Source organism: Gossypium hirsutum, chromosome D13 (genome assembly GCF_007990345.1).
Source record: "Gossypium hirsutum isolate 1008001.06 chromosome D13, Gossypium_hirsutum_v2.1, whole genome shotgun sequence".
NCBI classification, from domain to species: domain Eukaryota; kingdom Viridiplantae; phylum Streptophyta; class Magnoliopsida; order Malvales; family Malvaceae; genus Gossypium; species Gossypium hirsutum.
In genome coordinates, this window is record NC_053449.1 from 58,644,566 (window position 1) to 58,716,654 (window position 72,089).

Genomic DNA, 72,089 nt, shown 5'->3' on the forward strand with positions numbered 1-72,089 from the left:
TTAGTGACTGTGACTCAAGTGAACAGCTTGTTATGAGTAAACAAGTTAATAGTGGTATTATGTATATATCAAGGATGTGGAATGGAGTGGAGGAGGAGGAAAAATATATTTGAATATTCAGCTAATATGAGTTTATTTTAAAATAGATAATTTACATGTTTTAGGTTTAGGGACTAAATGGAATAAAAGTAAAATTTTAAGAGTAATTTTGTAAAAATGTCAAAAAGTGACCAAATTGCATGAAATGAATTGTTTTATTATTTAAATTAATAAATTGAATGAAATATTAACTTATATCAAGATTGGGTGGAAATTCGAGGAAAATAAAAAATTACCAAAATATCTCGAAATTTTGGTATTTCTGCAATTTAGCCTGGTAAGTTCGTGTAACTTGAATAATATTCTTAGATGATTGAAATATATATATTGGATTGAGAAATTGATTTGAATTGTGAACATGAGAAATTGTGAATTGAATGAAATGGAAATGAAGCTTTGAATTACATGAGTAAATATTGGGTCTCGTAGGCCCTATTTGTTATGAATATAATATTTCGAGGATACGTTGTAAAGAATTATAAAAGCACGTTAAAAATTTGAAAGTTTTAATTCGGATGAAATTTTGTAACTCGATTTAATACGTATGCAAATGTATGTCTTCTAGTAATGCCTCGTACCCTATTCCGACGTCGAATACGGGTAAGGGGTGTTACAATGTGACATCGCCAGATTCGGTCATAACGTTTAGACCGGGTTTGGGGTGTTATATTAGTAGATTCGGATCGAATGTTTACATATATCTTAATCCAAATGTGCAAGTATAGGAATGTAGATTACCATAATGGATATACGAGGGCGTCTATCTGCACCTGCTCCAAATCCAAATGTGCAAGTGTAGGAATGTGGATAACGATAATGGTTCATATATCTGGCTTTCAGTTATATATTTCATATTTCAGTGATATATACTTTTTATGTCACAAAAGACGAAATAAAATTTAAGATAGTTGGGTTTGGGGCAACGAAAACAGTAAACTTGGCCCAATACTAACCCGTTTTTAATTAGTCAGAGAGTACAACAATGAGAAAAAAAAAACTAACTTCTCTCTAGAGGGCTTTATCATTATAGCACCAAGCACCATCGATCTTTAGAGCAAAGATTCTGTTAAACTTACACCACGAGAGAGTTTTGGTATGAAAGAACTTGGTATTCCATCTCCTTGGTGAATCCAATCTATCCTGAATTTTTGAAGCAAAAGTAACTCCTCTTCATCAAGAACTTTTTCATATTCAAAACGCAGATCCATCTCAAGTTCCAAGAGAAACTTTGAGCACTTATGATCCAAAGCAGCTTGGACATTCTCGATATGACGAGCAAGTGAACGCTTCCTTGTAGCAATATGCTTATACACTTCTTTATTCCACTTTTTCAAAATCGAAACAAGAGAAATAAGATTGATCGACATGTCTAAACCTGTTTTCAAGCTATCTCGAATAAGTTGCGAAAAGGAAGGTGTTGCACCCAAGAAGCCAAGAACCAAAAAGGCTTGTTGTGACAAATTTGTCTTGTCGAATGCAAAGAAATCAGAATGGGTCAATGGTTCGATTCCAACCAGGAAAGATGAAACAAAACTGCGTCTAGGAATCAACAAAACCACTCACTATTTGTAATTTAATTATATATAACAATTGATATATTATATGAAGTTAAATGTGTATGTATATATATTTTAATATGATATGTACTAACTATAATTCTATCTCACACTATAAAGTAAATTCATATTAATTATGATATTTATTGTAATTATATAAATATTAATTAAATTTTTGTTTAAAGTAATTTAATTGATCAAATAATAAAGGGGATAAACACAAATATAGGGGTTTTTTTTATGATTCCATCTCATTGTTTTGTTAGGTTTATTGATGCAAAATAATATAATTCAATATAAACTAAATTTGATTTTACAGAATAATGTTAAAGAAGAGATTTTTTTCTAATATTTTTTTAATTTAGTTTAAAAAATATAATAAATGTTTAGACATTTATTAATTTGTGTAAAGTATAACCAATGTTTAAGGTAAATATTTATAAATAAAGCATGACTTTTGTATTCAAATTAGATGTGTCCATGGGCTGTGCTGGACCCAACCAAAATTTTAGGCCCATTTGCTAGGTTCAGGCCTGGCCTGGCTCGAAAAATGGGCCTAAAATTTTGTCCAAGCCCGGCCTAGCCCGCATTAAATTTTTTTATATAATTTTTAAAAATATATAATATATAAAAATAATAAAAATATTAAAGTAAATATTTCTCAACAAATTAAAAATAAATTTAAAAAACAATATGTATACTCAAATAACATTAAGATAGATACAACTTAACAAACAAATACATCTAAAATAGTGGCAAAATTAACAATAAAACAAGAGTTATACAATATCCAAGCAATAACAATAAAATAGTAGCAACATAATAGTGAAATGGTAGTAAAATAGTGAAAAAAACAACAAGAAAATAGCAATAAAATAATAAAATACAACAATAAAGCAATAAAAACAACAATAGTTTTTGTTTTTACATATTCGGGCCGGGCATATGCCTTCTTGAGACCGATGTTTATGGCCATCTAAGGACCGAAATACATTCACCAAGTCTTCAATGAAAAGGAGCCAATCATCAATGAAAAGGAGCTCCTCATGATGTAAAACATTCTTCAAGTCTTCACGAACCTCCATTTCTAATTGTCTCAACAAATCAGAATCTGATCGTTTCATTTGCCTCTGAATATAACATAATTTTTCTACTAGGTGACCTTTACGATTTCTAATATGACCTTATACTGATTTATTCCAATGATTAATACTAGAGGTAAATTGATCAAGGGAAGTAGTCATGTTTCCATTAAAGCTCCAACTGTCCTTAACGAAGTCCAAAAAATTTGGGTGTCCAACCCATCCAACAACAAATCTGAACGGTCTACCTTTGGGTAAGTTGGCCTCAGGTCTTAGAATAAGGAGTAGAGACCTATGGTTAGACTTGATTCGCAGGAGATGAGTCACCAAACTATGAGGAAATGCAGTAAGCCACACATTATTACCAACAGCCCTATCGAGATGTTCATGGATCCCGCCTCTAAGCCAAGTGAAAGAGGACCACGAAAACCCAAATAATTCAAATCCATAAAAGTCTCTGATTACCATCCAAATCCATAAAATCCCCCAAAAAAGAACACCTCTTCCCAGGATATCGCCCACCTTTCTTTTCACTAGGGGAAAGAATAGCATTAAAGTCTCCAATTGTCATCCAAGGGGTAGACATATCATGAAATAAAAATGATTGCAATGCTCCAATAAAATACAATTTTTACAAATGAGACATGACAAAAGCAATATATAATGTAAAAAATAAATCACAACCCAAATGTACACTAACAAGTGGCAAACAAATAGTAGGTAGATGCAAATAACCATAATGATTTTAACTATATTATACAAACATCGATGTCAATGCTTAAAAGCTAAATAGATTCATCATAAATTCAAATGATACATTAAGATAATAAAAACAATATATCCTATGTATGAAAGCTTCCAAATAAATTACATATATGATCTTCAAAATAGACACAAAATATAATAAAACATTAAATAATTGGTATTTGAAATAAATTGGAAATAAATTTGAAATAGACAATATATATTTATTAGTTTGATATATAAATAATGCATATAAAAATATAATAATAATGATATATATATATACTAGTAAAAAAATAGAATAGGGAAAGTATATTATTGCATTTAAAAAAAAACATAATTATATAAATAAAATCGATTTAAAAGACATATATAAATATAAAAGAACTTAAATTAATAATCATAATGAAATCAAAATATTAATATATACCTAAGAAAAGAATAATTTCATAAGTTATATATTTATATGAATAATAGTATAAATAAAAATTATTATGTAAATATTTATCATATCGAAATATATAAAAAGATAAATTTTAGAAACAATATAAATTAAAACATCAAAAATTTATTTGAGTTGTATTAAATTTCCATAAAATATATACAATAATCAATGATGAAGTAAATATAATATGTTAAATTTAAAACAAAAATATATAACATATCTAAAACATTAATGTTTGACAAATTTAAATAATATTGATAATAATAATATATTATATCTTAAAATGACACTAATAATAAGTTTAAAAACAATATCAAGCCTACATATTGAAATAATATTAGATTTTTTTTAGAAATAAATATGTCAGAATAAAATCTAATTATATTTTAAATTAAGAACTAAAAAAAAATAAATTAAAATTGTGACCAAAATTTAAAGAAGAACAAATTCGAACTAAATTAATAACCGATTCCACATTGAGGGACCAAAACAACAAATAAACACATAAATTCGGAAATTCAAATTTGATTAATGAAAACGACACCGTTTGTCTGTGGACTGAAATGGAAATCGAGTCAAATACACAGTACAAATTAAAAAAGAAAAAGAACTGAATCGCAACAACACCCAAATACAGAGGGACTTATAGCGAAAATAGACCATTGAGCCAAAAAGGCGCGGATCCTTCCCCGGGGCGGGTCACATGTGCGGGTTATAGGGCCAATACGGCGCTGTTTTAAGGCCACTGGTGCAGGCCCTAAACGGCGTCGTTTCCTCCATTAAAAATAAGCCTAACTAAACCCTAAAATTTAACATCCATTTCCATTCTAAAAAATCTAAGGCAAAAGAAAATCTCCATGCGCCGCTCCTGCAATCGGACTAATCGGAAGCTCTACGAACGATCGTCTGGCTTCGATTACGGCGGAGTAAACGATATTCAGGTAACAGGTAAACTTTTAGCCCTCTATTTTCTTGCTTTTATTTCATCTCGTGCACAAAAATGAAGCAAAAGAGAAAAGAAAATCCAGGAAAAAGAGTCTGAAATCACCTTTCAAATTTTTGATCTTTTTTTTCTCTGAAATTTTTCTGTTTTTCTATTCAATATGTGTGTCAAAAGATCCGTTTATAGTGTTTGTATTGGCTCTTTATAGCCAAAATAAAAAATAAGATAAAATAAAAAATACTGAAATACAATCTGTTGTCCTTTTTTTCTTGTTATTTCGTTTTTCTTGTGTTTTTTTTTGTGAGTTTGTTGCAGGTGATGAACCAGCCTGGCGCTGAGGGTGCAAGTGGATTTGGCGCGGAGGCACTGCACGCGCGAGGAGGAGGCCTGGCTCTGCTGCAGCGACTGAGGCTTGAGGCGCAGCGCTTGGGAACCTGGAACACCAGATTGTTCTAGAAACCCCTAGGGTTTCTGGAATTTGAGCTACTTTGGGCTTAATTGTAATTGGGTTTTGATTTTGGGTAATTTGGGTTTAGGATTGTATTTTGGGTTAGGGTAGAGTTGGGTTTGTAATTGGTTATTGGGCCACGGGTTTAGTTGGGCTGTAAATAGATTAGCAGTTTGTAAATGGACTTTATTTATTTTTGTTTGGTTTTTTAATTTTTGTTTATTATTTGTTTTTCTGAAATGTTTGTGGGCCGGGCAAATTGGGCCTATTACAGAAGCCAACTCTAAAACAGATTTCCATCAAGATTGAAGATCTCATTTTACTTTCTTCGAAGTTTATTATGAGTTTCTTTATTTCTTGTTGTTATACTATCTTTGGGATGTTTTCATTTGCGAGCATGACCTAACTTTCTAAATACCTAGAGGAGATGAACCCTATGATGAATTCTGTCTTTTGATTTCTGTTTTACGAAATAAATAATTGAATCTTGTTCTCAATTACGTGTGTTTAATTCTTGGTTTAATATTTTTGGACTATTAATTCATGTTTGATGTGCTTAAATCAGAGGAGGAAAAGTCTTTGCTTAAGAGTAGATTTAGCATAATTGAGTGGAGTTTAATGCAATCCTAAAAATAGGATAACATAAATCTACCAGATTAGAGTCAAATCTAATAGGGGGATCCATATATCGAGTTAATACGATAATAGGGGTTTTAATTAGAAAGAAATTTCAATAGATCAACCTAGAGTTAGTTGATCTTACTCTCGAAAAAGATATTAGCATAATTTAGGGATTTATTTGGATCAAGGTACTAAGTGAAGAAATTGTTTAATTCAGATTGATAATGACAGATGAAATCTAGGTGGATACTTTCTTGGGTATTGTTTCGCTTCCTAGCTATTAATCGCTTGTTTTCCTGATTCGTTCTTTGTCGTGTTCTTTAGTTAATTAATTCAGTTAATTTTAGTTTTAATCAAGCTCTCCAATTTGTCGGTTAAATAATAGAAAGACAATAACTACTAGTACTTTTAGTCCTCGTGGGAACAATATATTTTCTCACCGTAGCTATACTATTAACTGATAGGTGCACTTGCCTTAGTTAGATTTTTAGTTAGTTTACGACTGCATTAAACATTGTTACGCTTAGGAGATCCTTTGCCCAAAAGTTTGCCCTTTTGATGGGCGTCGAAACCACCAAATATAAATTCCTATGACAAATAACAATAAATTGAAATATAGAGTAGTAGGGTGGAATTCACAAGGATTGATTATCTAATTTTGCCTTTTCTTGTGACTAGATTTGTTGTTGCGACCATAGTCGTGCCCACAACTTGTGCGTAGTAGTCCTGAAAAAATAAAAATAAATGTGGGGGTTTAAATTGATTAAGATAATAAAATAAAGAAATATGAAGTGTAATAAAATAAAAAAATAGATTCGAAAATGCAAAAATAAATTTAAGAAAATAAAATAAATAGGTAAATAACATAATTTTAAGCTTAGCCTTAGCCTTGGTGTACTCCAATCTTGAATCGATCCTTGAAATAGATTTTCCCTTCCAAGAATAAGTTGGTTATAGCGACCAAGAACATCCCGATCACCAACTTTTCCTTATGTAGTCTATCCCGATACGACCTGCAAACTGACTATTGCCAAATTTCTAACTGCGATATACGTGTTCGCAATTTAAGATTTCAACAGCCTTGTGATCTGAAAAACCTAACTCGAATCAACGGCCTCAACTGCGTGGGTCGTTTAAATCCGATCTCTATCTCCCTTGACGGAATCCAACTGGCTTTTCCCACCTAGACACACCAATTTGTTCGCGGGAATTGGAACACAGCACGGCTGATTTATCTTCTCAACTGTACGCCAAACAACTCCAACCCAACGTGCACTTTTTGAATCGAAGCTAAATAAACTTTAAGGGATGAATTTGTACTATCCCATATACCGGAGAGATAGAAAATACTGCGCTGAGAGGTTTTTTGAGCGAGCTCGTATCTCACGATTGTTTTGTTGGAGTAATATACGAGCTAAAGTTAAAAAAGGGTTTAGTTAATCACGGAAAAAATATGCTTTGAAAATAGATTTGTGAAATTATGGGTGATGGAAAGGGGAAGGGCCTTGGAAGGCAATTAGACCAAAAGATTGAAAGTAAAGAAAAAAAAAATTGAAAATGACATAATGAAGTGACACAAGTAATGGAAAGGAAAAAAGAAAAGAAAAGAATTTATTAAAGCCTAAAGCCAAGTGTGTTCAATTAGTTGTAGCTATTAGGTATTTATACGCACTTTTAATGCTAAAATTTAGCTAGATTTTTCCTAAATATTATCACTAAATAATTCTAAATATTATCACTAAATATTATAAGTAAATAATTCTAAATATTATCACTAAATAATTCTAAATTTAAAAATCAAATTTAAACTAATTACAGAGTTGTAACAATATAAAAAATCATTCAATCTTTATCCAGCCACTTTTGAAAAAAATCTTCAACCCTTCAATCCTTATCCAATCATCTTTGAATCTTCAATCTTTCAACAAAGCCCTCATCTTTTCTTTTTGTTCCAATTTAGCCCTTTTTTCTGTAAGAATTTGAATTCAGCACACCAATGTCATTCCTGATAAGAAAAATTCAAATTTAATAGCATTTTATTTGATAATTAGCAAAAAATAAATATATTAAAAATACGAATTTATCTTGCTATCAAAATCCCCCTACTTAGCTGATGCTTGTCCTCAAGCATGATATCTACTAAAAATAATTTGTCAATCCCTTTCAAAATCAAAACCCCCTTTCCTAGTCAAGCACACATCAAACAATTAGGTGAATCAAAAATAAAAAAAAAATTACAAAACTCAATCAATAAGCATTTTATAAAATCTCAAACAATATGTCAAACTCAATTATTTCACTAAATTTAGGCTCAATCAAACATGCAAAACGGTCATACTCAACATATGCTTTTATTTATATCTATATACATATTTTTTTAAAATTTTTTTGTGTTTTTTTTCCAAACGTAGTCAAGTCTTTTGACGCGAAGTGAGATGACAACCCAAGCACCTTACCCCGATTACTCAACCCGACACGTTCTCTTTATTTAATTTTTTTATTTTTAACGAATTTGAGACATAATTAAACCTTTTGACGCGAAATGAGATGACAGCCCAAGCACCTCATCCCGGTTACTCAATTTCACATATCCCTAATCGATTTATTTCTCAAGGTAGCTTGATTAGCAGAGTGTTACAAGCTTCGGCTGGTCACCAAACCTTTTAACTCGAAACAAGATGACAACCCAGGCACCTCATCCCGGTTACTCAACTTGGTCACATTTCCGAATCTTCACTCTTAACCAAACTTTTTATTTATTTATTTATTTATTTATTTAAACGAGTAATTTTATTAGGCAAGTTCAACAAAACCAACAATTTTCGTGAAATATCGACTAGGGCATAACATTTTCAATTCTTCAAAATATTCATTGGTCAAGCAAGCAATAGTTATTCATGATTCACCCACTTATTTAAGTAAACTAAACATAAGAACTAGAGGTTTATTTTTGAAAGGAATTTAAAAAAAATATTCTTAGCAAAACACATGCAAAAAGAAAGTATGGCATGATACAAAATTCCCCCTACTTAACCCATATTGCCCCCAATGTGTAAAAAGAATAATATGAATGGAGAAAGTGTACTCCCCATTTATATTTAATGGGCCGGAGGGTGATGGAAGTGATTGTTTTGTAGAATTGTGAGGATGTTTGAGATGTTGGCTTCCATTATTTCGAGGCGAGTTTTAATGCGATAAAGTCGTTCATCTACAGTTGAATGTGGTTGCTCCTAGAAAATAGCACGATCAAACAGATTAAAATAATATTTTATTAAATTCTCAAACTAAACTAAAACTCAAAATTAAATGAAATAAATAAAATAGAAATAAATATGGGTTGCCTTCCACAAAGCGCTTTTGTTTAACGTCGTTAGCTCGACGACCTAAGTGTTATTCGTTTGGCTTCTCAAGAATTAATTCTTCCATTATGTGCACTTGGAATTCCTCCATTATTGGTGGATTAAGGCGTATTTGAGCTTTTCCGTTCGGGTTTGCCTTTTCCTTTATTGGAATCCTTAAATATTCCGGTAACGGTTTGAGTTCTAGTTCCTAAGCCTGCAAAATAGAAGGCAAGAATTTAGTTTTAGAAGAAGAAAGTTCAAAATATTTACCTTGACTTCTAGGAAATGGTGGAGTCTCCAATAGAATAACAGTTTCACGAATCGATTCTTTGAACGTCATTAACTTCTCAAATTTATCCATCTTATCGAGGTCTAAACTCTTGCAAAGTATAGTTTGCAACCCATCCCCTTCATGATACTCAAAATGAAATTTCATTAGTGGTTCAATAATATAAATACGAAAAATGTTCGACATTGTATTGGGTTGGCCCATTGCCTCATAAACATTAAATTTTACCACCTCACTGTCGAATTCCATAGTGAGGGTTCCACTTTGAACATCAAATTTGTACGTATGATACTTAGGAATGGTCTTCCGAGGAAAATATCAGAAGCATTTTTTGAGTAGTCATCCTCCATATCGATGATGTAAAAGTCTGTAGGAAAAATTACTTCATTTACCTTTACGAGGACATCTTCCAACACCCCTTTTGGATATACGCATGACTAATCTGCCAATTGAATAATCACCCCTGTTTCTTTCAATGGACCCGTGTTTAGCAATTTAAAAATAGATAAAGACATTACATTAATAGATGCTCCGAAATCACACATGGCTTTCATGATGCTAATATTACCTATTTTGCAGGATATAGAAAATAGTCTCTTTTGTATTAGAAAACCAAATACTTCACAATACTAATCTGAACTCATAAAACAAACATTAATATATTTTTTTCTTTCCAGTTCAAAAAAATATGTTATTTTTCTACAAATAAGCCTGCATCAGCAATCACTCCACAGAAATCTGAAATGGGGGAATGATTTATTTCGATTATTACGAAGATGGTAAGCACATAAAATATTCGAATTCAAGAGGTAACTGACTGTAAATATTTGGTCGACATAACAGAAGAAAGCATTGAAATAGATACACCTATATATCCCAAGACAAAGAAGGCACTAGAACCAGAGAGCACTGTCAATAATATCCTTAGGAACGAGACGCTTTAGTAAGCACACGAACCCTATTGTCAATATCCGCCAAGTTTTGCTTAATCAATAGATCCACCTCATCCAAATCCATCGCATTCAAACTCTGCAATATCCCTTTTCCACTCAGGCTTTCGAACATGACTTCTTTCAACTCCTTCTGGCGATTCTCCTCGCGCAGTTTCCTAAGCTGTTGAGTAGCTTTGGCTAAGCTTTGCTCAAGAAAACTCTCTTGGTTAACCATGTTCTTGTTTTGTTTCGTCAGGGGCAGCTTCTTGAACTCAGAAAGCAAGCGTCGGGCATCCTCGAGGGACGGCCATACCTCCGCTTGAGAGCCAAAATCAGGAGAGTTGATAACAGCAAAAGCTTGAATCCCACAAAGGGTAGTGATTTCACGCACCTTCTTCAACAGACCCTTGCTTCTTTTCTTGTAGGTAGTTTTCCTTGCTGAATCATTGGTAATGTAGGCAAGCTTTATTTTCTTTCTAGACATGGAGAATTAAAAGCTTAATTTCTATGTATTTGATTGTATGTTACCCCAATAGTGTGTGTGCTTATATATGGATATTAGAGGCTGGCTTGTCCTCGCTGGACATATATTAATGTTGACCTAGAAAGGAAAGGAGAAGACAGGCTTTTAAAATCGAGTGATGATACCAAATTCATTACCATAATGGCTATAATTTTAATGTAGACATTAAATGCATAAGCATGTTTAAGGTTAATATATCCGGTTTTCAGTTACATATTCCATATTTCAATGATATATACCATTTATGTCACAAAGGTCGAAATAAAATTTAAGATAATTGGGTTTGGGGAAACTAAAACAGTAAGCTCGGCCCAATATTTACCCAATTTTGGTCAGAGAGTACAACAATGAGAAAAAATTAACAGCTTGTCTCTGGAGGACTTTATCATTGTAACACCAAGCACCATCGATCTTTAGAGCAGATATCCTTTTAAACTTACGCCTCAAGAGAGTTTTGTTACGAAAGAACTCGGTGTTCTGTCTCCTTGGTGAATCCAATCCCTCTTGGATTTTTGCAGCTAAAGTAACTCCTTTTCATCAAGAACTTTTTCATATTCAAAACGCATATCCATCTCAAGATCCAAGAGAAACTATGAGCACTTACGATCCATAGTAGCTTGGACATTCTTGATACGACGAGCAAGAGAATGCATCCTTGTAGCAGTATGCCCATACACATTTTCATTCCACTTTTTCAGAACCAAAACAAGAGAAAGAAGATTTGTCAACATGTCTAAACCTGTTTTCAAGCTATCTCGAATAAGTTGAGAAAAGGAAGGTGTTGCACCCAAGAAGCCAAGAACCAAAAAGGCCTGTTGTGACGAATTTGTCTTGTCAAATGCGAAGAAATCAAAATGAGTCGATTTTTTTATTTCATCCGGGGAAGATGAAACAAAGCTGCAACCACTCACTATTCGTAATTTACTTATATATAACAATTGATATATTATATGAAGTTAAATGTGTATGTCTATTTTTTAAAATATAATATGTACTAACAATAATTATACCTCACACGTAAATTCATATTAATTATAATATTTATTTTAATTATATAAATATTAATTTTTATAAAGTAATTTAACTACTTGAAATTATAAAAAAAATAAAGGGGATAAACAAAAATATAGGGATTTTTATGATTCCATCATATTATTTCATTAGATTTACTTATGCAAAAGAATATAATGCAAGATAAACTAAATCTAATTTTAGAGAATAATATGTTAAAGAAGAGATTTTTTATAATACTTTTTATATTTAATTATTATATTTAATTTTAAAAATATATCGTTTATTATATTTTTACTTGACATGTATTAATTTGTGTAATGTATAACAAATGTTTAAGGTAAATATTGATAGTTAAAATATGATTTTTCTGTTCAAACTTTGTTGGAAGCATTAATTTTGTAACTAGTAGATTCAGATGAAATATTCGTGGATACCTGAATCTAAATCTGCAAGTGTAGGAATGTGGATTCCGATAATGGATTTACGAGAGAGTCTCTCTGCATCCGCTCCAAATTTTTAACAAATAGTAATTTTAGCATCTGAAATATCCAAGTATTATCTGAATCTGCTCTAAATCCACAAAATTCAAGTCAAATATCCAATCCACAATCCAAATTCACATCCCTAAGTTTCAGTGTCTAACTTAGACCAACTGACCAACCTTGGCCCTCTAGCTATTTGGTTGACCGCACTATACAAGGCCTTACAAATATCAAGTGCAAATTTTTTAACTTGAACAGCCACGTGTGCTGCTTACATACCGGAGCCGCAAAAGATCTTATTAGTTCTATACTTTCACAAACCCCATAATAAAGAAGTAAATAGAATAAAACTATTTATGAGAATAAATCACATTTCACGATCAATTTTTTACCTTTTCGGGGAGCATCTGTAATGAGAGGATTAATCACTACTATCAACAATGAATACCTTATTACCAATAAAATATAGAACCCTTATGGCAACTTTGAAATCAAAATGTTGTTAGAATTACAATTATTTTGAATCCAATCATGGAAGTTTGACAAGAAGAAAGCCAAATCTCTTTTGCAACCATGCATTCTCTAACAATATGGTCAATCCACTCAAGTAGATTACCACGAAAACCACAAGATGCATAAAAAGACATTCTTGTTAACCCCTACTAGATTTGTATTCAATCTATTAAGAGGTTGATTGGCATAATCTATTAAGTCTAAGTTAAGAGATTTCATTTGACAAGTTTCACTCATTTATTATAGATTATTCTCGCAACAAGAATCACAAAAAGAAAAAAAACTATCAATCATAATAGATTTTTTGATAAATGTTCAGTGAATCGATCCATAAATCTGAACCATAACACAAACATTCAAATACATTGTTATTATCTTTATATTATATTTTAATTACTAGAAAATCTACCCTTTTTTTTGTTAAAAAAATAACAAGGAAAGGCTAAACCTAATCTAGTACCCCACGAGGAGGCTGTTCAAACAATTTAATATTATAATTATTGCGACAAGCCATTTTTGCTAGCTAGTCTGCAAATTGATTTTCTTCTCTTGAAATATGTTGGATTTGCCATTGGTGTGTGTAACACCCCAAGAATGTATATTTTTGTTTTTGTAAATATGACACAAATATTTGTCTGCTTTAGTGGTTAAGTGTTTTATGTGTGTGTATAAGGTCCCAAGTTCAAGCCATGCCTTTGGTAAAATTTTGGAATTTTTCTGAATAAAGCCTCACTCTTGGTTGTAAAAATATAACAGAATGGGCCTGCTGGTCTGGTGGAGTGCTAATATGCTGGTGGTTTTGAGTTCAAATCCCTGTGCATGCAAGGGAGTTATTTTTTTGTTATCTGTGCCGTGTGGGAGTTTGAAGGGAAGTAAAATGCTGAAATGTTTGAGTGAAGTTTGTATTCGATTGTTGAAGGAATGTGGTGGACGATTTTTGGGGAGTTTGAGAGATAGTGGGAGTGTGATGGACTGTTTTTAGGAGAAAAATAAGGGATTTAGGGTGGTTACCGGATATTTTGTCAGTCTTTTTTTTCCCAAAAAAAATCTGCACATTTTTCCGTCCATTCTCCCTGTCGAATTCTCCTCTGCCATTTTTCTTTCTTTTTGTGTTAGCAAATCCCTTTTTCTTCCTTTTATGGTTTTGACCAAGACGTGTCTTTTTGTTCGAGATTCTGTTTGATCACTGTGTTTTTCCCCGTTTGGTAAGTGGCTTAAGTTATTTTAGTTTTGGCACTCGATTACCGATTGAAGGTTGTGATTTTCTATTTTGGACAGCAGACAATCGAGAAGAATGGAGTCTTCCTCGTGTCACATCGTAATTGAAATCAATAAGGGTGTTGGGGTAAGCATTGGTCGCTTGATTAGCGCTATAGTCATTCGTATTCGCATTTTAAAAATTCTTTTAAAATCTGAATCTATGTTTGGCAATGTAAATTCTAGGTTCTGAGTGTCTTGGGAGTGTCTACACGTCAAAACGGAACCAGGTGTGTACCCGAAACGCAGAAAATGAGATTCGGCAAAAAGCCAAAATTGCTTCCTATTTGGATAGCAGTAGTAGGCTAACTTTGAAAAATCACCATAAATTGTAGAAATTAAATTAGAGGATTAAAAAAAATATGAAATTAAATCTTACTGAGTCTAGTTTCTCATAGAAGAAACGGTGTAAGTAATTTAATTGTAAATCGTGAGATATAATAAGTTTTGTGAGACAATGTCAGAATGAAATCGGGTTCCCCTGTTTTGACTTTGGAAAATCATAAAAAATTGGAGAAAAATAATTAGGGGTTAAAATTTACATGTTTAAATTATTAATGAGTATATTTTCAATAGAAACAAATGGTAACATCATCCAAATTTTTTACTAAGATATAATTGATTTTTATCAAAGAAAGGTCGAAGCTGTCAGACAGCAGAATAGGAGTAAGATTGAAGATTTTATTGTACTTATTGGCTGGAAGAAAAATTTTGAAAATTTTATGGTAGAAAGGTATTTGAGTCTAGTTTCAAATACATCAAGCGGTCATTAATTTGGAATTCTGTAGCTCAAGATATAAATAATTTAGTAGGAGTGACTCAAGTAGACAGCTTTGAAGGAACATATATGAATATTTAGCTAGCACGGGTTACATTAAAAATGGACCTTGCGGCCAAGGCCAATTTGGGCCAAGTGGGCCACACGGGCAGACCACATGGGTGTGTGAGGCTATTTTCACTGAATTGATTGCTAAGATTGCACGGGTCGCGCAAGTCGACTATGAACCTACTGTAGGGTCGGTAAACATCACTTAGACCCCTAATTGTACGAACTGACTGTATGTGTTGAGCATGATGATAGTATGCTTGTATACTGAACTGGTTATATGTACTTATGTCCTGAGATAGCATGTCATGACTTGTATGTTGCATTACATGGGGTTGGGTTAATTATATTTTGAGGAAGTGTACTGAGAGGCTCTTAAGCCTAACATACTGGTAGCTCAGCTACAAATTACTGTTTTGTGCCGCATTCGGTACTACCTGGAGTGTAGGGATGGATGGGTTGATTTGATCCCCACATGGAGTGTAGGGTTGGACGGAGATGGTGTGTAGAGGCTGGTTGGGTAGGACTTTGTTACTGAATACTGCATGACTGCTATTGATATTGTGATGGGCTAAGGCCCTACTGCATATTTGATACTGTACTGAGATGGGCTAAGGCCCAAACTATTACTGATACTGAAAAATGGCTTAGACCCAGGATTGTTTAATCTGTTTTAAAAGCTTCCGCAAATGAATAATGTTTTGAAACTATCGATTAAATGAGCAACACAAATTTGGAACTAATAAGATATCAAGATAAGGAATTCAATGGAAATGGTTTTAATGCGAGAACACGTTTTTCAAACACCCTATCATGTGACATTGCTAGATCTGGCCATAACGTTTGGGCTGGGTTTGGGGTGTTACAATGTGCCTTTGTCAAAAACTGGTGAATTCTTCTAATTAGAGTAGATTTTAAATCTCTTGAGTATTGATCCTGAATAACTAGAACTGTCTCAATACTGTCTGTATTAATCAACACTCTATCATGGCCCCGTTCTAAGATAAGGGTCAATCCATCAAAAATGGCCCACAACTCAGCTACCAAGATTGAACATGTTCCTAAATATCGATTAAATCCTACGATTCATTTCCCATTCCAATCTCGCATAACTCCTACTACAGTTGCAAAGCTTGAATCTAATTTGATGGATCCATCTGTTCACATCTGGATCCAATTCCCTGTAAATGCTAAAGAAGAGGAAGTTATATACCTATTAACAACTTTGGATGTTATATACCTGCAGCATAGAGTGAATCATCAATGAAATCCCATGAACCCAATCATATGCCTTCTTGAGATCGATCTTTATGGCCATCCAAGGACCGAAATATATTCTCCAAGTCTTCACGAAGCTCCATTTCTAATTGTCTCAACAATTCAGAATCTGATCATTCCATCTACCTTTGAATATAACATAATTTTTCTACTAGATGTCCTTAACAATTTCAAATATGACCTTATACTGATTTGTTCCAATGATTAATATTGAAGGTAAATTGATTAAGGGAAACAACCATGTTTCCATTAAAGCTCTAATTGTCCTTAACGAACTCCAAAAAATTTGGGTCAACCCATAGAACTACAAATCTGAACGGGTCTACCTTTGGGTAAGTTGGCCTCAAGTCTTAGAATAAGGAGTAGAGGCCTATGGTCAGACTTGATTCGCGGGAGATAAGTCATCAAATTATGAGGAAATGCAGTAAGCCACACATTATTACCAATAGCCCTATCGAGACGTTCGTGGATCCCACCTCTAAGCTAAGTGAAAGAGGGACCACGAAAACCCAAATCATTCAAATCCATAAAAGTCTCTGATTTCCATCCCAATCCATAAAATCCCCCAAAAAAGAACACCTCTTCCCAGGATGTCGCCCACCTTTCTTTTCACTAAGGGAAAGAATAGTATTAAAGTCTCCGATTCTCATCCAAGGGGTAGACATATCATGAATAGTGGTCTTTAGATCATCCAAAAGTAATATGTTTTAGCCTAGTTCTTAATGTGTTTTTGGATGATTATTCTATTTAAAATGGTGAATTTTATGCTCCTAATCCTTTAAATTCATGTTTCTATACTTAGGAGAGCATTTGGGAGAAAAATAAGCGAAAATGAGTGAAAACCAAAAAATCAGAGCAAGGTACATAAGCTACAGGGGCTAGCCAGAAGGTCATGTGAGGCACACGACCATGTGCCAGACCATTTGGAAATCATGATCTACGCTCCAAACACGCGAGAAAACGCTATTTTTAGGTTTTTTGGCATCATAAGATCTATATATACCAAATACGAGAAGAGACGAGGGAGCTATCATAGAATACTCAAGAAAACAACTCGAAAAACACCATTGAAGCCAACTCTGAAGCAGATTTCCATCAAGATTGACGATCTCCTTTTGCTTTCTTTAAAGCTTATTATGATTTTTTTTATTTCTTGTGGTTATACAATCTTTGGGATGTTTTCATTTGCGAGCATGACCTAACTTTCTAAATACCTAGGGGAGATGAACCCTATGATGATTTCTGTCTTTTGATTTCTGTTTTACGCAATAAATGATTGAATCTTGTTCTCAGTTATGTGTGTTTAATTCTTGGTTTAATATTTTTGGACTATTAATCCATGTTTGATGTGCTTAAATCAGAGGAGGAAAAGTCTCTACTTGATAGTAGATCTAGCATAATTAAGTGGAGTTCAATGCAATCCTAGATATAGGACGACATAAATCTATTGGATTAGAGTCAAATCTAGTGAGGGGATCCATATATCGAGTTAATGTGATAATAGGGGTTTTAATTAGAAAGAAATTTCAATTAATCAACCTAGAGTCAGCTGATCTTACTCATGAAAGAGATATTAGCATAATTTAGGGATTTCTTTGGATCAAGGTACTAAGTGAAGAAATTGTTTAATTCAGATTGATAATGACAAATGAAATCTAGGTGGACTCTTTCCTAGGTATTGTTTCGCTTCCTAGTTGGTAATCATTTATTTTCCTGATTCATTCTTTGTTGTGTTCTTTAGTTAATTAATTAAGTTAATTTTAGTTTTAATCAAACTCTCTAATTTGTGAGTCAATTCATAGAAAGTCAGTATTTACTAGTACTTTTAGTCCTCGTGTGGGAACAATATCTTTTCTCACCGTAGCTATACTATTAATTGATAGGTGCACTTGCCTTAGTCTGATTTTTATTTAGTTTACAACTACATCAAACATTGTTACGCTCAAGAGATCCCTTGCCCAAAAGTTTGCCCTTCCAAGAAAGTGTTGGTTCAGGGGATAGCTCAACGACCATATCGATACTTTCCTCCCTTTTGGTTTCTTTAAAACGTACTTTTTTGGTATTCTGATCTACTTCCGACGAGCAAGAGCCACCACAATCTTCCGTCATAAGGAAAGAAAAAAATCTTGTTTTTTATCAATACATTAACAAAATTATTTTATAAATTTCTTCAATTACGTTGATTAAACCTTAATTCAATTGAAATTGTTATTATTATAACAACTAAGAGAACATTTCTTTAAGCTTATTTAAACTCTGGGTGGAAAGGAAGTATGGGTATATTTGTATTGAAAAACCAAATAGTTCAGTATGAATCTAAACTCATAAAACAAACATTAGTTTTTTTTTTTTTTTACTTTCTAGTTTAAAAAAATGTTTTTTTTTTTTTTGCAAATAAGCCTTCATAAATAATGACTCCATAGAAATTTGAAATGGGGGAATGATATATTTCGATTATTACAAAGACGATAGCCACATAAAATAATTTATTGAACCATATTAAATTCAAGGGGTAAACAACTTCAATATTTGGTCGACATAACACAAGCAAAAATTGAAGTTGATACACCTATATATCCCAATACAAAGAAGGCACTAGATCTAGAGAACACTGCCAATAACATCCTTAGAAACGAGACGCTTTAGTAAGCACACGAACTCTATCATTAATATCCTTCAAGTTTTGCTTAACAAACAGACCCACCTCATTCAAATCCATCGCATTCAAACTCTGAAATATCACTTTTCCACTCAAGCTTTGGAACATGACTTTTTTCAACTCCGTTTGGCGATTCTCCTTGCGCAGTTTCCTAAGCTGTCGAGTAGCTTTGGCTATGCTTTGCTCGAGGAATCTCTCTTGGTTAACCATCTTATTGTTTTATTTCGACCGGGGCAGCTTCTTGAACTCAGAAAGCAATCGTCGAGCACCTGCGTGGGACAGCCATACCTCTGGTTGAGAGTCGAAATCAGGAGAGTGGATAATAGCACAAGTCTCAATCCCACAAAGGGTAGTGAGTTCATGCACCTTCTTCACCAAACCCTTGGTACTTTTCTTGTAGGTAGTTTTCCTTTTTGAGTCATTGGTAATGTAAGCAAGCTTCATTTTCTTTCTAGACATGGAGAATTGAAGTCTTATGTTCTATGTATTTGATTGCATGTTACGCCAATAGTGTGTGCGATTATATATGGATATTAGAGTCTTGTAGAGAAGAAGGGATGCATCACTTGTCCTCGCTGGACACATATTAATTTTGACCTAAAAAGGAAAGGAGAAGACAGGTGTTTAAATTCCAGATTTGATACCAAATTTATTACCATAGTAGCTGCAATTTTAATGTAGACATTAAATGCATAAGAATGTTTAAGGTTCATGCCTTTCAGTTACGTATTTCATATTTCAGTTATATATATCATTCATGTCACAAAGGTCCAAATAAGATTTAAGACAATTGGGTTTGGGGCAACCAAAATAGTAAGCTTAGCCCAATACTTAACCCAAAGATCAGACCTACACTGAGGACTAGATAAACAACGCCAGTGCTATATATGAATTTTAGAGAATAACAATAATATTCACAAAGAGATACAAGTTATTGGGTAAAAATAACGATTTTTATGATTTCATCTCATTATTTGGTTAGATTTACTGATGCAAAAGAATATAATCCAAGATAAACTAAATTTGATTTTAGTGAATAATATATTAAAGTAGAGATTTCTTATAATATATTTTTATATTTAATTTTAAAAAATATAATTTATTATATTTTTACATTACATTTATTAATTTGTGTAAGTATAACCAATGTTTAAGGTAAATATTGATAGTTAAAACATGACTTTTGTGTTCAAACTTTGTTAGAAGCATTGATTTTGTAACTAGTAGATTCCGATCAAATATTTGTGGATATCTGAATTTAAATATGCAAGTGTAGGAATGTGGATTCTGATAATAAATTTACAAGTGAGTCTATATGCATCTGCTCCAAATTCGAAACTAATAGTAATTTTTGCATCCAAAATATTCAAATATTATCTGAATCCACAAAATTGTAGTCAAATATCAAATCCGCAATCCAAATTCACATCCCTAAGTTCTACTGTTTGACTTAGACCAACTGACCAACCTTGGCCCTCTGGCTAGTTGGTTAATCGCACTATAAAAGGCCTTACAAATATCAAGTGCAAAATTTTAAATATGAATAGTCACGTGTGATGCTATCATACCGAAGCCACGTAAAATCTTATTATTTCTATACTTTCACAGGCCCCATAATAAAGAAGCAAATAGAATAGAACCATTTATAAGAATAAATCACAATTCATGATCAACTGTTCAACTTTTCAGAGAGCATATGAAATGAGAGGATTTATCACTACTATCAACACTGAATACCTTATTACCAAAAAAAAAAATTAGAACCCTGATGGCAACTTTGAGTTCAACAACCTGTTAGACTTACGATTATTCAGAAACCAACCATAGAAGCTTGACGAGAAGAAATCCAATTCTCCTTTGCAACCATGCATTCTCAAACAATGTGGTCAATCCACTCAAGTAGATTACCACGAAAACTACAAGATGCATAAGAAGACATGTTCTTGTTAACTATACATGATTTGTATTCAATCTATTAAGAGGTTGATTGGAATTTAATTTCAAACTCACTCTCATTAAGTCTAAGGTAAGAGATTTCGTTTGACGAGTTTCACTCATTTATTATAGATTATTCTCACAACAAGAATCGTAAAATGAAAAAAAAACCGTCACTCGTAGTAGATTTTTCGATAAATCGTTCAGTGAATCGATCCATAAATCCGAACTATAACAGAAACATTCAAATACATTGTTATTATCTTTATCTTATCTTTTAATTATTAGTTTGAATTTTTATGTAACTGTCTATCTTGTTTTTTTTTATCAATATATTAACAAAATCATTTTATAAATTTCTTCAAATTATGTTAATTAAGCCTTAACTCAATTGAAATTAGATAATGTTAATTGTTTATACTACAATTTAGCATAAAATCAGTTACATGTTTAAAGACTAGGTTGCATATCATCAATAAATGCTTTGGTGATGGGACTACAACAGACTCTTAAACATTCGAACTCGGGTATGTGTGTCTTCCTCAATACTAACGGTGTTGTTCAATCAGTTTCTAGGTTTTTTTGCTGCAAATGGAGTATTGCGGGAAGGGAAATTGGATCGTGGGATACAATCAATTCTTGGGGAAGTGCTCAGTCTTTGTTGCAGAGCTTTGGGGCATATTGGATGGTCTACTTCTGATTCAAAAACAAGGATACAATGAGATCATCATCCAATTTGATAACCTCGAGGTCGTTGTTACTATTAGTGATAGCAAACTTGAACGATCAAATTCTACTCTGGTTAGACAGATTCAACAGATTCTATTAAATGAAGAGAAGTGATGCTTGAGATATGTTCCTAGAGAGACCAACAAGATTGCACACGCATTAACAAAAATGGCTCTCTCAAATGATGAAGTTTTGCCCATGTTTGATGATCTGTCTATGGAGATTCAAAAAGTTTTAAAAGAGAAAAACACTAGAGGCAATTTACTTATGAATATGACTATTTAATTTTTTTGCTTATCATAATTGTGTAATAATTATTATACATTCATAATTTACTTATATATAGCAATTGATATATTAGATGAAGTTAAATGTGTATGTATATCATTTTTTTAATATGATATTTACTAACTATAATTATATCTCACACTATAAATTAAATTCATATTAATTATAATATTTATTTTAATTAGATACGTATTAGTTAATTTTTTGTTTAAATTAATTTAATTGGTCAAATAATAAATGTGATAAACACAAATATAGGGATTTTTATGATTCTATTTCATTGTTTAGTTAGGTTTTATTATGCAAAAGGATATAATTCAAGATAAACTAAATTTAATTTAGAGAATAATATGTTAAATGATTAGATTTTTTCTAATAATTTTTTTATATTTAATTTTAAAAATATAATTTAGTATATTTTATAAGAAATTTACTAATTTGTGTAAAGTATAACCAATGTTTAAGGTAAATATTGATAATTAAAACATGACTTTTGTATTCAAACCTTGTTGGAAGCATTGATTTTGTAATTAGTAAATTCGGATCGAATGTTCGCATGCATCTGAATCCAAATGTACAAGTGTAGGAATTTGGATTCCAATAACGGATATACGAGGGAGTCTATCTGCATCCACTCCAGATTCGAAACGAACAGTAATTTAAACATCTGAATATTATCTGAATCCACAAAATTCAAGTCAAATAACCAGTTAACAATCTGAATTGTCATCCCTAAGTTCCAATGTTTGACTTAGACTAAATGCCTAACCTTGGCCCTCTGGCTATTTGGTTGATGGCACTATACAAGGCCTTAAAAATATCAAGTGCAAAATTTTTAATCTGAACAACCACATATACTTCTTACATACCGGAACCACGTATAAAACCTTATTATTTCTACAGTTTCCCAGAGCCTTTAATAAAGAAATAAATAGAATAGAAACATTTATGAGAATAAACCACGTAGCACAATCAATTGTTTACTTTTTTGGAGAACATAAATAATGAGAGGATTAATCACTACTATTAACGATGAATACTTTATTACCAAAAAAAATAGAACCCTCATGGTAACTTCGAGTTCCACATACTGTTAGACATACAATTGTTCTCAAGTCAATCATGGAAGCTTGACGAGAACAAAGTCAAATCTCCTTTACAACCATGCATTCTCTAACAATATGGTCAATCCACTCAAGTAGATTACCATGAAAACTACAAGATGCATAAGAAGACTTGTTCTTGTTAACCCCTACATGATTTGTATTCAATTTATTAAGAGGTTGATTGTCATTTAATTTCAAGCTCACTCTCATTAAGTTTGAGGAAAAAAATTTCATTTGACGAGTTTCACTCATATATTATAGATTATACTCGCAAAAAGAACCATAAAAAGAAAAAAAAAACCCATCAATCGTAATAGATTTTTCGATAAATCGTTCAGTGAATCGATCCATAAATCCGAACGGTAACAAAGCCATTTAAATACATTGTTATTATCTTTATCTTATCTTTTAATTACTAGACCATTTATCTTGGTTTTTTTATCAATATATTAACAAAACCATTTTATAAATTTCTTCAATTATGTTGATTAAATTTTAACTCAATTGAAATTGTTGGTACGAAGAGAATGTTGATTTAAGAGCAATTAAGAAAGTATGGGTAAAAACAGTCTCTTTTGTATTAGAAAACCAAATACTTCAGAGTACTAATCTGAACTCATAAAACAAACATTAATATGTTTTTTCTTTCCGGTTAAAAAAAAACGTTATTTTTCTGCAAATAAGCCTGCATCAGCAATCACTCCACAGAAATCTGAAATGGGGGAATGATTTATTTCGATTATTACGAAGACGGTAAGCACATAAAATATTCGAATTCAAGGGTAACTGACTGTAAATATTTGGTCGACATAACAGAAGCAAGCATTGAAACAGATACACCTATATATCCCAAGACAAAGAAGGCACTAGAACCAGAGAGCACTGTCAATAATATCCTTAGGAACGAGACGCTTTAGTAAGCACACGAACCCTGTAGTCAATATCCGTCAAGTTTTGCTTAACCAATAGATCCACCTCATCCAAATCCATCGCATTCAAACTCTGCAATATCCCTTTTCCACTCAGGCTTTCGAACATGACTTCTTTCAACTCCTTCTGGCGATTCTTCTCGCGCAGTTTCCTAAGCTGTTGAGTAGCTTTGGCTAAGCTTTGCTCAAGGAAACTCTCTTGGTTAACCATCTTCTTGTTTTGTTTCGACAGGGGCAGCTTCTTGAAATCGGAAAGCAAGCGTCGGGCATCCTCGAGGGACGGCCATACCTCCACTTGAGAGCCGAAATCAGGAGAGTTCATAACAGCAAAACCTTCAATCCCACAAAGGGTAGTGAGTTCACGCACCTTCTTCACCAGACACTTGGTTCTTCTCTTGTAGGTAGTTTTCCTTGCTGAATCATTGGTAATGTAGGCAAGCTTTATTTTCTTTCTAGACATGGAGAATTGAAGGCTTAGTTTCTATGTATTTAATTGCATGTTACCCCAATAGTGTGTGTGCTTATATATGGATACTAGAGGCTGGTAGAGAAGAAGGGATGCCCCACTTGTCCTCGCTGGACATATATTAATGTTGACCTACAAAGGAAAGAAGAAGACAGGTGTTTAAAATCGAGTGATGACACCAAATTCATTACCATAATAGCTGTAATTTTAATGTAGACATTAAATGCATAAGCATGTTTAACGTTAATACATCCGGCTTTCAGTTACATATTCCATATTTCAATGATATATATCATTTATGTTACGAAGGTCGAAATAAAATTTAAGATAATTGTGTTTAGGGTAACCAAAACTGTAAGCTCGGCCCAATACTGACCCAATTTTTGTCAATTGGAGACTACAACGATGAGAAAAAATTAACAGCTTCTCTCTAGAGGACTTTATCATTGTAACACCAAGCACCATCGATCTTTAGAGCAGATATCTTGTTAAACTTACGCCTCAAGAGAGTTTTGTTATGAAAGAACTTGGTGTTCTGTCTCCTTGGTGAATCCAATCCCTCTTGGATTTTTGCTGCTAAAGTAGCTCCTTTTCATCAATAACTTTTTCATATTCAAAACGTAGATCCATCTCAAGATCGAAGAGAAACTATGAGCACTTACGATCCAGAGCAGCTTAGACATTCTCGATACAACGAGCAAATGAATGCTTCCTTGTAGCAATATGTCCATACACTTTTTCATTCCACTTTTTCAGAACCGAAACAAGAGTCTAAACTCATTTTCAAGCTATCTCGAATAAGTTGTGAAAAGGAAGGTGTTGCACCCAAGAAGCCAAGAACCAAAAAGGCCCGTTGTGACGAATTTGCCTTGTCGAATGCGAAGAAATCAGAATGAGCCGATTGTTCGATTTCAACCGGGGAAGATGAAACAAAGCTGCAACCACTCACCATTCGTAATTTACTTATGTATTACAATTGATATATTATATGAAGTTAAATTTGTATGTCTATTTTTTTAATATAATATGTACTAACAATAATTATATCTCACACGTAAATTCATATTAATTATAACATTATTATTTTTATAAAGTAATTTAACTACTTGAATCTATCAAAAAAATAAAGGGAATAAACAAAAATATAGGGATTTTTATGATTCCATCACATTATTTGGTTAGATTTACTCATGCAAAAAAATTTAATGCAAGATAAACTAAATTTGATTATAGAGAATAATATGTTAAAAAGAGATTTTTTATAATTCATTATTATATTTAATTTTAAAAATATATAATTTATTATATTTTTACAAGACATGTATTAATTTGTATAAAGTATAACAATTGTTTTAAGGTAAATATTGATAGTTAAAATATGACTTTTGTGTTCAAACTTTGTTGGAAGCATTAATTTTGTAACTAGTAGATTCAGATCAAATATTTGTGGACATCTGGATCTAAATCTACCAGTGTAGGAATGTAGATTCCAATAATGGATTTACGAGGGAGTATATATGCATCCGCTCCAAATTTGAAACAAATAGTAATTTTAGTATCTAAAATATCCAAATATTATTTGAATCTGCAATATCCGAATCCACAAAATTCAAGTCAAATATCCAATCCACAATCAAAATTCACATCCCTAAGTTCCAGTGTCTAACTTAGACTAATAGACCAACCGTGGCCATCTGGCTGTTTGGTAGACTGCACTATACAAGGCCTTACAAATATCAAGTGCAAAATTTTTAACTTGAACAGCCACGTGTGTTGCTTACAAATCAGAGCCGCATAAAATCTTATTAGTTCTATACTTTCACAAACCCCATGATAAAGTAAATAGAATAGAACCATTTATGAGAATAGATCACATTTCATGATCAATTGTTTACCTTTTCTGAAAGCATATGTAATGAGAGGATTAATCACTACTATCAACAATGAATACCTTCTTACCAAATAAAAATAAAAATAGAACCCTCATAGCAACTTCGAGTTCAACATGTTGTTAGACTTACGATTATTCTTAAGCCAATCATGGAAGTTTGACGAGAAGAAAGCCAAATCTCCTTTGCAACCATGCATTCTTTAACAATATGATCAATCCACTCAAGTAGATTACCACGAAAACTGCAAGATGCATAAGAAGACATGTTCTTGTTAACCCCTACTTGATTTGTATTCAATCTATTAAGAGGTTGATTGGCATAATCTATTAAGTCTAAGTTAAGAGATTTCATTTGACGAGTTTCACTCATTTATTATAAATTATTCTCGCAACAAGAATCATAAAAAGAAAAAAAAACTGTCAATTGTATTAGATTTTTTTATTAATGTTCAGTGAATCGATCCATAAATTTGAGCCGTAACACAAACGTTCAAATACATTGTTATTATCTTTATCTTATCTTTTAACTACTAGATCATCTATCATTTTTTTTGTTACAAAAAACATAACAAGGAAAGACTAAACCTAATCTAGTACCCCACGAGGAGGTTGTTCAAACAGTTTAATATTATAATTATTGCTACAAGCCATTTTTGCTAGATAGTCTACGAATTTATTTTCTTCCCTTGAAATATGTTGGATTTACTGTTGGTGTACCTTTGTCAACAATCGGTGAATTCGTCTGATCAGAGCAGATTTTGAATCTCTTGAGTATTGATCCTGAATAGCCTGAACTGTCTCCATATTGTCTATATTAATCAACATTCTGTTGTGACCCCGTTCTAAGATAAGGGTCAATCCATAAAAAATGGCCCACAACTCAGCTACCAAGACTGAAAATGTTCCCAAATACTGATTAAATCCTAAGATTCATTTCCTATTTCGATCTCGCATAACTGCTCCTATAGTTGCAAAGCTTAAATTTGATTTGATGGCTCCATTCGTGCACATCTGGATCCAATTCCCTATCAATGCTAAAGAAGAGGATGTTATATACCTTTTATCAATTTTGTATGTTATATACCTGCAACATGGAGTGAATCATCAATGAAATCCCAATGAACCCGGTCATATGCCTTTTCGAGATCGATCTTTATGGCCATCCAAAGACTGAAATACATTCTCCAAGTCTTCAATAAAGAGGAGCCAATCATCAATGAAAAGGAGCTCCTCATGATGTAAAACATTCTCCAACTCTTCACGAACCTCCATTTCTAATTGTCTCAACAAATCAGAATCTGATCTTTCCATCTGTCTCTGAATATAACATAATTTTTCTACTAGATGTCCTTTATGATTTCTAATATGACTTTATACTGATTTGTAAACTAACTATAAAAACGACTAAGGCAAGCGCACCTATCGAACAATAGTATAGTTATGGTGAGTAGGGAATTTCGTATCTACAAGGACTAAAAGTACTAGTAATTACCGTTTTTCTATTATTTAGGTGGCAAATTGGAGTGATTGTTTTTAATCTAAATTTACTAATCTAATTTATCTAATAACGCAATAGAGAATGAAATAGGAAAATAATCAAAGATAACCAATGAGATAGACAATACCTAGGAAAGAATCCACCTAGACTTCACCTGTTATTATGAATCTGAATTAAACGATTTATTCACTTGTGTCTTAATCCGTAGAAATCCCTAAATTATGTTAATATCTCTTTCGAGAGTAAGAACAACTGACTCTAGGTTGATTAATTGAAATCTCTTTCTAATTAAAACCCCTATTGTCGTATTAACTCAATCTATGGATTCCTCTATTAGATTTGACTCTAATCTTGTAGATTTTTGTTGTCCTATTTCTTGGATTGCATGCAACTCCACTCAATTATGCTAGATCTAATATTAGACATGGACTTTTACTCTACTGAAATAAGCACATTAAACATGAATTAATATCTCAAAAATATTAAAACATGAAATAAGCATACCTAATTGAGAACAAGAATAAAGTATTTATTGCATAAAATAGAAATTAAATAATCGGATTCATCATAGGTTTCATCTCCCCTAGGTATTTAGGGGATTAGTTCTTAATCCTGAATGAAAACATCTCAAAGTCAGAAAAACCACAAGACATAAAGAAATTCAATAAAACTTCAAAAGAAGTTAAAATGAGATCGTCAATCTTGAAGGAGATCCGCTTCTAAGTTGGTTCCGATGGTGTTCTTCAAGTCTTTTCTTTAATCTTCTCTGCGTGTTCCCTTAGGTATTCTTCTAATTGGTACATATAGACTTTAGAATGCTCTAAAAGCCTAAAAATTAGGGTTTTCTACGTATTTGGGTAGTAGGGTAGGATATCGGCAAGGGCTGGCACATGGCCGTATGACCAACCAGTGTGGAAATGCTCAAGCTGTGTGGATACTAAAAACAACTCTTTTTGCCCGATTTTGGCTTGTTTTTCGCTCCTTTCACTCCCCTATGCTCACCTAAGTATAGAAACATGAATTTAAAGGATTAGAAGCATCAAATTCACTAATTTACATAATAAATCATCCAAAAATGCATCAAGAATAGGATTAAAAACATGTTACTTTTATGGCTTATCAAATATCCCTACACTTAAGCGTTTGCTTGTCTTCAAGCAAAATCCTCAACTCACAATTAAAATTAATCTTTCTCAACTTAAAATTCTCATCAATAATGTTTCGTCATAATTCACAAATAATCATACATTGATAATTCAACTAAAAGAGCACTAAAGATTTAAGCAATCCAAGTCGAACATTTTTAAAGCTTAAAAACATAGGTATTTCCCCTTATCTAAGTAATTATCTTTAATTAAAAATCGATAAGAGTCGACATCCTCACTGAAGATTCACTCAAATCACTCAAACTGTTTAAGGTTCAAGAATAAGCACTCAATAGTCAAACATGAAAATTCATTACCATATGCTTGCATGAAAATCAAATCTTCACCACTATAAAATGATATGATACACAAATCAAAAGGTCTTTCAGAGGTTGTAATGGAGCTTAGGCTAAGGGTGTGGAGAAAGACCGAAAAAGATGGTTAAAATTGAGATCGAATTGATAAATTACCAAACTAGAAAAAACAACAAATGTTGAATTAAAAACAAGTGTATAAATCAAGATCTATTCAAGAATAAGAAAACGAGCTTCTTCTCAAAATATGAATTTAACTGTTCAAGCTGATAGAACTAACTAATAAACAATATGTAAATATATATTTTTTTCGATTTCTTCTTCTTTTTTTTACAATAAGAAATAATTCAGCAAATAAAATAAAAGAGCATAATTAGGCAACTAACCAAATCACATATCAACAAAAAGGGAGTCAGTAAAACAGGAAAACTTCTCAATGAACAAAAAATGAGTTATGGGTTAACATTAATGGGTAAATCAAGAAACGGTATGTTAGGCTAAACGGGGTTCACTAAGGGTTAATTATGTAGGTAGGCTTTTTATGGGATAAGTGGGTTAAAACCTAAGTGTCTTTATCATCTCAGTATATCAAATCAAAAGGTGTAGTCTCGACATGTATAATCAACGCAAGTTCTAGAATAACAAATCAAATTGACACACTCATAACCAATAATAAAATGAGCAAGAAAAAAAAGTATGCTCTAAAGGCTCAAACTTGTAAATTTAAAACTTCAAGGTAATACCTCAATTCAGGTAAATAACCTAAAATTTTTAATTCTAAAAATAACTATGGCACACACCCGTGTGGTTCCTTTTTAGCCCGTTTGCGTTTTAAAAAATATAGGCCCAATTTTCACATGGCTTCGGATACGCCCGTGTGTCCAGGCCGTGTGCAACCTCCTTCACTTCTCCTATACTCGTGTGAACATCCACACGCCCAAGTGGCTCGGCTATGTCTCGAACACGGCAGTGTGCCTTTCCCATGTAACTCTCTGACTTGATTTCAAAATGAAAAAATTTACTCCAAGTTTCATACGGCATAGGACTCGCTCGTGTGTCCAGACCATGTGGTCTACACGGTAGTGCCACAATCCCATGTGGACTATTTTAGGCCGTGTAACAGTCGAATTTTAGAAAAATTAAGTCCCAAGATCCATACGGCCAAGGACACGCCCGTGTGTCCAGGTCGTATGGGTCACATGGCCATGTCGCCAGGCCATGTAACTCACTGTCGAACCTCTTTTCGTGCACACAGCTTGGGACACGTCTGTGTGTCCAGGCCTTGTGGGTCTAAACACTTTTTTTAAATTAATTAATTTTAAAAATATCATGAAATAAAATTAAAAGAATTAGCAGTATTAACACTCGGGTTGCGGTAGTTCGCAGAGTCAAAACTCCTCTTTCTCGTTATCAATTCTATTATCAAAATAAGGTTTGAGTCGAGTACTATTTACCTTAAATGTGCCAAATTCAGTATGCGTTACCTCGACCGTACCGTATGGAAAGACATTTAGTACCGTAAAGGGATTTGATCTGTTTGCATCAAGCTCTGAATTGGCAATTCAAGGATCTATTTTATCTTGCAGTACCTTGTCCCCTACCTCAAATTGGTTCGTTTTATCCATATGCTTGTCAAGGCGTCATTTTGGCTCTTCATCGTGTTTTTTCGATTTCTCATTGACACATGTCTGCCATTCATCTAATTCATCGATTTGTAAAATTCGTTCATCATAAACCGTTCTATTTTTGTCGTATGGACTGGACCATGGCTCCATTGCGTTTTTTCGAAGGGTTTCCTGCAAAGAAGGTTGAGCTACAAGGTTACTCATATTAACAGAACTTGTATAATCATCTTGATCACTAGATGTCTTTACAGAATCACGAGCTTGGAGAGTAATCGTTTCATCACCTACACGAAGTATTAATTCACCTGTACTAACATTAATTATAGTTCTAGCAGTTGCTAAAAAGGGCCAACCTAGAATCAGAGGTACACCACTATCCTCATCAAAGTCTAAAACAACAAAATCAACTAGGAATATGAATTTATCGATTTTTACAAGACCATCTTCAATAATATCCCTAGGAAATCTAATTGATCTATCTGCTAGTTGAATACTCATCCTAGTTTGTTTGGGTTTCCCAAGACCTAATTGCTTAAACATTTTATAGGGCATGACATTAATACTCCCCCTAAATCAACCAAAGCATTATTAATATTCAAACTACCAATTAAAAAAGGAATAGTAAAACTCCATAGATCTTTCAATTTGTTGGGTAGTTTATTTTGCTAAATGGCTGAGCAAATTGCATTTACCACCACATGCGACGAATCATCTAACTTCCTCTTGTTCTCCAAAAGCTCCTTTAAAAATTTGATAGAATTGGACATCTGTGAAAGAGCATCAATAAACGGTAAGTTAATATGTAAGTTTTTTAGAAGCTTAAGAAATTTACCAAATTGTTCATTCATGTGGTCTCTTTTCATCGCGTTAGGATATGACACTCAAGGTTTATAATCTTTACCAACCGATTTTTGTTCAATCTGGTTTACCTCGACCTTACCGTTACTCACCACAATTTCCTACCTTGGTTTTGGTTCAAATTCAACTAACCCTTCTTCATTTCCCACAATAACTGCATGGAGTTGCTCTCTTGGGTTAGTTTCGGTATTGCTAGGCAAGCTCCCTTGTGGTCTTTCTGAAATTAGCTTACCAACCTTAGCTATTTGGTTCTCGAGCCCTTGAATCAATGCTTGTTAAATTTTAAGTGCCCCTTCAGTGTTTTAAAAATGGGTTTCTAACACCGATATAAACATCATCAACATCTCCTCAATGTTTGGCTTCTTCTCTTACTGGTAAGGTTGTTGTTAGAAGCCTAGAGGGGCTTGTGCTCTCTGATTTCCTTGACCAACCCAATAGAATTTGGGATATTTCCTCCAACCTGCATTATAGGTATTACTATAAGGGTTATTTTAAGGCCTAGAATTATTACCCATATAATTTATTTGTTCGTTTTCTGTGCTAGGAACATAGGGTAGACATTCTGGATTGTTCATTCCTCCTCCATTCGTATCGTATTGCATCACCAGATGTATCTACGTAGAAACATATAAACCATCAATTTTTTATTTAAAAGTTCTATCTGATTCGATAACATGGTGACCGCATCAAAGTTAAAAACATTGGCTTCTTTCATCGGCTTTGTCCTCATGACCTGCCATTGGTAATTATTCAATGCCATCTCCTCTATAAATTTATAAGCCGCTTAAGGTGTTTTATTGTTTAGCGTACCACCGGCTGCTGCATCGATTAATTGCCTAGTTAAGGGATTCAAACCGTTGTAGAAGGTCTGAACCTGTAGCCATAAAGGTAACCCATGGTGAGGGCACCGTCTCAATAAGTCCTTATACCTCTCTCATGCATCATATAAGGTTTCTAAGTCAATCTGAATGAAGGAAGAGATATCATTCCTCAACTTAGCTGTCTTAGCCGATGGGAAGTACTTCAGTAGGAATTTCTCGGTCATTTGATCCCATGTATTGATTGAACCTCGTGGTAAAGAATTCAACCATTGTTTAGCTTTGTTCGTCAACGAGAAAGGGAATAACCATAGGTGAATGGCGTCGTCAGAAACGTCATTTATCTTGAAAGTATCACAGACTTCCAGAAAATTAGCCAAATGAGTATTTGGATCTTCGTCTTGCAAACCACCAAATTGAACAAATTGTTGTACCATTTGAATAGTGTTCGGCTTCAGTTCGAAATTATTCGTAGCAATGGTGGGTCTCACAATACTCAATTCAACCCCAGTTAGAGTGGGTTTGGCATAATCGTACATAGTACGAGGAACAGGGTTTGGATTCGCAGGATTTATAGTAACCGCAGGAGGCAGTTGATTATTCTGATTATCACTCATCTCCTCAGTAATAATAATAACGTCCTCTTACTCGTCTGCTATACTCTGTGGACTCTGCCTTGCTTCTCTATGATTTCTACGAGCTATACTTTCAATCTCACTGTCAAATAGTAATGGTATCGACGGGTTTCTTTTAGTCATAAACTAAAGGAACCTACTAAAAGCAAATAAAAGAAAAATTATAATACAAAAATTAAACTAAAAATAAAATGGCTAAATTAATAAAAATCTAGTGTTCCTAATATTTTAGTCCTCGGCAACGGCGCCAAAAACTTGATGGTCACTAAACTAACTATAAATACAATTAAGGCAAGCGCACCTATCAAACAATAGTATAGTTATGGGGAGTAGGGAATATCGTATCCACGAGGACTAAAAGTACTAGTAATTATCCTTTTTCTATTATTTAGGCGAAAAATTGGAGTGATTGCTTTTAATCTAAATTTACTAATCTAATTTATCTAATAACGCAACAAAGAATGAAATAGAAAAATATTCAAAGATAACCAATGAGATAGAAAATACCCAAGAAAGAATCTACCTAGTCTTCACCTATTATTATGAATCTGAATTAAACGATTTATTCATTTGTGTCTTGATCCATAGAAATCCTTAAATTATGTTAATATCTCTTTTGAGAGTAAGAACAATTAAATCTAGGTTGATTAATTGAAATCTCTTTCTAATTAAAACCCCTATTGTCGCATTAAATCGATCTATGGATTCCCCTATTAGATTTGACTCTAATCTGGTAGATTTATGTCGTCCTATTTCTAGGATTGCATGCAACTCCACTCAATTAGTCTAGATCTACTCTTAGACAGAGACTTTTTTCCACTGAAATAAGCACATTAAATATGAATTAATATCCCAAAAATATTAAAACATGAAATAAACATACATAATTGAGAACAAGAACTAAGTATTTATCGCGTAAAATAGAAATTAAATAATCGGATTCATCATAGGTTTCATCTCCCCTAAGTATTTAAGGGATTAGTTAATAATCCTGAATGAAAACATCTCAAAGTTAGAAAAACCACAAGACATAAAGAAATTCAATAAAACTTCAAAAGAAGTTAAAAGGAGATCTTTAATCTTGAAGGCGATTCGCTTCTGAGTTGGCTCCGATGGTGTTCTTTGAGTCTTTTCTTCAATCTTCTCTGCATGCTCCCTTAAGCCCTCTTCTAATTGGTATTTATAAACTTTAGAATGCTCAGAAAGCTTAAAAATTGCGTTTTCTGCATATTTGGGAAGTAGGGTGAGATATCGACATAGGATGGTACATGGGCGTGTGGCCAGCCCGTGTGTCTCACAAGGGCGTGTGGCCAAACCGTGCGGAAATGCCCATGCCGTATGGATACTGAAAATAGCTCTTTTGCCTGATTTTTTTTTATTTTTTGCACCTTTAACTCCCCTATGCTCACCCAAGTATAGAAACATGAATTTAAAGAATTACGAGCATCAAATTCACTAATTTACATAATAAATCATCCAAAAACACATCAATAATGGGATTAAAAACATGTTAATTTTATGGCTTATCAGCCATGTTTCCGTTAAATCTTCAATTGTCCTTAACGAAGTCCAAAAAATTTGGGTGTCCAACCCATCCAACAACAAATCTGAACGGTCTACCTTTGGGTAAGTTGGGATCAATTATATCCTGAACAAATTTGTCTTTTGGTTTCTATTTTACACAATAAATAATTGAGTCTTGTTTTCAATTATGTGTGCTTAATTCTTGGTTTAATATTTTTGGACTATTAATCCATGTTTGATGTGATGAAATCAGTGGAGGAAAAGTCTCTTCTTAAAAGTAGATCTAGCATAATTGAGTGGAGTGTCATACAATCCTAGAAATAGGATGACATAAATCTACCGGACTAGAGTCAAATCTAATAGGGGGATCTATATATCGAGTTAATGTAATAATAGAGGTTTTAATTAGAAAGAAATTTCAATTGATCAACTTACAGTCAGTTGCTCTTACTCTCGAAGGAGATATTAGCAAAATTTAGGGATTTCTATGGATCAAGGTTCTAAGTGAAGAAATTGTTTCATTCAGATTGATAATGATAGAAGAAATCTAAGTGAATTCTTTCCTGGGTATTGTTTCGGTTCCTAGTTAATCGTTTAATTTCCTAATTCGTTCTTTGTTGTGTTCTTTAGTTAATTAATTCAGTTAATTTTAGTTTTAATCAAACTCTCTACTTTTTCAGTTAAATAATAGAAAGACAATAATTACTAGTACTATTAGTCCTCGTGGCACGATATCTTTGCTCACCATAGTTCAGTACAAATCTAAACTCATAAATCAAACATTAATATGTTTTTTTCTTTCTAGTTCAAAAATAATGTTTTTTTTTGCAGATAAGCCTTCATAAATAATGACTCAACAGGAATCTGAAATGGGGGAAATAATATATTTCAATTATTACAAAGACGATAGCCACATAAAATATTCGAATTCTATGTAATTTATTGAACCATATTAAATTCAAGGGGTAAATGACTACAATATTTGGTCGACATAACACAAGCAAAAATTAAAGTTGATACGCCTATATATCCCGAGACAAAGAAAGCACTAGATCTAGAGAGCACTGCAAATAACATCCTTAGGAACGAGACTCATTAGTAAGCACACGAACTCTTTTGTCAATATCCTTCAAGTTTTGCTCAACAAACACACCGACCTCATTCAAATCCTTCACATTCATACTCTGAAGTATCCCTTTTCCACTCAGGCTTTGGAACATGAATTTTTTCAAATCCTTCTGACGGTTCTCATTGCGTCGTTTCTTAAGCTGTTGAGTAGCTTTGGCTATTCTTTGCTTGAGGAAACTCTCTTGGTTAACCATCTTATTGTTTCGTATCGACTGGGGCAGCTTCTTGAACTCAGAAAGCAACTGTTGGGCACCTGCGTGGGATGGCCATACCTCTAGTTGAGAGTCGAAATCAGGGGAGAGGATAATAGCACAAGCCTCAATCTTACAAAGGGTAGTGAGTTCACGCACCTTCTTCACCAGACCCTTGGTTCTTTTTTTGTAGGTAGTTTTCCTTTTTGTATCATTGGTAATGTAGGCAAGCTTCATTTTCTTTCTAGACATGGAGAATTGAAGTCTTAGTTTCTATGTATTTGATTGCATGTTACGCCAACAGTGTGTACGCTTATATATGAATATTAGAGGCTGGTAGCGAAGAAGGGATGCATCACTTGTCCTCGCTGGACACATATTAATTTTGACCTAAAAAGGAAATGAGAAGACAAGTGTTTAAATTCTAGATATGATACCAAATTTATTACCATAGTAGCTGCAATTTTAATGTAGACATTAAATGCATAAGTTTGTTTAGGGTTCATATACCTGGCTGTCAGTTACATATTTCTTATTTTAGTGATATATACCATTTATGCCACAAAGGTCAAAATGAAACAGTTGGGTTTGGGGCAACCATAATTATAAGCGTAGCCCAATACTTAACCAAAGGACCAGACCTACACTAAGGACTTGATAAACAACGCTAGTGCTATATATGAATTTTAGAGAATAACAATAATATTTACAAAGACATATAAGCTATTGGGTAAAAGTAGCCTCCACAAGGGTATCAAGACCCATGTGGGTTACCTTCAAGCTTCCAGGCCATCAAAGCTATGTGCTTTGTTGATTCATTAAATCACAATGTATTGTCTACAAATGTTATTTCGCTAGGTAGAGGTGAGATCAACCTTGATGTTTCAGAACAACTCTTATACATATTGGATACGAGAGCGAATGCTTCCTTGTAGTAATATGTCCGTACACTTCTTTATTCCACATTCCTTGTGTTGCACCTAAGAAGCCAAGAACCAAAAAGACCTATTGTGATGAATATGTCTTGTCGAATGCCAATAAATCAGAATATGGTTCGATTTTAGCAAGGGAAGATGAAACCAAGTTGTGTCTGGGAATGAATCGAACCTCTCACTATTCATAATTTACTTATATATAACAATTGATATATTATATGAAGTTAAATGTGTATGTATATTGATTATAATTATATTTCGCACTATAAAGTAAATTCATATTAGTTATAATTGATGGTCACTAAACTAACTATAAATACGACTAAGGCAAACGCACCTATCGAACAATAGTATAGTTATGGTGAGTAGGAAATATCGTATCCACAAGGACTAAAATTACTAGTAATTATCATTTTTCTATTATTTAGCCGTCAAATTGGAATGATTATTTTTAATCTAAAATTACTAAACTAATCTAACTAAGAACGCAACAGAGAATGAAATAGGAAAATAATCGAAGATAACCAATGAGATAGACAATACCCAGGAAAGAATCCACCTAGACTTCACCTATTATTATAAACCTAAATGAAACGATTTACTCACTTGTGTCTTGATCTGTAGAAATCCCTAGATTATGTTAATATCTCTTTCGAGAGTAAGAACAACTGACTCTAGGTTGATTAATTGAAATCTCTTTCTAATTAAAACCCTTATCATCGTATTAACTCGATCTATAGATTCCCCTATTAGATTTGACTCTAATCCGGTAGATTTATGTTGTCGTATTTCTAGGATTGCATGCAACTCCACTCAATTATGCTAGATCTACTCTTAAATAGGGTCTTTTGCTCCACTGAAATAAGCACATTAAACAAGAATTAATCTCCCAAAAATATTAAAACATAAAATAAGCATACATAATTGAGAACAAGAATCAAGTATTTATAGTGTAAAAAATAGAAATTAAATAATAAGATTTATCCTAGGTTTCATCCTCCCTAGGTATTTATGGAAGTTAGTTCATAATCTTGAATTGAAACATCTCAACGTTAAGATAACCACAAGACATAAAGAAACTTAATAAAACTTAAAAAGAGATTAAATAGATATATTCGATCTTGAGGGAGATTCGCTTCCGAGTTGATTCCGATGGCGATCTTCGAGTGTTTTCTTCGATCCTCTCTGATTGCTCTTATAGGTCTTCTTCTAATTGGTATTTATAGACTTTAGAATTCTTAGAAAGCCTAAAACTTGGGTTTTTTCCGCGTATTTGGGAAACAAGTTGCGAAATTGACACGAACTAGCACATGCACATGTGGCCAGCCCGCGTGGAAATGCCCAGGCCGTGTGGATCCTAAAAGTAGCACTTTTTGTCTAATTTTGGCATGTTTTTCACTCCTTTCACTCCCATATGCTCACCTATGTATAAAAACATTAATTTAAATGATTAGGAGCATCAAATTCACTAACTTACATAATAAATCATCCAAAAACGCATCAAGAATGGAATTAAATATATGCTACTTTTGTGGCTTATCAATAATATTTATTTTAATTATATAAATTTTAATTCTTTTTTTGATTAAATTAATTTCACTTATTAAATTTATCAAAAAATAAAAGGGATAAAAAAATAGGGATTTTTATGATTCCACTCATTATTTTGGTTAGGTTTACTTATGCAAAAAAATATAAACCAAGATAAACTAAATTTGGTTTTAGTGAATAATATGTTAAAGAAGAGATTTTTTATAATATATTTTTATATTTAATTTTAAAAATATATAATTTATTATCTTTTTACATTACATTTGTTAATTTGTGTAAAGTATAACCAATGTTTAAGGTAAATATTGATAGTTAAAACATGACTTTTGTGTTCAAACTTTGATAGAAGCATTGATTTTCTATCTAGTAGATTCCGATCAAATATTTGTGGATATCTAAATCTAAATCTACAAGTGTAGGAATGTGGATTCTGATGATAAATTTATGAGGGAATCTATATGCATCCGCTCCAAATTTGAAACGAATAGTAATTTTTGCATCCGAAATATCCAAATATTCTCTAAATTTACAATATCTAAATCCACAAAAAGTCAAATATCCAATACAATTCAAATTCACATCCCTATGTTCCAGTGTTTAACTTAGACCAACTGACCAACCTTGGCCCTCTGGCTACCTGGTTCGTCGCACTATACAAGGCCTTACAAATATCAAGTGCAAACTTTTAAACTTCAACAGCCACGTGTACTGCTAACATACTGAAGCTACATAAATTTTATTATTTCTATACTTTCACAGACCCCATAATAAAGAAGCAAACAGAATAGAACTATTTATGAGAATAAATCACAATTCATGATCAACTGTTTACCTTTTCAGAGTGCATGTAATCAGATGATTAATCACTACTATCAATAATGAATACCTTATTACCAAAAAAAATAGAACCATGATGACAACTTTGAGCTCAACATGTTGTTAGACTTATGATTATTCTGAAACCAATCGTAGAAGTTTGATGAGAAGAAAGCCAATTTTCCTTTGCAACCATGCATTCTCAAACAATATGGTCAATCCACTCAAGTAGATTACCACGAAAATTATAAGATTCATAAGAAGACTTGTTCTTGTTAATTGTACCAGCCAAATTTTCAGTGGTGCTGGAAACAGTGGTTCGAGACCACTAAATTAGACAGATGAAATGATTACTGTTGAGTCTGAGAATTCGAAAGAAATTGTTAGAATTATTTCAGCTTTTTCAACTTAGAAACTAATGCGGAAAGGTAATGAGGCATTTTTAGCCTACATTCTTGATACCCGAGATTCTAAATCAAAGCTAGAATAGTTACCAATTGTTAATGAGTTTGTTGATGTATATCCTGAGGAGTTTTTGGGTTTACCACCTGATCATGAAGTTGAATTTGTAATTGATGTAATTCCAAAATTAGCTCCGATATCGATAACACCATACCGTATGGCACCAACTGAGTTAAAGGAGTAAAAGCCATAGTTGCAAGAGATTTTGGACAAAGGATTCATCAAACCGAGTATGTCTTCTTGGGGTGCACTTGTCTTATTTGTGAAAAAGAAATATGGTTCTTTGAGACTGTGTATAGACTATAGGCAGTTGAACAAGGTCACAATTAAAAATAAATATCATTTGCCTCATATTGACGATTTGTTTGACCAAATGAAAGGTGCTGCATTATTTTCGAAGATAGATCTCAGATATGGGTATTATCAGCTGAAGGTTAAAGAGTGCGATGTGCCAAAGACTGCTTTCAGAACTCGATATGATCACTATGAGTATCTAGTAATGCCATTTGGTTTGACCAATGCTCCTGCTGCTTTTATGGATCTAATGAATCAGATTTTTCAACATTATTTGGATAGATTTGTGGTTGTGTTTATTGATGATATACTAATCTATTCTAAGACAAAACTCGTGCATGTACAACACTTGAGAACTGTGTTACATATTTTGAGACAAAAACAATTGTATGCAAAGTTTAATAACTGTGAATTCTGGCTTCATGAAGTCAGATTTTTGGTCATATTGTAGCAGCCGAAGGGATTCGAGTGGACCCGAGTAAAGTACCTACAGTGGTGAATTGGAAAACTCCAAAGAATATAACAAAAGTACGAAGTTTTCTAGGTTTAGCAGGATATTACCGCCGATTTTTCAAGAACTTTTCAATGATTGCTTCACCGATGACTCGATTACCACAAAAAAAACGTAAAATTTGTTTGGTCTGATGAGTGTCAACAGATTTTTGATAAGTTGAAGAAAATGCTAACAGAAGTTTCGGTCTTGACTCAGCCAGAATTGGGTGTACTGTATGTTGTTTACAGTGATGCGCCTTTAAATGGATTGGGTTGTGTACTGATGCAGTCAGGAAAAGTAACGGCCTTTGCTTCTCGGTAGTTAAAACCGCATCAGAAGAATTATCCTACACATGATCTTGAGTTGGCTGCAATTGTGTTTGCTTTGAAAATCTGGAGACACTATTTATACGGCGAGAAATTTTACGTGTTTATGGATCACAAAATTTTGAAATACTTGATGACTCAGAAAGAGCTGAATTTGAGACAGAGCCGGTGGTTATAGATACTAAAAGATTATAGCCTGGTTATTGACTACCACCCGGGGAAGGCTAATGTGGTTGTAGATGCACTTAGTCAAAATTCGTCATTACTTACACTTCGAGCAATGAACGCTCATTTGTCTCTTAACGAATACGATTCTGTATTAATAGAATTGAGAACAAAACCTATGTTCCTTCAACGAATTCGAGAGTTGCAAGAAAATGATCTGAAATTGGTGTTAAAACGACAAATAGTTCGGGACAAATTGAGTTTAAAGTATATCAATGATGATAATGGTATGTTGCGTTATCGCAATAGCATTTGTGTTCCAAATAATTCAGATTTGACAAATGACACTCTTTCTGAAGCTCACAGTAGCATGTATTCCATTCATCTAGGTAGTACGAAAATGTATTGTGATTTGAAAAGAATGTATTTGTGGACGGGTATGAAACGGGAGATTTGTGAGTTTGTAGCAAAGTGTCTGATTTGTCAACAAGTCAAAGTAGAACATAAGGTACCAACGGGTTGTTACAACCTGTCATGAATCCTGAGTGGAAATGGAAGCATGTCACGATGGATTTTGTATTTGGATTACCTGTGACTCCGAGAAAGAAAGATTCAATCTGGCTGATTGTTGATAGATTGACTAAATCGGCACATTTTATCCCAGCCAGAACAGACTTTTCGCTTGAGAAGTTAGCGGAATTGTATATATTAGAGATTGTAAAGTTACATGGGGTTCCCACATCCATTATTTTAGACCAGGATCCGAGGTTTACATCGAGATTTTGGAGTAAATTATAAGAAACCCTAGGTACAAAATTAAATTTCAGCACAGGATTTCATCCTCAGACTAACGGGCAGACAGAACGACTAATTTAGATTTTGGAAGATATGTTAAGATGTTGTATACTCGAGTTTGGTGGTAGCTGGGAAAAGTATTTACCGTTGGTCGAATTTGCATATAACAACAGTTATCAATCCAGTCTCAAAATGGCACCATTTGAAGCTCTTTATAGGAGGAAATGTAAGACACCATTGTATTGGTCGGAATTGAGTGAATCCAAGTTAGTGGGAGTTGACTTAATCCGAGAAATTGAAGATAAAGTTCAAATCATCCAAGATAGTTTGAAGGCTACTTCTGACCATTGGGAATCGTATGCAAACTTGAAAAGAAGAGATATAGACTTTGCGGTTGGTGATCGAGTGTTTTTAAAAGTCTCTCCTTGGAAGAAAATACTACGATTCGATAGGAAAAGGAAACTGAGTCCAAGATTTATTGGATCATTTGAAGTTATTGAAAGAATTGGCCCTATAGCATATAGATTAGCTTTGCCTTTGAAACTTGAGAAAATTCATAACGTGTTTCACGTATCGATGTTGAGATGGTATAGATCAGATACTTCACATGTGATTCCTCATAGTGAAATTGAGCTACAACTGGATATGACGTACTTGGAAGAACCAGTAAGAATTTTGGCTCGAGATGTTAAAAAACTACGAAATAAACGAGTACCATTAGTTAAAGTATTATGGCACCGTCATGGTTCGGAGGAGGCTACTTGGGAAACAGAAGAATCGATGAGATCACAGTATCCGAACTTATTCTCAGTAATAAATTTCGAGGACAAAATTTCCTAAATGGGGGAGAGTTGTAACAGCCTAATTTTTAGTAGTGTCGAAAACATTGTTTCGAGACCACTAAATCTGACAAGTGAGCTCATAAATTTTATTATATAGTGTTTATGAGTCGATTGTGAATTTAGAAAGGCTTATGAATTAGTGAATTATGCTTTAGAAATATTTGTTAGATTAATTGGTTTTGAAAATGAGGTACCAAGACCTCGATTTTATAAACTAATTTGTAAATATTTTTATAAATATTTTCGAAGTGTCATTAAGGTAATATTAAAGTTTCGTTAGAAAATTTTAACGTTTTGATAGTTAATTAACTAAATAGGACTAAATTGAAAATTGTGAAAAATTTACTAATAAAAGAAATAGTGATTAAATGGCTTAATTAATGAACAAATGAGGACTTAAGGAGCAATTATGCCTAAAATAAAGGCATGAGGGGGCATAAGCAGAAAAGAAAAGAAAAATAATGTGATTAAAGGGCAAAATTATAAATTTTGTGAAATTAACTGAAATAAATTTAATTCTGAACTTTTCTAGGCTATTCCTCTTCTAATTTTTAGTCAAAAAATGCCATTGAAGGTCCTCTAAGCTGGTTTTCATAGTTTTGCATCATGTGAGTTCAATTCTTACTCTTTTCTTGTAATTTTTTCGTTTTTAAGGCCTCGAGGGCTTGAATAAGGGACGATATGCATGTTTAATGATGGATTTTGCTATGATTATTGAAATGTTTTGAAATGAATGATTTAGGTTATGTTTATTCGGTAATGTTCTGAAACCCTATTCCAGCGACGGATACAGGTTAGGGGTGTTACACTTTTATCCATGTAAATATATTTTCCGTATAAGTTGATTGATGAACATGAATTTCATATTTTAAATGCTCGATCTGTATGCCAAGACAAAACTTTATTTTTCCAAGATATTTCATCTCAAATTCTTTTATTAAAAAATTTATTGTATTTTGGAGCTCTTCAGGAGTTCCAATAATATTTAGATCATCAACATAAACAGCAATTATAACAAAATCTGATCCAAACCTTTTTATAAAGACACATGGACAAATTGGATCATTTTTGTAACCTTCTTTTAACAAGGATTCACTAAGACGATTGTACCACATACGTCCAGATTGTTTTAATCCATATAAATTATTCTTTAATCTAAACTAGAAATTTTCCTGAGAAACTCTATATCCTTCCGGGATTTTAAATCCTTCAGGGATTTTCATATAAATTTCACTATCAAGTGTACCATACAAATAGGTTGTAATAACATCCATTATATGCATGTCAAGTTTTTCACGTACTACCAGGCTAATAAGATATCTAAACGTGATTGCATCCACCACAGGAGAATATGTCTCTTTATAATCAACGCAGGGCCTTTGCAAAAATCCTTGTGCTACAAGTCATGCTTTATATCTTACGACTTCATTTTTCATTTCATTTTTGCACAAATACCCATTTATATCCTACCAGCTTTACACCTTTACGTGTTTGCACTATAGGTCCAAAAACCTCACGGTTAGAAAGTGAATCCAATTCTACTTAAATTGCATCTTTCCATTTTGTTCAATCTTTTCTATCTCTACATTCCTCAATATATTTAGGCTTATGATCATCATTTTGTTGTACTACTTCAATAGCAACATTATATGCAAACTTTTTGTCGAAAACTATATTTTTTTGGTTCCATATTTTCCCCGAAGTAACATAACTTATCGAGATCTCTTCATTATCATTACTTTTAGGTACATGAATCCCTTCTGGGGTTTTATGATTATGATTAGTTATATCTTTGGCCTCTTCTTAAGAACTTGTCTACATAATATAATTACCTTGAGTATTTGCTCCTTTCTTTTTACGAGGATTTTTATCTTTGGAATCAACCGATCTTTGACGCTTTAGGCATGAATTACTTTCTTTTGTGCTAACAGTATTCCCTATTGAGATATCAATTCTCATACTGGAGCATTTTTAGCTTGTATGTGAGATTTTGTAATTCTCTTTAGGTCAGTAAATGAATTTGGTAGTTGATTGGCGATGTTTTTGCAAATGTATAATCCTTTGAACTTCTTGTTCGCATTGACTTAGTACAATGATCTAATTGAGATAATGGTGATCCATTCCATGTAATTTCTTTAACCAGTTGTATTTTCTCTCCCCCTAATGTTGGGAATATTGTTTCATTAAAGTGGCAATCAAAAAATAGTGCAGTGAATAAATATCCAATTAATGGTTTAACATACTTAATTATAGAATGAGATGCATAACCACTATATATTCCCAACCTTTTTTGAGGACTCATTTTTGTTCGTTGTGGTGGAGCAATTGGAACATATACTGCACATCCAAAAATTCTAGATTGGAAATATTTGGCTCCTGACCAAAAACGAATTGCAATGGGGAGTATTTATTATAACTTGTTGGCCTAATGCGCATAAGTGCTATTTCATGCAAAATAGCATATCCCCAAGCTATAATAGAGAGCTTTGTTCTCATAAGCAATGGCTTAGCTATTAGTTTGAGGCGTTTGATAAATGATTCAGCTAAACCATTTTGTGTGTGGACATAAGCTACAGGATGTTCAAATTTTATTTGAATTGACATGCAATAATCATTGAAAGCTTGAGATGTAAACTCACAGGCATTACCAAGACGAATAGTTTTTATTGCATGATCTAGAAATTGTGCTCTTAATTGAATTATTTGAGCAAGTAGTCTCCAAATGTCAGGTTCTGAGTCGATAATAAACATGCATTTGACCATCTACTAGATGCATCTATCAATACCATAAAATATCTAAATGGTTCACATGGTGGATGAATATGTTCCAGAAATGCAGGAGATTCAATCCCAACTTTAGCTAACGATGGTCTAATAATCAGTTTACCTTGAGAACAAGCATCATAAGAGGAATCCTTGAATTCAAGAATCTTATGGCTCTTTAATGGGTGCCCAATTGAATTCTCAATTATTTTTCACATCATAATAGATCTGAAATGACCTAACTGGTCATGTCAAATAGTAAAAGTATTTGGTTCAACAAACTTCTGGTTTGTAGTAACATGTGCCTCAATTGCACTAATATGTGTATAATATAAACCTGATGAAAAAGCAATTAATCTTTCCAAAACATATTCTTTTTCCACATTCAACATTTGCAATATATAGATATTCAGTATTTTTTTCATTCATAGTCTCAATATGATATCCATTAATACAAATATATGTAAAACTCAATAAATTTTCTTGAATATAATGTTCCTATTGAAGTAATAATGGATATTTGTACAAAATCCATTAATACAAATACAACACCATCAATGACAAACTTTGTACCTTTAGGTAATAAAATAATAGCTCTTCCGAAGCCTTCAATAAGTTTTGAACTACCCGATATTGTATTAATATAAGCATCACTTATTGTTACATGAGAAAAATGTTTTTTATCTTTGAGTATCATATGTATTGTAGCACTATCTGTAAGACACATGTCTCCATTGATTTTGGATCCAACAAAATTTTGTTGATCATTCATATTCTTCATAAAAATAAATAAAATATAACATTAGAAATGTTGCAAATATTTATTGAATATGTATAACTTGCAATAAAATAAACATACTTAAAATAACATAAAAAGTGCCTAAATAACACCAACTTTATTCTTTATGCAAGAAAACAAAACATACTTAAAAACAACATAAAATGCTAAAATAACACCAACTTTTCTAATGATTCTCAAAGAAATCTGTCACATCAAAATGGGTTATATCATTAAGGCCATGAATTACATTAGCCTCCTCTTTTGCCTCCATTTCATCATTTTGGGATATAAAATTTGTGTCAATATTTTTTTTCTTCCATTTAATGGATGCTTGATAAACTTTTACTGAATATTCAGGCATACAACAAGTACGTGCCCAATGCCCTCTCATACCACATTAGTAACATTAATTATCAATAACCTCTGAAGGATTATTTTGACCACCTCTTTCTTGCCCTTCATTGCTATTCTTTTTTTGGTGGTTAGAAATACCACTATTATGAACACCATGATAATGGCTACTAGTACGTCCTCAACCACGTCCCCCACTACGTCTACGACCCCGACTACGACCACAACCATGATTGTGACCTTTATATTTTTCATTTCCATAGTTATTGTGTACTGCAACATTCACTTCAAGGGGTGGTGCAGTACTAGTGGGACGAATTATGTGGTTTTTCATCAACGACTCATTATTTTGTTCAACCACTAAAAAGCATGAAATCAATTCAGAATATTTTTTAAAACCTTTTTCCCTGTATTGTTGTTGTAGGAGCACATTAGTAGCATGAAAGGTTGAAAAGATTTTCTCTAACAAATCCTTATCAGTTATGTCCTCTCCACATAATTTCAATTGAGAACTAATTTTGAAAAGTTCATAATTGTATCCGCTTACAGTCTTAAAATCTTGCAACCATAAGTGCATCCAATCATAACGAGCTTTAGGGAGGATCACCGTTTTCTTATGGTAAAATCATTCTTTCAAATTTTTCCACAACTCAAGAGGGTCTTTCACAGTGAGATATTTCACTTGTAATCCTTCATGTAGATGATGACGGATGAAAATCATTGCTTTTGCCTTATCTTGGTTAGATGCTAATTTATTTGCTACTATAGTATTCCTTAGACCTTTAGCATTTAGGTGAATTTCAGCATCTAATACCCATGAAAAATAATTCTTGCATGAGATGTCTAGGGCGGCAAATTCAAGTTTGGCAAGATTTGACATTATAATCACTTAAGTTGATAGAGAAATTAAATATGATTCCTCCTGAGAACTTTAAGCAAATCACTACACAAGTTTGAAACCCTCTTTTTTCGTCAATTTTGGGGTAGTCAAGCAACCAATTTGAATGCTAGGTTAGAAAAATAATGAAAGTAATTCAATGGGGGATTAGAAAGGGATTGAAAGTAATTGAGGTATGGGTTTCAAATTTTTGAGGGGTATCAAATGAAAAATAAGGACGAGGTGGGTTTAGAAAAAAATTTGAGAATCGTGCTGATAACGTGTTATAAAATAAAGGGACAGAGAGATTAAAGAACAAATAAAATATGGGAAGCAATAGAGAATGTATTTTATTGATCAATGGGATGATTATAATGCTTCTTCAAAATCTCTATTTATAGGCATAAGAAATATAAATGAAGTAGAGATTCAATTCTAATAACTATTAGAATTTAAAGTACATCAAAACTTATATTGATCTTGATGGACATCCACTTAATAAGATATTCATAATAGTAAAATCTTTTTTTATCAAGCTCAGGCTTTTCTAAACCTAAAAAATTAGGCTATATTACATTTTGGGCCCTTCTAATCCATTTAAGTTTGATTTTTACAACCCATTTTTACCTCTTCTAATAAATTGGTTAAATACTCTAATTGGCCCAATGTTTAAAGGGTTGCTTATATAAGGATCAAACTTTTTAGAATGGTCATATAATGACTTAACTTTTACAAAAGTGCGTCAAAGGGCAAACCTTTCAAAATGATTAAATAATGGCCAAATCTTTTCAAAATTGCTCAAACAATGGCCAAACCTTTTTGAAGGTACTCAAATAAGGATTATGTGAGCAACTCTTAAAAAGTTAGACCCTCATTTGAGCATTTAGCCTAATAAATTTGTGTAATACTAGTTTTATCTTGGGCTTCTTATGAATTTATCTCTTTTAGTTCTTATGGTTTTTTCTTAATTATTTTTAATTTTTGTATTTTATTTTTAAGCATAAATCTCAAAACTACCCATGAACTTTGATGCATGAACTTTGATTTGGTGCAATTATACACATGAAATTTTGATTGTGGTTCAAATGTATACATGAGACTTTAGTTTTAGTTCAATTGGACACATTTAAGTAAATAACTAATCAACTTATTTTTATATTAAATAAATATAATTATTTGTGTATGCAATATGTAAAATCAAAATGGTGCTATATCAATAATTGTATTAATAGTTTGTAAAAATTGAATCAAATAAAATTTTCATGTAGAAAATTATGCAAAATCAAAAAGCATATATGACATTAGACATTAAACTAAAATTTATATATAATTTTAAGATTTATTCCTTATTTTTATTTTTGAACAATCTCATTATAAGTTCTAATCATATGTGTTTTTTTTCTACACAATACCTAGAACTACTCATAGCCTCTCCCTAACTCATAAATAAAAGGATAATGCGCTTCAGCATATTCGAACTCACATTCTCCTACATTAACAATAATACATATGCCAATAGCACTAATACTCAACCGACTTACCCTTTATTTTTATTTAATGCGGATATTTGAGTGAGTTTAACGTATGCATGCGGAATGGGTGGATAGTAATGAATTTGGCCCATTTCTATCTTAATTAACTTGCATAACTTGTGGAGTACATTAATATCACCATGTGCCGTGGGGACAAAACTAAAGAGTGACAATTCAAATGACATATTATTATTAACAAAATAATTTCTTTTAGAATTTATAAATATAAATTAAATAAAATCATAATTAATTAAATGTAATATAATTATATATGTTGAAAAAATTATAAAATTAAATTAAATTAATATAACACACAAATGAATAAAATAAAATAAAATAAAATTCACGCATGAGATTGGGACATACATTTTATTTGGAATAATTAATATCGATTTTTAATTCTTTAAGCTGAAGTCAGTCCAGATTGTTGTAGGGGACTCTGACTCGTTCGTTTCGTATGGTAAAGTTATGTGGAAGGAGTGTGTTTGTGGATGAAGTACAGTCCCTCACTTCTGGATTTTGACCCGAAGTTTCTCGTCGACATGGATTGATCCATATATAACTGTATTGTGCTTCTTTTCTTCATTATTTATAGATTTTAGTATTGATTTCTTAAGTTTGATATTCAGTTTTGGACAAGATTTATTGGTGATTATCCATGTGGATTAGTGATTCATTTCAATTCCATCACGTCAAGAAACTTAAAAAGGTGACATGATTGTGTTATGAAAGCAGCACCAAATGTCATATTACTGTATTTTTAAATTTATTAACCTTCTTTATTTATTTCGTGGTGGGACGATGTACCCACTCAAAATTGGTTTATGTCGATGTGGGTAGATCTCATAACATTAAAAATAAAGTTAAATGAATTTAGCTTCCTAAATTTTAATTACTTGTCAACCATTTATACACCAATATAAATGAATTTTTTACATGAATAATGTAAAATAAATAAATAATTATCATAATAAGATAAGGAGAATAATATTGACGAAATTAGACAAAATGTACAGTGAATATTTAGTGTCGCTTGACCAATCGGCGGCACCGGACTCAAATATGATTATCCAAAATATTTAGGGACCTGATATGTAAATTTTTTATTTTGATTGAAAAGTTTTTATTATTTTACTAAAAAGTATTTTTGTAAAAAAGTTTATTCTGTTATAAAATAAATAGAGATAGAGAGAGTAAAGAACAAAGAAATATGGGAAGCAATAAAGAATGTATTTTATAGATCAATGGGATGATTATAATGTTTCTTCTATTTATAGGCATAAGAAGTATAAATGAAGTAGAGATCTAATTCTAATAACTATTAGAATTTAAAGTACATCAAAACTTAATTTGATCTTGATGGGACATCCACTTAATAAGATATTCATAACACTCCCCCTTGGATGTCCATTAATAGATAATTGTCTCATTAAAATCTTATTAGGAAAAACCATGTGGGATAAAAACCTAATGAAGGAAAAAGAGTACACAATCTTCTATTACAAGCTGTCTCGTTAAAAAGCTTTACCAGAAAAATCCAAAGGGACAAAACCTTGGTTAAAGAAAAAGAGTACAACTTGTTTTTAGACTCCCCCTAATGGCAACATTACATTACATCTTTGAGTCAACGCATATCAATATTATATAGTAGTCTTTCAAATATTGAAGTTGGCAATGCCTTAGTAAAAAGATCTACTAAATTATCACTAGAACGAATTTGTTAAACATTTATATCACCTCTTTTCTCAAGATCATGGGAGAAGAATAATTTTGGTGAAATATGTTTCGTTCTATCACCTTTGATGTAACCACCCTTCAATTGAGCTATACATGATTCCTTTAATTGAGCTTTACATGATGCATTATCTTTGTATAAGATAGTTGACATCTTTTCCTGTAAAGGTAAATTACATATTTTCTTAATATGTTGGGTCAATAACATTAGCCAAACACACTCTCGACTTGTCTCATGCATTGCAATTATTTCTTCATGATTTGAAGAAGCGGCAGTTAATGTTTGCTTTGTTGAACGCCATGATATGGCAATACCCCCACATGTAAATAAATATCCCGTTTGAGATCAACCTTTATGTGGATCTGATAAATAACCAACATCAGTATAGCCAACTAATAGAGATTTTGAATCATTTGAATAAAATAATCTCATATCAATGGTCCTTTTGAGATATTCGAATACATGTTTAATTTCATTCCAATGTCTACATGTTGGAGAAGAACTAAATCTTACTAACAAGTTTACAACGAAAGTTATATCAGGTCTTGTGTTGTTTGCAAGATACATCAATGCCCCTATGGCACTTAGATATGGTACTTCAAGACCAAAAAAATCTTCATCATTCTCACAAGGACAAAATTCAATCTAACGATCATACAACCATCGAGGTACTCAATGGATGCCTTTTATCCATGTAAAATTTTTTTAAGATCTTTTTCGTATAAATTGACTGATGAATATGAATTCCATCTTTTAATGCTCGATTTGCAAGCCAAGAAAAAACATTAGTTTTTCCAATATCTTTCATCTTAAATTCTTTCATTAAATAATTTATTGCATTTTGAAGCTCTTCGGGAGTTCCAATAATATTTAAATCATCAACATAAACAATAATTATCACAAAATTCGATCCAAACCTTTTTATACAAACACATGGACATATTGGATCATTTTAATCACATTCTTTCAACAAATATTCACTAAGACGATTGTACCACATACATCCAGATTGTTTTAATCCATATAAACTTTTATTTAATCTGATCGAGCAATTTTCTCGAGAAACTCTATATCTTTTTTGAGATTTTAGATCCTTCAGAGATTTTCATATAAATTTTACTATCAAGTGTACCATACAAATAGTATGTAACAACATCCATTAGATGCATATCAAGTTTTTCACGTACTGCCAGACTAATAAGGCATCTAAACATGATTGCATCCACCACAGAAGAATATGTCTCTTTGTAATCAATATCGTGCCTTTGCAAAAATCCTTGTGCTACAAGTCGAGCTTGATATCTTACGACTTCATTAATTTCATTTCATTTTTGCACAAATACCTATTTATATCCTACCGACTTTACATCTTTAGGTGTTTGGGCTACATGTCCAAAAACCTCACATTTAAAAAGTGAATTCAATTTTACTCGAATTGCGTATTTCCATTTTGGCCATTCTTTTCTATTTTTACATTCCTCAATAGATTTAGGCTCAAGATCCTCATTTTCTTTTGTTATTTCAATGGCAACATTATAAGCAAAACTGTTATTGACAACTATATTTTTTTCGGTTTCATCTTTTTCTCATATTGACATAACTTATCGAGATATCTTTACTTTCATCATTTCTATTTTCACTTTTAGGTACCTGAATCTCTTCTTGAGTTTTATAATTAGTTATATCATGGGTCTCTTCAAGAACCCTCACCTCAACTATATGATCATTTTGAATGTTTGCTCTCTTTTTTTACGAGGATTTTTATCTTTGAATCGACCGGTCTTCCACGCTTTAGGCTTGGATTACTTTCTTTTGCACTAACAGTTTGGCTTATTAGGACATCAATTCATATTGTAGCATTTTCAGCTAATATGTGAGATTTAATGAATCTGCCAGTTGATTTGTAAAATGAATTATCTGTTAAACTTCTAGTTCACATTGCTTTGTACAAGGATCTTAGATAGTGATAATTCATTTCAAGTACTTTATTAATCTAGCTTTTCATTCTCTCCCCCTAATGTTGGGAAAACTGACAACTCATGTCATAACTAAATCTCGAATTAATAGCTCAAAAAAATTAATAATATAAGGAGACTCATATAAATATACATTCTCAATCTCTTATGATGACCCATCTTTGTGCGTTGTGGTGAAGCAGTTGGAACATATACCACACATTCAAAAATTGTAGGATGGAAAATATTTGGCTCTTGACAAAAAATCAATTGTAATGGGAAGTATTTATAATTTATTGGCTTGATGCATACAACATGTAAATCAATACAATATCATGCTGAAATAGAAAGTTTTGTTCTCATAAGTAATGGTTTAGCCATTAGTTGGAGGCATTTGATGATTGAGCTAAATCATTTTATGTGTGAACATGAGCTACAAAATGTTCAACTTTTATCTCGATTGGCATACAATAATTATTGAAAGCTTGGGATATAAACTCACCAACATTAGTAAGATGAATTATTTTAATTGCATAATCTGAGATAACGCATTACTTTGTAGATGCATCTACCAAAATCATATAATATCAAAATCATCCACATGGTGGATGAATGGGCTCATATTCATTTCAGAAATGCAAAACATTAAATCTCAACTTTAGCCAGTGAATTTGTAACAATCAATTATCATTAAGAACAAGCAACACATGAGGATTCTTTAAATTAAAAAATATTTCGGTTCTTTAATAAATGTCTATTGAATTCTCAATTAATTTTTGCATCATATATAATCCAAGATAGTCTAACTGGTCACGCCAAATAGTAAATGTATTTGTATCAGTAAGCTTCTAGTTTACTTTAACATATTTTTCAATTGTACTAATAATGTCAATATAAATTTTAACAATTGATAATTTTATCGTCATTCTTTTTATTTTGTATCCATACATAAGCAATATTGTGACATTTACTTCTGGAAATGTCTACATCAATGTGAAGTTCATAATGTTATTAACTCAATAAAAGAAATATAATTTGCAAACAATTATTTCCAATATTCACTCTAGAGAATATGTCAAAATCTTCAAATGTTCAAATTGACATTAATAGTCAAAAGTGATTATACAATTTGTTATATTTATTGCAAACATTCACTTCAAGGAATGTGCACAAAAAAAATTTCGGACAATAATGCAAGCATATATCATATTCCTTACCAGTAAGCTTATATAGATATCATTCGCTTCAAGGAATGATTAATTAGTATGAATCATTGGTCATTTTGTCTAAGAATGAACAATTAGCAACATTTCAAATCATCCATCTTCTTTTCATCTATTTGTCAATAATGACAAGAGGTTCCATTTTATAATTGTTATGTATTGCTACATTCACTTCGAGGAATGGAGCAGAATCAGTGGAACAAATAATTCATTATTTTGTCTGGCCTTAAGAAGGCATTAGATCAATCTAAAATACTTTTAAAGCCCTTTTCACAAGAGTTTTTCATCATCAATTAACTAGAAAGAAATAACCAAGTTAAGCGTGGAGTTTATTGCAAATCAAATGTATGGATAAAACAGACATTTAAAATATCAATCCTAATATAATGTTAGTGCCAACAAAAAATTCATAAACCATTGCAGACATGTATGAAATTTACTTCAAAACCATACATCTCATGTTCACTAAAATTTTTCCATTTATAGTTGCTCATATAATTACTCTAAATAATTAAAAAATATAAAGTATATGAAATACATTTAACAACTTTGCGAAAGTAACAAGTTTCTCAGGGTTGTATAGTAAGGCATTTATAAAATCAAATCACACGAGTTGTTTTAATGCTTCTTATCAAACAACAATTGGTTAATACAAACGAGATTCATAGAAATGCAAACGATCAAATTAATATAGTAATTCTCATTTTTAAGTTTATGAAAGTGTTTTCAATCAAAATAATTCAAGAATTAAAATTGGCAACAATTAAACTTGAAATTCAATATTAGAACCAACCCAAAAATCAATTTAGACATTCCTCAAAAAATTGTCTTTAGAACTACGCATTATGAGTATTGAAAATTTTCAAATTGTATAACCAAAATAATAGGAGACATTAAAGGAACGTAATTTATATTCGAACTAAATCAAATCTGAACAATCATAAATTTCATAGGTTTATCAACACATTTTTACATACTAATATGTTTTTAGTCAAATACATTATTTAATTATAAAACCTACTATAGCAACATAAAGAAGTCAATCAATATTCATTTTCATGGACAAATAAGATGTTTGAAACCACAAGTAACCCATGGAACCAAAACTTAAAATAAAATCATCTCAAATATTTAAACCATATATCAAATTAATTTAATATCTAAAGATGTTATTAGTGAGAAAAAGTGTAAAGATAGAGGTCTAATTAAGTTGATGTACCTTTCTTGTTCAACGAAGTCTTGATGCTTTTATGAACAAGTAAGCAAATTTAAACTTAAATAGTAGACTTTGAATCCAATCAAATTTTATCAATAGCAAACTTTAAGAATGGATCTTATTTCACAATTTCATATAGATAGCGATATCAAATCCTTCACCATCCTTAATAACATAAAAATAAAATAAGTTAATCAAAATAATTATAATTGATCATGAATTAGCTAAAAATAATCAAATATGAAACATTAAATAAAATAAACTTCCTGCAAAAACTTTGCATCTTGCCATCTAAGTTCTTGGAAATCATGGAGAATAAATTTGATCATCGATAAAAGGAACTATCACTTTGAGCAAGATCGTGCTAATAACATGTTATTAAATAAAGAGAGATAGAGAGAGTAAAGAACAAAGAAAATATGGGAAGCAATAGAGAATGTATTTTGTTGATCAATGGGATGATTACAATGCTTCTTCAAAGACTCTATTTATAGGTATAAGAAGTATAAATGAAGTAGAGATCCAATTCTAATGACTATTAGAATTTAAAGTACAGCAAAATTTATCTTGATCTTGATGAACATCCATTTAATAAAATATTCAAACAGATTCCAACTGGAAATAAATTTTATTTATGTTCCAAAAAATAATTTTTTTTGTTCAATTAATTTTTTTTGTAAAATTATTTTTCGAAAAATTATTCGAACTAGAATAAAATAATTTGAAAAAAATATTTTTCAAAAAATAAATGAAATTTATTTCCAGTTGAAATCAGCTTTCTTACAAAAATACTTTTCAATAGAAAAAAAAAATTTGGACTAATTCGTAATAGGCCTCTCTATTTTTGGTGTTGAAGGGAGATAAAAGAAAATAAATAAGAAGGGCTTATGAAGCAATTTACCCTTTTGAACTTTGGTGCCGCGAGGCGGCACCCAAGCCTTTCAATCAAAATGGAAAATTTACATATTAGGTCCCTAAATATTTTAGGTCATCACATTTCAGCCCAGTGCCGCTGATTGGTCAGGCTACCCCAAAAAAATAATTTTTTTTAAGATTCGGAGGCACCAAATATTCACCGTACATTTTGCCTAGTTTCATAAATATTATTCCCCTTATCCTATTATGGTATTTATTTTATATTATTCATGTGAAAAGGCCAATATAAATCTTTAATTTATATTTAATAAGTTGACAGTAAATAAGGGTTATAGACTACCATTTGGCTATTTTTATGGTATTTTCAATTGTCAACTCGAAATCCGGATATAATCCAAGTTATCGACCCGTGACTTGAGTTTGGGTTCCACCAAGTGGATACGTTAAGGGCTCACGGGGAGAGCTCAGGGGCCTAGTTCGCATGGCTTTGGGTGTTCGTAAGTAGAGGGTGCGAAGTCAAACGAGTGAACTAGTGAACACCTGGACCAGCAAACACGTGTTAAGTCTAGGACAGCATACGTGTTGACATGCATGGAGCCAATCTAAGACGTCACTTCCATGAACAGTAACTATGTCATATAAATACCCGATTCTCCTGACAGCTAAATAATCAACAACTATAAAATAAAATCATTTCTATATTATAATTAAGTAATAGTGGATTAAATATTAATTCAAATTTTTTTTTACAATATTTTCACTTGTAAACAAGGACGGAGATAAAAGAGGGCAGCAATGGACCCTAAAAAATGGTAGATTAGTTACTTAATTCTTTAAATTTAATTCTTTAAATTTTTATAACATTACATTTTAATATAATGGTAAAATTATATTTTAGTCTTTTTAATATTTTATGATTCATATCTAATCTCCTAAAGTAATTTTCTGAGTTTAAGATGTTGAAAACATTTACATCAATGGATATAGGATAGATTCATAATCTCTCCCTTTCGCTTTTTTACCAATGATGATTCAATTTAATATTATAAAATTACACATTCCTAATTTATTCATAAACATACTTTTGGTATATATAATTCTCTAGAAAATGTAAAACATAAATATATATTTTAGAATTTATATATATAGTGTATTAGAGGACAAGTGCATGGGTAGCATTCAGAAGAAATTTCATCTCTTGGCTTAGTATTTTCCTATGTGAAATCAAGGAATAATATTGGAGCCTGCCATGCCCAAGTAACAACGTACGACACAAGTAGCCGCTTGCTTGTCAAATGGACGATCTCATTCGTCTGTCAGATTAAGGCAACTTTGGGTTCTGATAAAACAAGAACATGTTTCGTTTAGTTGCATGTGTACATCCACAGCTGATTACACGCACATAATTTCAACGAGTTCAAAAAGAAACGGGAATGGTCCATAGTGGGAGTACAGTAGGTAGGTTGATGTGGATTGAGGAATCCAATGGGTTCCATTAATATGCTTTCTTCAATAACACGACTCAAAGTGGGTGTAGGGCTGGTAAGATGCGCCTATCTTCTCTTTTTCCCCTTTTTCTCCTCTTGTTTATTTTGTTTGCGATTTGTAATATATCCATTTGTAAACATTCGGTTTACTGCTTTACAGTTTGGGCTTTGAAAAGAAAAGATTAAAAAAAAAAGACAAATCAATTTAGGTTTGTTATGATGTTTGTCATTATTGACCCACTACTTGATAGAAACCGACTCGGTCCTCTTTACATTAGTGGCCAAGCTGTATAGTTCACTTTCATGAGTCCACACATGATAGATTTGTGTCATCATGCAAGCGAACTCATACTTAGAGACACATGTTGGCCTTAAAATAAAATACGTATTGACATACATAAAAACTTACCTAATATGTCGCATTCAGAAATCGTATGATGTAAATAGAAAAATTAACCTCCATAAAAAATATACATAAAAACATTCAACAAAATTTAATTTCAGACATAAGATAATATATGCTTTGCTTTATGGAGAATTGACTTATAAAGCTTAACTAGCCATGAAATGGTTTTACTTTTTTTCCTTGCATGATATTTGATTGGAGTAAATTTTGAAATGCCTTGAACGTCTTCAATTTGTACAATGCCGTGCAATATATTAAATATTAGGTAAAAAAAAAACTTCCTTTACTAATTTTAAAAGTGATTAATTAAAGATAATTAATCACGATATTGGCCAATTATGCACAAGTTTAATTAATATAATAATAAATTTAACATGTTTATATATTTTGTTAATTTGATCTTAATTTTTAAAAAAATTAATAAATTTAATCTCAAAATTTACACCTTTATAAAGATATTATAGGTTAAATTTATTAAATCATGATTAAATTGATAAAAAGCGTAAATTAAAACAACAAAATTTATTATTATACCAATCAAATTTATTTTAATTGATAAAAAAACGTAAAATATAACAACCAAATTTATTATTATACCAATCAAATTGACCGAAATCACACGGCTCATATAAATGTAAAACAAATCATATAACATATTGAATGGCATACTTGGAACATCTTTATTTGATGAACACTAAATAAATGAAATAATGAACCAAAATAAAAAACACTAAATAAATGGAATGGAGTAGTACCACATCATTGCCAAAGGGGATGAGGAGATAAACACAAACGTAACATGACCCTTCAACCCCCCCCCCCCTTTATATAAATCATCATCATAACATAACAACAAGCTTTACATCACCATCAAATTAACAGACAAAATATTAATTGAAATAAAATACTATAACCGACACATATTCAAACAAAACCAGAATCCTACTCCAAATCTCCACCTGTACAGGAAAACAGAAAAAATGCCAATTTCATTACAACTAGAAAAAAAGAATCACATTATGTAATTATCAAGCTAAAAATTAAATAAAATAAAAAATAAATCAGTATACATTGAATTAAATTAAATGAAGTTAGGCAATCAATTATTGCATTTAATCGAAACTTCCAGACGTGTAGACCTGCCGACTTGCCATCTATGAATTGGTTTCTGTGTAAATTTAGGTATGTTTTTTCTTACATGAAACTAGAAGAAAGCAATTTTAAGAGAAAAGCAATTTTCGATCACACATAGTACAAGTACGTAACCTGAATATGTGTATGTATGTTGAAAGTTGAAACTGGTTACTTACAGATGAGAAGGATGGGATTAGAGGACTACTTGGTGATGGCATAGATAGCATAAATAATACCAGGGATGTACCCAAACAGGGTGAGTACAAGACATATCCAGAACTCCACCTGCATCAAATTTTTATTTAATTATGGTTCATATAATATAATATCATGTAATAAAAATGAAAAAGGCTCAGATATGGATATTGACCTGGCAACCAAACTTGAGGAAGACACCGAGAGGAGGCAAAATGATGGCTAAGAGGATATCTACGCAGGTAGCTGTGCTATCATCTGCCATTTTTTTCTTCTCCTTCTTTACAAGCCCCAAGCAAATAAATTCAAGACTTTCGTTTCTTTCAGGAAGAGGATTGTTTTTTGAGAGGGTTCTAGTAGCCAAGGGAGAGTGGGTGAGAGAAATGGTGAGGGGTGATAGCGAAATTTATAGAGACCCCCTGGAGTCCACGTGTCAGCAGTGGGCGGCAGTTGATTGGTAGATACGTTGATGAATCATGATGATGATGGTAGGCCACATGGTTTGCTACTTTAACGTTGTAAATCTATATGCTCGATGCCAACGCCGATGCGTATGGGGTAATAAACTGTATGTCTGTTGGCTTTGGGATGGGCATATGCGTTTATGCCTTGACTTCGTGCTATGGAACCTACACTTACAGCTCACTGCATTAACGCCCGCATGTGTTCTGCTTTTTTTGGTTATAAATCTTGAAAAGTCTTCTATATTCAATAATTACTATAAATTTCAAGAGCAAATTAGGAATTAAATCGAATCCTTAATAGAAAAATATAGGTATTTTATGTGGTTGAATCCTACGGTTGCAACTAAGACTATGAACACTAAAAGGGCTTTTATGTGGCTAAATCCTACGGTTTGCAGGCAGCTAAGAGTATGAACGTCCATGTGTTGGCTTTTCGTTGCCATGGATTAGAACCACACGGCTTCTACACGTTGCGTACAAAGCAACGTGATGAAATCCGACGGCTCAAAAGGTTGCCGCATAAACCTGAAACAGCCGAGCGGCAGGCAGGGAGGGATGTCACTATGATTTGGGGGTATCACCAATCAGGTTCCCCCAGCTGTTGCTTTCCCATCAACACACGCATCTGAGATAAACCGCCCCTAAATTGTTCTTTATTTATTCTTTTATCTTTCTTTTGAATCTTTAGATATTCAATCTTTATCTTAACCCACAAGTCAAAAACATTACAACTGTGTTGAACAGAAAAGAGAACATTACGACAGTTTTAACTTCATTCGAAGTTGCCTCTTGGCACCAGGAGATTGAACCCTGAAACGATTTCCATTATCACACTCACCCACGTGTGCTACATGGATATTTGCCATATAAACTTCAAATTTTACTACAGCCCGCATATATTTGTAGTTGTTTTTGGAACAAAAATAAGTTTCTGGATGCAGGGGAATCGGTCTCTTCCATAAGGGTATGAGACTGACCCCACTTTGTAACGTTTAATTTTTGTTCGTGAACGACTAGTCGTTCTCTTTAATGTGATTGATTTTCCTTAATGCATGCGTAAAGTTAATGCTTAGTATTACCCTCCATCTACTCAAAAAGTTAAAAAGAGAAAAGCTTCATTGAATGAACAGCCCTTAAATTATATTTCAAGATTCTATCATTCTCCTCATATACATAGGCAAGGTGCACATTTGGCAAGCCAGTGGTGTGTTAGTCCCCGTCTATTGTACAATGTTTATTCTAAAGACTATGGCTTAGTGTTCGGCTTGCCACTAGCTATCCTTTGTTAATGTACTGGACCCTTTATCGTGGAAAAGGAGTATTGAATTTTGTAAGAAGCTTAACATTAGCCTACATCAATATGCTCTCTTAGAAAGATTTTTACTTCATCCTTATTGTGAAAGGGCTTTTGAATTTTGCAGAGGGCTGGGAGTCCGCCTAAATAGAGGGTTTTACCTTGGAAAGATTTTTTGCTTCACCCTTCTGCTGTGAAAGGGATTTTGAAATTTGTAGAGGCCTAACATCAGCCCAAATTGAAAGTTTTGTCGTGCGAGTTGAGATGTATATTTAACTTGAAAGTCAAAAGTCTTGGGCAAGAGAAAGAAGTTTTGGGCAAGAGAATTTAAAAGAAATTAAGACAGAATAATGGTAAAAGAGATGGAGATACTATGATGAGATGATAGAAATACCTAAACTTATATCTTACTTGGAAGGTTTAGGCTTTCTTTGGATTCAAACACAACACAGTGCATTGAAACGTCTCACCGTGCTGGAGCTGACTGGAGCTTTTAGCACCAGTGGAGATAAGACTGTCCAGTGCAGCAGAAACGTCTCACTGTGCTGGAAGCAAGACATCCACACAGCCAAGCAATTCACTGTGGTGCAGTGAGATTGAAAATCAAGGTAAAAATTTTCAACGCACTGTGTTGTGTTTGAATCCAAATGAAGCCTTAGTTTGGAGTCTAAGAACGTATGGGAATTGGTTCATTGCGCGTCAGTCATTGTCTGTTGTATGATCCTTGTGCCGAAGGTTCGGCTAAGGCTTGCTGCTAGATGCACTTTTGTTAATGCATTAGACTCTTTAGGTCACACAAATAGCAGCAAAAGTATATTTGAGACTCTTATATTAAAAGTTAGATTATATTTTTTTTAAATGTCTAAATTATTTTATGTATGTTAAATTAAAGATTAAATTAGTCCATCTGTTAAAAATTTCATTCATTTCCAATGTTAAAAATTGGTCCCTATAAGTGAGCACGAGATACATGTGGTATTTAATTATTCCGTCAATCACATCAGTTTTTAACGATACAAATTAATAATTTTTTTAAACAAAAATAACTAATTTACTTTTTAATCTAACTTGTAATAATTAATTTATTGAATTTTTAAATAAAAAAGAGATTCCATAAAAAATTATAGGCTTGTGTAACATATTTTACGAACATGATAAGGATTTTTTTCTAAAGATACTAATTACACGTTTAAAATTTAAAATATATAAAATTTGGTTGAAAGTAGTCATCAATTTTCTTAAAAAGCAATCATATCTTCATCTTCCAAAAAGGAATTTTTTTTTTATTCAACTCGTAATAATTAATTTATTCAATTTTTTCTTTTTCATGAGGAGCAAATTACCAAATAATAATAAAATAGAAAATAATTAAAAGAAAACGTGCTCTTAATTTAAAAGTTAGTGAATTATTAAAGTTAAAAACAGCAGCCAGGTTGACACAATGCAAATGGTTTTCATTGGAACCACTTTAATTGGTTTTATTATTTATAAAATCAAAAAGAAAAATCGAAGAAAATGTTTGATTTTAAAGAAGAGAAAGAAATTTTCAAATTTACATCGATAAATTTTAAAATTATGGTTCAATGTGTAATTATATATATGAATTTTAATTTTGTGTAATTTTATATATGAAATTTTGATTTGATCCAATTCTTGTAAATTATTGATATAACATCATTTTATATTTATATATTGCATACATAAATAATTATATTTATTCAATATAAAAATAAATTGATGTATTCATTTCTTTAAATGTATATGATTAAATCAAATTTAAAGTTTCAAGTACATATTTGAACCACAATTAGAATTTCACGTGTATAATTGCACCAAATTAAAATTCATATATACAATTACACATTAAATCAAAGTTCATGTATAATTTTAATATTTATTCCTATTTTTCAATCTTCGGAATTTCCTTAATTACGGTTTTAAGATTAAAAACTGAAAGTTATTTTGAATATTTCAGTTATATTTTCTTTTCAAAATTGTAACAAAAGGGAAAATTGGAAAAAGAAAATATGTATACAAATAAACCGAAAATGGGGGAACAAGCAAGAAGTCCAGCAAAAGTTGAAAACGCTACTGTTGTTGCGGCTGCTTCTGACCTCCATTTCAGTGTGGTTGTTTGAATCGAACTGAATCAATCGATTAGATTAATTGGGTAAAAAATAAATTAGAGTATCGATTTGAAAAGTGACTTTAAATTAGTTAGATTGAGAACTAGTACAAATTGGTTGAACCAATTAAAAAAGCAATTGAATCGGCTAAAACCCAATTGAACCAATCGAATTAAATTTTTTTTATTTTCTAATGATTTTTTATCAGATTGACAAACTGATAACTTAACTAGTTCAATCATTGATTCAATCTAAAAAACATTGTTGAGATAACTTTTTTCTAAAACATTTATATAGATTTTTAAATAACTTCAATTTTTTTGTCTAAATCTACTATATATGTAGATTTGTTAGGGGTTAATTCACTATTATCATTTTAAGTAGAGTTAAAGAGATCTTTAAATTAACTCCATGTGATGGCATGATAGTTAAAGATATTCATTGCTCTAGGTGTGGCCTATGGTCAAGGGTATTCTTGAAATTTTTTTTTTCAATTCCAAACAAAAAATTTTATTTGCAGAACCATAAAACCTTAAATAATATAAACTTCGGTAAATATTAATGATATTTTTTAAACAGAAAATGTTAACTCGTTGGCCTTATTTGATTCTTTTCAATAATATAAGGACTAAATTGATCCATTTAATAGTAAAGGAACTGATTTAATCAAGTCCTTATAATAGAGGGACCTCTCAAATACATTCATTCTTTTAAGTAGTGTCTAAATTTATTCAATATACTCATATATTATTAGATCTTGTACTTTGCCTAAGTTGTGGATTTAGTACATATATTGTAATTTGATCAAATTAGTGTGTGCGCTTTTCGAATTGGTTAATTTTAGACGGTACACTTCCGAATTGCAATTAAATTTGTTTGGTTAAAATTTCCTATTAATCCTATATTATGCATAAAGTTGTAAATTTAATCTATATTCTTCAACTAGACCATTCTTAGTCCTATATTTGCTATTAGTTACCGAGCAGCTGGTCGTGAGAACGGGATTTACCATTACTTTCTTTCGCTAATCTGGGTTTCCATTTTCAAACCCTACGTTTTGCTTTGGCTTGGATTTTTTTTTTTTATAATGGTTGGGTTTTATGGAACTTTTTGTGAAATCATTTTGGAATTGAATTTATGTGAAGTCTAGCTTGCTGCTTATTTGGTACCCTTGTGGAGTGGAACGGGTGCATTATTGCTTTCAGCCTAGGTTTTGCTGGAGAAGTGAATTAGATCACACGTGAAATCGTTTACAGATCTTAACATCTTTATGCTTTCTAGTAACTTGTCTGATCTAAATACCGATCACTGTAAGGTATAAAGTTGAGTCAATCCCACTCAGTCAAGGCTTAAATCTTTTAACTTTTCTCCATTTTCACCAAGGTTCCCTGCTCAAACAAAGAACAAAAATGAAAATAAAAAAGCATGCATCATATTCAGCACTCCATGGTCATATGCAAGCCATGACAGTACATATCAAGAGAAAAAAGAGAAAGAAACACAGATGATGGGTATTACAGAACATGAACAGATCAATCTCAGAGATGGATCTTGGGATGCATGCAGCAGCAGCAGCAGCAGCAGCAGAGACTTTAGGAGGAGGAGGAACACTAGGAAACCAGTGGCATGGGTGGAGTAGGCAAGACATAAACCAGCCTTCTTCTTTGTTTGTTTCCAAAAGACTGAAACAGTCCATTGTCTGACCCCCTCACCCATCCCACGAGCTTCCTAGAATCCTAAGCTCCTTCTCCATCGTCTCTCCATCAAACTACCAAATCGGCTAACACCCATACTTCTTCCCTTCAATCCCACAACCTATATATATAATCTAGCGCTGGCAACAAATTAAACCCTACATACCTTTTATTTTGATCCCTTGGGCCTGCCCATTCCTTTGTTTATCAAGTTGGGCTCCCAAATGAAATCAGCAGCAATACAAGATCATGTAAGTGTGATGGGTCGTGGATCAAAGCCCATAATCATTACGCACAGAACATTTGATAGAGGTCAATTTATTAAATGTAGCTCATTTGACTCACGAAAATTGGTTCCACTTATGAAATCTCTAAAGAAACTCATCTACTTGAAGCCTTGGTGGCTCAGTGAAACACCCCGATCGAACTAGAATTATCAAAGTAAATCTTAAATGAATAAGATTGTATAAAGTTTAAATCTCTTAGAACTCTCAATTGTAGATAAATTTTAATCGTAATCGTTGATGTGACTCAATCTATACCGTTGATTTTGAAAGAGCTCAACTATAAATAGAGGTCTCTTCCTTTATTTGTATCCATCTCATCGTATTAAGTTATTCTTAAGTTAAGAATATATTGAAAGCATTTACTCAAACACAAGTAAACACTTTGTATGTATTATTTTTTTTAACTTTTCAACACTTTGTTACTCTCTCTGTTTCAAGTTACTTCTACTATATTTTCAATGCCTTAAAAAATTTTGGAGAGAATTCTCATCTTTCGAGTTACTTCTATTATAATTTTAGTTACATGACATAAGCATACAGAGCAACTCAGCATCATGATTCATGAGTATAGTGTCAGTCAACTTTCTATTCTCTCCTTTATTCCTTATCATAATGAGTACGCTTGCTCTCGGTTAATCTTTTTCTCCTTTATTCTTTCTCTCTTTTTTTATCAGTGAAGTAGCTTTATGCTTCTTATAAAGCAGATGCAGGACTTTAGAGAAATGTATATACAAGCATTCACACAGACAAATTATATTTAACACCTTTGGCTTTTTATTCTGCATAAACTTTGTCAGCCATTGGAATATATGTTGCATATTTTGATGGACTTGCATCTTGTCATATACTCTGGCTCAAACCTATTCAAATGTGATACTATTATTAGCTTTTTTTTCACCTGCAAAAGAAGAATCCTTTTTTCATGCATTAATGTCTTACTTTCTTCCTTACTGCATGCTTTTCAGAGCCATTAATGATGTTAATTGGGGGAGAGGAAGAACTTAAAGTTGACTTTAATATCAGGCCCTCAATAATGCAATGCAAAAGGCAGACATGTATATAATCATTTAAAGATGGGGTAGAGAAATAACACTTCATCATTTCTACCACAGAACACTATTTTGGTAAAAGTGCTCTTGTATTAAAAAATAAATTACATTTTATCTCTATTCTCTATTCAAAAATTAAATTAACTAATCTTGTATGTAAGTTCAAAAAGCAAATTGATATTTTTTTGTTAAAGTTTTTATCTATTTGTACTATTAAAAACTAATGTAAAATTTGCTCTCTGATCTGATTTAGTTTATCCATTTTTTTAATAAGAAGGGCAAAATACAATCTTACTTCTAATACAAAGACCTCCATACTACTTTTACCCACCCTTCAACTAATTGGTTGCATGATTTCATTTTAATTCCAAATTAATTTGTATCTCGCATCCTTCTTCAAGCTAATCATTGGCTTGAGAGTTAAATACATAACAAATCTAACACGAGGGATATTTAAATCATGTAGATCTTAGCCAAACTTGGATTTTAATTGAATATCAATAAGGGATTTTAATATGACTAACAAATATCCAAGTCAAATGAAACAACACATAGTAAGAAACAATATGACTAACAAATATCAATGGGGGGAATATAATAGCTAACAAGTACGAACATGCATCATCAAACATTAACTTTTAGCAGCGTAGATGAATAAACCAACGGCAACAATAATGAGCTATGCTATTTTGCAGAGACATCGCAGTCGGGAGATTTGCTGATTGCATTCGCATTTCCTCAGCAACCTTCCTCTACTTTTTATTGTTTTGTGTTTAATTTTCATTGAATTGCGTGCTCGAACCATTCGAGCTAACCATGCTTGCTACCTGTAACTCAACCAAATAAATCATCTGAAAACCAGATTGTGGCAAGTTTTGTCGCAAGGATACGGACAATCAACGACCTTCACTGCGGTTCTGTCGAAATACCAATCTCCAACGGCTATAGCGATTGGCTGCCACATTATCAATTGCATAGTCATTACATATCCTCCTAGATAAATGCTTTAATATACCACAACAAACAAATTCGAATCACTACGATCAAAACACCTTCGTAACTTTCGTGTTACGTAAATTTCATGAAATGTGAAAGGAAATGTTTTTTAGACATACCTTGTTTCTAATTTCAGGAGAATTATCAGCAAACCATGTGTCTTGCCTTTCTGATTGGCAGTGAGCAAAACATGAATTTATAAATAATCCATTCTCTCTCGACATTGAGAACCCTTTTATAGCATTAAGCATCTGTGTCCGGAAGCCTGGTTCATAATCAAACAAGAGATTTGCTTAAGCTTGCCTAAATATGATCTATCATGTAAAATGAGAAATCAATTTCACACATAGGTAATCAATCACCTTGTAAATACCGGAGCTGAGAAGCAGAGCATTTTGCATGGTTCAATCTGCAATCATGCCAATAACCATGTGGATCCGCCGATGGTGGAGCAATACTGGATTGAATCTGATTTCAAGAAAGGAAACCAATTAATTTGTCTAGTTTTCTTAATCAAGTTTGTACAGCTCTCTAACGAGAGCACACCAATATTATATATCATCATGTCCTAATTTATAAATTGATAATGCTATTCTGCAGGACAAGGATCATTACCTGCCATGAATCATACGCTGCGTTAAGAATAAACAGTGGAGTCCGGATGTGGTTGATTACATTTTGAGGAAAGAAACACTGAAATAAGGAAGTTTCATGTGTCAAATTCACATGATGATTCTTGTCAATCACTTAAAAGCAAAAAAGCAAGAAAATGGATACATACAGAAGTTGGATCGAGGTGGTTGGTGCATATACGCGGCAGGTTATGTTGCACGCCCTGTGATATCAACAAAATACAAGATTTGAGCATTAAATAATCAAACTGTTTTCCCAGTCTTAAATTATTTATAGCTTGTTTTGTATGTCTGCATGTGCTGTTTATCAAACCCTTTGGCACCAATAGGAAAAAAGTGAGAATAAAACTTATAAATCTCGAACCTGCAAGCCAACCACGCCGCTGTATAAACTCCTAATTGTGTGACCACCAGAGACATCAACCCTATAGTCCAGAGAGAACATAATGAATATATATTAAGAACCGAGGAACTGTCTTACTGGTGCTTAAAACAAGACCCTAAAACGATAACGTTACTTACGCATCAAGGAATAGACCAGCATCACTAAGGCATTTAACTCTTGTGGTTCTTGGAAACAAGCCTCTAAACTCGTCACAGTGTAAAATTGCTGCCAGACCCCCAGCAGAACACCCCGAAAGAAGAGCCTGAAATTTTAATTGTTCTTTTTTACAACAAAAAATAAATACAAAAACGCGGTGAGGCATAGCCTAATGGCTAATTTTTGCCATACTTTAACCTCCAAACATATGAAAATAGAAACAAACATATAGGAAAGTAACTCTTTTTGAAAGAAAGTTACAATCTTAAATAAAAGCAAACCTGATTTGCATAGCGCATTCCTTTTGACATTAAATCTTCCATTGCAGCTAACCATATACGTTGGCCTCTAAATTGCAATTGTGCACCCTAAACATAGAGTAGCCTAATCTTTAAAATATCATAAAGAAGAATAAATCCAACAATAACCTCACAAAAGTAGATGCATGTCCAAACATCTACAAAGAATATGGAGTCAATTATTTGAATCACATGGAAACAATAGCTAAAATCCAAAAGTGATGCAATTTATATCCGTCCATGAGTCTACTATTTTCTTATAGAAAACATAAGACTCCAAATAAGCTTTAAAAGCAAAACAAACTCTGACTAGCAGATAAATGTTTCCAAGACAGACATAATAATAAAATTAACAACAAAAGACAGGTAAATATAGCTTATAAGACACTGAACTTCTGACTAAGTGAAAATGGCTTTCCAAGGTCATAATTTGGCTGTCAGTGGTGACTTAAGGTCCCACTTTTCTTTTATATGGCTTCATCTTATTAAATCCACATAGAAATCAAAACTGACATTCAACAGTTGACACCAAATTCAAGAAATTCGGTTTCTACTTGTAGAGGGTTTAAGAGTGAATTTTCCAAAATACCAAAAGTCCAATTGGAGTAATCTGTTATTGATTTGCTATGGACTCAGTCTTTAGTTACTGGTTAAAACCAAATATGCAGACTACCTTATTTTCGCTGTCCCCAGTAAAAGAGGCACCGTCACAATAACGAAGCTTTACTCGGTTCCAATTGAAAAAGTCTGCAATTTTAATAACAACATAAGATGATGATCAGGAATGGTAATAGTTATAGAGTTTACTTAGCATGAATGTTTTCTTGAATATAAAGATGAAGAGGAAACCTGGATTTTCTTCGGCTTTTTCACTTAATATTCCAGTAAATGGTATCTGCTTTTCCATGTAAGTAGACGATCCGCGTCTGGTCTTTTTGCGGTACACACAAGTTCTAATGTTGTTGCACCATCCTCCTCCCTGCCACAACACAATTGGCAATGTAATATTAGAATGCAATGTATCCTAGAATATATGTATAAAAATGTATATATTTCCATCATTTCTTTACTCTCTCACAGACCTCCAATTGAACGAGCCAGCTATTTGCTCCTGATCCATATCCACGGTGCCAATGATACCCCGGTAAGGTTCCATCCAGACACACTGAATAATTTGAAGACGGAAATAGAAACACTTAAATTAGGACAAAATGCCAAGATAGTTTCAGTAGGCTAAAACTTCATTAATTCTCAGTATATGCGTGCGCAAAAAGTGATTTGCAGGCTGAAGAAGCTGAAGGCAGCAGATGAAATCATTACCAAAAAAAAGGACCTTTACAGAAGATTATGAGGAGAATGCAGATTGACAAAATTTAATCATAGTTATCATTACAAGTAGAATCATAATGCCAATATAATATAAAATCAGAAATGGGAAAATACAAGTTATAATGCAGTTGGAACAACAATCACAGGCTGAAGATCTGATGTCTTTTCTTAATAATTAAATATTACTAACTGTTTTTCCCCCTAAAACTATATTGGTAAAGTATAATAGAAGTAAACAATAAATAAACATGGCAAAAGAAAAAGGTTGCAGAAGCAAACTTCAATTAACAAATAAAACTCCATAGCTGAAACATAACAAGCATAATGCTAAATTATTAGTGTTATTTTTACAAAACCTGTTTTTTTTAAGGCAAAAAAAAAAATCTAAATCTGGAGTAAATATAAAGAAATAAATAGTTGGAAATGTACCAGCTCCTTTAGCACCAGCAGTATGAATAAGAGTGAGTCCAACCATGAGAGGATTATAATTGATTTTAGAGACTCCATATTCCAAAGACTCGATAAGAGACAGCTCAGTTTCATTAAAATCAAAGAAGGCAGTAACCAGTTGAGCAAAAGCAAATGGTAAAACAACCCAAACCCACAAAAGCTTCATCTTTGCTTTTTCCTTCTGCTTCCCAAATGTAAAGAGAGAGAAAGAAAGAAGAAGGAAAAAGAAAAGAAACCCAAAGCTTGAAACTTGAAGATGCTTTCCTAGATGTACCGGAAATGCCAAATGGAATCTAAGAGTAGAGCTTAATTTAGAAGAGTAATAATAAATAAATAAAGAAAAAGGGTCATTTATTGTAGTTAAATTAGATTTAGAAATATTGCTCTTTTTAAAGAAGTAACTGAAGGACCAGATGAAAACAGTTTATACATACATACATATGTGTGTGTGCGTGTGTGTGTGAAGCAGGCGCAGCAGCAAGCAAGTAGATTTGCAAATTGAAGGAGCTGTTTAAGGGATATTGATTGGAGAGAGAGTGAGATGCAAAATGCAAGGCACAGGGGACACCAACTACACTGCACTATAGTGTTTGTTTTGCCGGGCTTTTTTCGAGATCATATGTATAATTATAGGTTAAATTGTTTGTGAAGTCCCTGTATTATAAGTATTGGATCAAATTAATCCTTTTATCATGAAATACCTACACCACTAAAAAAAATTAAATAAGTTCAAACGGTAACAGAGTTGACATTTGATAAGGCTGATATAGGTTGAATTTTTTGGATTTTTTGAATTACCTATCCTAATTCTGTTCAGCTCTATTCAATTCTTCTTTTTCTTTCATATTAATTTTTTATTTTAAATTTTTAGATTTTTTTAACAATTTGAGCTTTAATTTATGGCATTTATATATTATTTGATACAATTTCAAAGTCTTTTTCATAAATATATTTTTTAAAAATATTCTTTTAAGAACTTCTAAATCATTTTCACTATTTTAAATATAAAATATGTATTTATATATAATAAAAAAATTAAATTAAATTATATATTAAATAAAAAATTATGTTCGATTTAATAATCACAATTTTTAAATTTGCATTCAATAAACCGTTCAAACACTTTGGCTTGAGTTGGTCTTTAATTTTTTAGTTTTTCTTGCTCAACCCTAACATTTATGGTATAAAAAATATCTTGATTTTTTTCAATTTCAGTTCAGTTCTAAATAAAAAATTTTATTTATAAAACCATAAAATATTTAAAAATTTTAAAGTTTTTTAAATAACAAAATAATTCTTTTTAATAATACAATAATTAAATTATTCCATTTAATAATAAAAGGATTAATTTTATCAAAATCCTATAATAGAAGGATGCATTCACCTATAATTACACTACTATTATAATTAAATATAATACTGCTCTTGGAGGAGGAGCAGCAGAAGAGAGAGAGCGCGCATGGAATCTTTAGGAAGGCTGTGAACAGTACACCAAAACCTGACCACCGTCTAATAAAGTAGATGATGATTGATGAAAGCTTAATATTGTTGTCTATTATTATATATAATAAGAATGGGCGAATCAA

At 32.2% G+C, this 72,089-nt stretch overlaps 5 protein-coding genes, 1 non-coding gene and 1 pseudogene across 6 annotated transcripts; 1 reads left to right on the forward strand and 6 right to left on the reverse strand.

The window, feature by feature from the left end:
• Positions 1 to 10,312: 10,312 nt before the first annotated feature.
• LOC107890165 (agamous-like MADS-box protein AGL80) lies at positions 10,313 to 11,015 on the reverse strand. The gene has a single exon (XM_016814664.2). It carries the CDS (start codon positions 10,982 to 10,984, stop codon positions 10,493 to 10,495), a length of 492 nt encoding a protein of 163 aa, XP_016670153.1. The 5' UTR covers positions 10,985 to 11,015; the 3' UTR covers positions 10,313 to 10,492.
• A 7,834-nt stretch (positions 11,016 to 18,849) lies between these two features.
• On the reverse strand, positions 18,850 to 19,540 carry LOC107890166 (agamous-like MADS-box protein AGL80; annotated as a pseudogene).
• Positions 19,541 to 24,007: 4,467 nt separating this feature from the next.
• Positions 24,008 to 24,499, reverse strand: LOC121224994 (agamous-like MADS-box protein AGL80). Its single transcript, XM_041108659.1, has one exon. The coding sequence runs from the start codon at positions 24,497 to 24,499 to the stop codon at positions 24,008 to 24,010; it is 492 nt and encodes a 163-aa protein (XP_040964593.1).
• An 8,227-nt stretch (positions 24,500 to 32,726) lies between these two features.
• LOC121226008 (small nucleolar RNA R71) lies at positions 32,727 to 32,833 on the forward strand. Its single transcript, XR_005923909.1, has one exon. It is a non-coding gene; the product is annotated as a small nucleolar RNA R71 (small nucleolar RNA).
• Positions 32,834 to 35,692: 2,859 nt separating this feature from the next.
• LOC107890167 (agamous-like MADS-box protein AGL80) lies at positions 35,693 to 36,402 on the reverse strand. Its single transcript, XM_016814665.2, has one exon. The coding sequence runs from the start codon at positions 36,382 to 36,384 to the stop codon at positions 35,893 to 35,895; it is 492 nt and encodes a 163-aa protein (XP_016670154.1). The 5' UTR covers positions 36,385 to 36,402; the 3' UTR covers positions 35,693 to 35,892.
• Positions 36,403 to 58,724: 22,322 nt separating this feature from the next.
• LOC107888363 (hydrophobic protein RCI2B) lies at positions 58,725 to 60,847 on the reverse strand. Its single transcript, XM_016812447.2, has 3 exons — positions 59,518 to 60,847; positions 59,324 to 59,432; positions 58,725 to 58,972 (listed from the first exon to the last, which is right to left on the reverse strand). The coding sequence occupies exons 1-2, from the start codon at positions 59,605 to 59,607 to the stop codon at positions 59,349 to 59,351; spliced, it is 174 nt and encodes a 57-aa protein (XP_016667936.1). The 5' UTR covers positions 59,608 to 60,847; the 3' UTR covers positions 58,725 to 58,972; positions 59,324 to 59,348.
• Positions 60,848 to 66,725: 5,878 nt separating this feature from the next.
• Positions 66,726 to 71,078, reverse strand: LOC107888364 (pectin acetylesterase 12). The gene is made up of 12 exons (XM_016812448.2): positions 70,483 to 71,078; positions 69,807 to 69,889; positions 69,574 to 69,703; positions 69,398 to 69,471; positions 68,707 to 68,793; positions 68,407 to 68,531; positions 68,249 to 68,309; positions 68,034 to 68,087; positions 67,868 to 67,945; positions 67,615 to 67,720; positions 67,372 to 67,517; positions 66,726 to 67,211 (listed from the first exon to the last, which is right to left on the reverse strand). The coding sequence occupies exons 1-12, from the start codon at positions 70,667 to 70,669 to the stop codon at positions 67,104 to 67,106; spliced, it is 1,239 nt and encodes a 412-aa protein (XP_016667937.2). The 5' UTR covers positions 70,670 to 71,078; the 3' UTR covers positions 66,726 to 67,103.
• Between the last annotated feature and the right edge of the window lie 1,011 nt (positions 71,079 to 72,089).

Bases quoted from the DNA above. Each gene is read 5' to 3' on its own strand.
- LOC107890165 (XM_016814664.2), bottom strand. From the start codon at position 10,984: ATGTCTAGAAAGAAAATAAAGCTTGCCTACATTACCAATGATTCAGCA.
- LOC121224994 (XM_041108659.1), bottom strand. From the start codon at position 24,499: ATGTCTAGAAAGAAAATAAAGCTTGCCTACATTACCAATGATTCAGCA.
- LOC107890167 (XM_016814665.2), bottom strand. From the start codon at position 36,384: ATGTCTAGAAAGAAAATGAAGCTTGCCTACATTACCAATGATACAAAA.
- LOC107888363 (XM_016812447.2), bottom strand. From the start codon at position 59,607: ATGGCAGATGATAGCACAGCTACCTGCGTAGATATCCTCTTAGCCATC. The intron at 59,433-59,517 runs GTCAATATCCAT...AATTTGATGCAG, and splicing joins TCCTCAAGTTTGGTTGCCAG to GTGGAGTTCTGGATATGTCT.
- LOC107888364 (XM_016812448.2), bottom strand. From the start codon at position 70,669: ATGAAGCTTTTGTGGGTTTGGGTTGTTTTACCATTTGCTTTTGCTCAA. The intron at 69,704-69,806 runs GTCTGTGAGAGA...GTGTTGTGGCAG, and splicing joins GCTGGCTCGTTCAATTGGAG to GGAGGAGGATGGTGCAACAA. The intron at 67,721-67,867 runs GTAATGATCCTT...TCTTGAAATCAG, and splicing joins CAGCGTATGATTCATGGCAG to ATTCAATCCAGTATTGCTCC.